The sequence below is a fragment of the Prosopis cineraria genome, unplaced genomic scaffold (assembly GCF_029017545.1).
Source record: "Prosopis cineraria cultivar Desert tree isolate PC_DT_omini unplaced genomic scaffold, ASM2901754v1 PC13, whole genome shotgun sequence".
Lineage (NCBI taxonomy): Eukaryota > Viridiplantae > Streptophyta > Magnoliopsida > Fabales > Fabaceae > Prosopis > Prosopis cineraria.
In genome coordinates, this window is record NW_026555344.1 from 32,796,039 (window position 1) to 32,868,127 (window position 72,089).

At 30.4% G+C, this 72,089-nt stretch overlaps 4 protein-coding genes and 1 long non-coding RNA gene across 6 annotated transcripts; 2 read left to right on the forward strand and 3 right to left on the reverse strand.

Moving 5' to 3' along the window:
• The first annotated feature begins 4,311 nt into the window (after positions 1-4,311).
• On the forward strand, positions 4,312-7,648 carry LOC129290283 (UPF0481 protein At3g47200-like). Its single transcript, XM_054927007.1, has 3 exons — positions 4,312-4,389; positions 5,697-6,552; positions 7,054-7,648. Exons 2-3 carry the CDS (start codon positions 5,712-5,714, stop codon positions 7,566-7,568), a joined length of 1,356 nt encoding a protein of 451 aa, XP_054782982.1. The 5' UTR covers positions 4,312-4,389; positions 5,697-5,711; the 3' UTR covers positions 7,569-7,648.
• Positions 7,649-8,646: 998 nt separating this feature from the next.
• Positions 8,647-11,147, reverse strand: LOC129290203 (uncharacterized). Of its 2 annotated transcripts, none has more exons than XR_008588283.1 (3): positions 10,768-11,147; positions 9,705-9,772; positions 8,647-8,901 (listed from the first exon to the last, which is right to left on the reverse strand). It is a non-coding gene; the product is annotated as an uncharacterized LOC129290203 (long non-coding RNA). The 2 variants fall into 2 exon arrangements; XR_008588284.1 differs by having other exon boundaries at positions 10,733-11,147.
• An 873-nt stretch (positions 11,148-12,020) lies between these two features.
• On the reverse strand, positions 12,021-12,971 carry LOC129290025 (uncharacterized). Its single transcript, XM_054926748.1, has 2 exons — positions 12,640-12,971; positions 12,021-12,408 (listed from the first exon to the last, which is right to left on the reverse strand). Exons 1-2 carry the CDS (start codon positions 12,969-12,971, stop codon positions 12,021-12,023), a joined length of 720 nt encoding a protein of 239 aa, XP_054782723.1.
• Positions 12,972-30,075: 17,104 nt separating this feature from the next.
• LOC129290026 (UPF0481 protein At3g47200-like) lies at positions 30,076-31,466 on the forward strand. Its single transcript, XM_054926749.1, has one exon. The coding sequence runs from the start codon at positions 30,120-30,122 to the stop codon at positions 31,464-31,466; it is 1,347 nt and encodes a 448-aa protein (XP_054782724.1). The 5' UTR covers positions 30,076-30,119.
• Positions 31,467-47,702: 16,236 nt separating this feature from the next.
• LOC129290387 (UPF0481 protein At3g47200-like) lies at positions 47,703-50,065 on the reverse strand. Its single transcript, XM_054927143.1, has 2 exons — positions 50,004-50,065; positions 47,703-49,152 (listed from the first exon to the last, which is right to left on the reverse strand). The coding sequence occupies exon 2, from the start codon at positions 49,141-49,143 to the stop codon at positions 47,767-47,769; it is 1,377 nt and encodes a 458-aa protein (XP_054783118.1). The 5' UTR covers positions 49,144-49,152; positions 50,004-50,065; the 3' UTR covers positions 47,703-47,766.
• Between the last annotated feature and the right edge of the window lie 22,024 nt (positions 50,066-72,089).

The following is a 72,089-nucleotide window of genomic DNA, read 5'->3' on the forward strand; positions in this document are numbered from 1 at the left end:
AAGAAATCAACAGGGCCGATAGGGGAAATTTTAATAACCCAGAAAATTTTGTTTAAGATACACACACACACACATATAATGAAGAGTGAAATAAAACAAAATCTATGATGAGTCATTTTGATGGCATTTTTATTCATTTTGGAACAAATTTAATAGGAAGGATTGGTTGCCTAGGGGAGATAGTGTCAACCAACTAACTATTAAGTTTTGAGTTTGAATCCTCTTGGCGCATATAGTGGAGTTTTATTTTTTTCTCATACCTTATAAATGACCATTCTGCCCTAACTTCTCCCATCAAACTTTTTTACCTTCTCTCTTCTTCCAATTTGTGCATGAGTTTTGATTTGTGGAGAGAACTTGAGAATTTTGTACCAGAAGCTTCGAACCCTCGTCCAACCACCTTCGTCCTCCGCTGTCATCTCTGTCGCTCAACTCGTCGCCAGCGACTTCGAGAATGCTGAAATCTCCATTGTGGGAAGTGCATCGATCTGCTTGTCTTGCTCTCCCCTGTTCCATGTCATTCTTCCTTCTACACCATCTGTGAAATCGTGCAAGTATTTAGGCCTTCCTTGCCGCCTTTTTCCATCACTGTTGTGATAATGTACCATGAGTTCTCCCCTGGTTCACTGTCATTCTTTCTGCTCGCACTCCGTGAGTTTGTACTGTGAGCTTCTTGTTTTTTCCTACTTCTGTTGTTGTGATCTAAGTCTATTAGTGAGTAGTGAAGCATGCAAGAAGCTGGGTTTCTTGTTGGAGGTATGTTAGTGAAATCGTCCTCCTTGTGCAGCGTCGTCGACCCCTTCTTTTCTCCTCCTCTATTCATGTTGTTGCTGGTAATTTTCTTTTCATTGTTGGTCCTGTGCGTGTGAATACTAAAATGGTTGCAACTGAAATTTCTTCTCCTTGTGTTGCCATGCGTCTTTGAGTTTGAAGGGAAAAACTGAGTTAAGTTGAAATCCTAGTACTAAGAATAAGAGAATGATGACGTGGGTTTGAGTTCTAATTAAGTTTGATTTGATTATTAATTACAATATTGATATTGTGAAATTTTTGGAAGTGAAATTTGGAAGTGAAGTTGAAAAGGAAAAGGTTGGTACTATTTTAAGGATTAATGGCCATAAGGAGTTCGATAAAATACCCATTAAAAGAGTTTTACTTGAATTTGAATTTACTAAAATTTTATTAGATCTCTTGAAAGACATAATTGGTCTGGCTACCATTATCTTGTCAATTGAGCTTGGCATTGGCATCGTGTAGAAATTTGATTATGAAGGTAATGTGTAGCTAGTCAAATTCTTGGAATTATGTAAGAAGTTTGATTGTCAAAAAGCTTTATTATGGGATTTGAAATTAATGTACATTTGGTGTTTTGACAGAAAGACTAAGAGGATGTTGTATTTTAATGGGGTGGTTAGCTGTGACTTTTCAGGGACTTTTATGTGTAAAAATTTTGTTTAAAAATTTCAAGTTTATTATCACTAAATTTTGGTAGTGATAACGTTGGAAGGAAATTATTGAATTTATTGAAAGTTTATTTAAAATCTCAATGTAATTTTTAGGATGTTTAGAAGAGGAAAAATTTAATTGAAGTTGAGAGATGAATTTTTTAATTTTGGGAGTATTTCAAGTAAATGAATAGTGTCCCAACTGATTTATCAACAAAATTATTTTTATTGAAATATTATATCTTTATATTTTTAATAACAATTATGTTGAATTTTGGAATACTTTATTAATTAAATTATTTTATTTCAAAATTATAAGATGATGGTGAAGAACAATTAAATTGTGGCATATGAATGTTTTGTTCCTTGTGAGATAAACTTTCAAATGGATGAAATCATTTCACTAGCTTTGTTAATTTTTTATTAATCAATAAATGTTGGCATGGACACTAATTATAAAATTTTATTCCAGAAAACGTTAAATTGATGCTTGAAATGATTCATGCAAATTTGCTAGTAAGAATGAAAGTTGTATTTTGATAGTAACTATTTCCTCATATGTGTGAAAATAGATTTGGAGGAGATCTTATATAAAACACTAGTTGCTAACGATAGTTTTGGTAGTCCTGGTGCATTGCTCTCGCGTTTGTTATTTGTGGGTTTAATACTTGAATTTGTTCTTGTGCTTTTGAGTCTCGTTTAGTTAGTATTGCCCTTGCAGACTATATGTCTGCATTTGTTTCGTAGCTCAAACTGCATTTGGTCACTTACCCTCATTGATTATGTGTTCACATTTTCCATTATGGCATAAGTCGTATTTGATTTTTTATCCTCATAGACTGTATGTCCATATTTGTTAATTGTTTTGATAAGTTACCAAAAATATGAGCTTTGATTATTTGGTGATTTCATATTCTATTGATTTTAATTAGTGATGTTACTGTAATTTATATATTTTGTTTGTGTTTTCTTGAAATTAAGTGAAAATAATATTTGATGCGATAATTTAATGGTTTAAGATTTTTTTTCTTGGGGAAATAATGGTTCAAGATTTTATTTAAGGCTATATAGAGCCTCTTAATTCTGAAATTTATTAAATATTTCATATGAAGATTGTTGTCTCTTCAATTTATACAATCATTGCAATTTATTCTTTTTATTCTTTTTCATTTATGTATTATTGGAATGTTATTTATTAGAAAATTATTTTTAGTCTCAGATAAATTAGCTGATGCTAAACCTCCTACTGACCACTAAGGGCATACTATTTAGTTGTGTGGATAATTATTTTGCTAATATCCTTTTTTGATGTAACGATTAAATCTATGTGTTATATTATAAAAATTTATTAGGTACTTCACATAGGTTATAGCTAGAGTCTTTATTTTGTTATATACTCTATCTACTCGTTCGAAAGAGCTAAGCACCTGATTGATATGATATTCTGTGTAAAACAATGCATTGTAAAATTTTTAAGAGTTCCTATTTACAGAGAATATTTTGTCTAAATTTCTACAAAAATATTAAAACTTTTGTTATAATGTATATATATTATTAAGGATATTATAATTTCAATATAAATTTAATTATGTTTTAGAAATGGAATGATTTCTTAATTTAAGGCTTAGAGAATATGTAATATGTTCATCCGCAGTCACTCTCTATTTTTAGAGCGTGACAAACATAATGCTAGACTTGGTTTACTTGCAAATCAATTACCATATTTTTTTTGTTCTTGAATCTACAAAGCTTTTCCCACTAGCTAGACTAAACAGTGTACCTTCATCACTTGATATTACCTTATTCTGACACTCCAAATATTCGGAAGTCTTCATTCCTCTCCAAACCAAGTGATACACATTTGGATTGTTAAGAATATTTTGCTTACCAATTTATCACTGCCAAGAAAACCTCTCGAAAATTGAAGGGTTCATATAGTGTGAGTCGAACTGCATGAGTCCGGCATTAAATTTCTGAGTTAAGAAATACAGAAGGTTAGCTGATGAGGATCTATATTCAAAGGGGGTTCTAAGAATACCAAGTATATTAATTAAGGTAAGTAATATTCAATTGAGTCTATCTCACAAATGTCATTGCATAGTTGACTGGTTTAGATTATATGAACAGAAAATGTGATTAATAATAAATAATATGAGGCAAAGATGTATATAACAAAAAATCGAGTCACAATATTTGACAACTTTTACTGTAGAGAATTTGGCATATAATCATGCTTCTTAGTAGGAAAAGGAAAAAGAAAGGAGACAAGAAGAAAGAAAAGAATAAATAACAAAGAGAAGGTTAAAAAAGGAAAGAGAATATAGGCTCACAACACTCACGCACGCATATATACTTTGCCTGAGAATCGTGGATATCTAATCAACAAGTAATTTGGAATTCGTGCAGAGGAATGAAAGGTCTTTCCCTTGGAAAATGACCACATATACAAATCGTTTAAAGTTTAATTTTTCAATTTTAATATTTTTACACTTTAAAATTAAAAGACACAATTTCAAATAAAAATATTTAACAATACATTTTAAAAACTATTATATAGATAGAACTAAATCTAGTGCAATACAGGAGCAAAAGCTAAGAACCTTTTCTCCAAAATAAAGATTGGCAGGAAAGATGTGCATTTGAGAAAAATATCTCTTTAATAGAAGCAATGCACATTAAATTAATAATCACATTATTAGCCTATCACTCACAAAAACGATTCAGTACTTTTTTTTTTCGGTTTTTTCCTTATCAAAGAAGAGAGAGATGAATAAAGAGTGGAGATTCTGAACAACCTTGTCAAAGAATTATTCAATCTCGTGTATAAATCAGAATATGGTATTGGTGGTTCCACGGAGAAAACAAGGATAAGTGTTGTTATATTTGAGGATTATCTATACGACAGTTCAGTTTCCTGGCTACATCAATCAAAATCAAAGAATAGGTTAGTTATCTCTCCTAATATATACTTTCTTCGCTAATTTTTAATTTTGTGTTGTTTTTCCTCTTCCATTAATTCCATGCATTTCTCAATCAGAATTGTGTGGACCAAAGTTTCTGTGTAAGCCTGCGCAGAATAACTAGAAGTTCATTGGAATAATTTGTTTATTATTTATGTATTTATTTTATTAGAAGAGGGATTTGATCATAATAAACAATGTGGCAGCTAGCGTGGTGGTCAGTTTAATATGATGCTAGTCAGCAGGCGTGAAAACTTTATAACTGCTGGCTAGCTAACGATTATAGCAATATAGCTTGACTATGATAGATTCAATATATTTAAGGATAAATATTACCCCTAAATTATTAATCTAGGAATATCTAGAACTCTAAACTCATTTTTATTGTAATATTTTCCTTCAACTTTTGAAGTAGTGCAATATTGCCCCTACTATTAACAAAAGTTAAATTTGACCATTAATTGACTTAAAAATGATAGAAAAGAACAAAACTTACATAAAATGATAAAAAATTATAAAAAAATGACCCAAAAATTACAGAAAATGATCAAGAAAATGTTCTTGGTCCTTTTTTGTAATTTTTGAGTTCCTTTTTTGTCATTTTTGATTAATTAATTGTTAAAGTTAACTTTTGTTAATAGTATTAGAGGGAGACATTGCACTATTTTCAAAAGTTGAAGGAAAATATTATACCAAAAATGAATTTAAGGTCTCAAATACTTTTAGACTCATAATTTAGTGGTTTTCTTGTCATTTAACCATATATTCTATAGATTTTTTTTTTGGTCCATTTTTTGTTAGAAATATTTACAAATGTTCTGGTTACCTATCATTGTACCATGCATGCAGACTCATTCAAACTTTAAAAATGATTGTGTTCCTTTAAGCATACAAAGTGTAATATCCCAAATTTTAGACTTAGAAATTCAAGAACAAGATTGAGTTAAGTATTTTACTAAGCCCAGTTGAGCATAAATCCTGCAAGTGTATTGAAAAGATAGAATGGCAGCTCTCAGGGACTCACTTGTAAATTTTAATTTTTAAGTTTCAATTTCTGTTTCACTTGAACCACATCACTAGTTATGTAATGAAAGTGTTAAAGTGATGTGTTTAAATGAGGATTTAACATAAAGGACGTGTTGCATGATGACTAACAAATCAAAATAAGAATTCAGCTATGCTTATTTTTTCTATATATAAAATATTAAAATTTGTACGTGCACATTTTCTTTTGGAAGTATCGGTGAATTATAACCTTTTCTTTACATAGTTTCGTCAGTACTTTTTGCAGCGGGTGCGTCGAAAAATGAAGAGAACGGAGTCACAAGAGAGTGTTTCATTAATGGAAGAACACTCTATTTCGTTAGAATCTTTGATGGCCAAGTTAGGAATTTCAGAGGACAAGCATCTTCCATTATCATCAGGCTGCTCTATCTATCGAGTGCCACCAAAACTTCGAAAAGAGAATGAAGAAGCATACACTCCTACCTTGATTTCCATTGGCCCATTTCATGGTAAAGTCCAAAGATTGCAATCAATGCATGAGCTTAAATTATTTTACCTCCAAAAATTCCTCAGGAGAACTCAGAACAATCTGTTACATGATTATGTTGAAGCATTGAGAGACCAGGAAGTTAAAATTCGACACTGTTACTCAGAGACCAGTCACATGGAAAGCGATGAATTCGTGAACATGATTATCATTGATTCTTGCTTCATCATTGAGTTCTTTCTTTCGTTAACAGGTCCATCAGAAGAAGATCCTTTGGTCAAGAATCCATGGCCAACTGAGTATATAAAGCTAGACTTGCTTTTACTAGAAAACCAGTTGCCATTTTTTGTTCTTGAGGACATATTCAATCTAGCTCATCCCATTGGCTTCAAAAAAATAAACTCATTTGTTGAGCTTGCATTCAAGTTTTTCAAGAATAATTTTCTGGGAGATACAGTTCCAAGCAAGTCGCATCTTAGCTTCAGCAATTTTGAACAACACTGCCTCAACCGACCAACTAGAGCTGGTCGTCGTTTACAAGTCTATCACTTGAATGATATGCTAAGGATGTTTTACTTGCTAGGTCAATTACCCGGAAGAGAATTTGACAAATCTGTGAAGCCTATATGTAGTACAAGCCAACTACGCGAAGCAGGTATTAGAGATAAAGAAGTCTCACGTTTATAAATTAAAAGACATACTAGAAATATATAAAGCAATTGCGTTAGACATAACCTAAGCTTTATATATTCTTAATCTATCTTTGAATTTCTGCTTTGAGTTCTTTCTATAATATTCCCTATACTTCTTTTCTTTTTCTTGGTTTTTTTTTTTTTTTTTTTTACCTTCTTGTCTGGGCTTGTTCAAAAGCTTCAAGTCTAATCAAAATTTTTCCCTTCTTCTCTATCTTTCTTTCTAATCTCTTGTTTTTTTTTTTTCCAATCTTTCATTCCTTTTTTCTTTTTCTCAATTTTTTTTTTATTTATCCTCGATTGAATGGCATATGATACTATATTCAATTAAACTTTTTATATTAAGCATGAATGAGGGAAGTTTATTTTATCAAAATAGTTTAAGTTATTTAATTAAACACAGCCTAAGCTTTATATATTCCTAATCTATTTTTTAATTTCTAGATGTGGGACTTCTTTATCAGGAATTAAATTCAAGGCTAGCAAACAAAAAAACATAAGCATAATGAAGGTAGAATTTTCAAATGGAGTGCTGACAATACCATGCTTTCCGATACATGATCGGACTGAGACTATGATCAGAAATGTGATTGCATTTGAGCAGTGTCACCATCCATTTTCAAGCTGCGTGACTGATTATATGATTCTCTGGGATCATCTTGTTAACACTGAAAAAGATGTTGAAATGCTTGTTCAAAAGGGAATCATACAGAACTTTTTGAGTGACAACAATGCAGTGGCTTCCATGATTAATCGCCTCTGCAGAAATGTTGTCTCAACAAGTTACAATCGTGAGTATATCATCGTCTTTAAGAAATTGAACGAGTTTTATAATAACCCTTGTCACAAGTATAAAGCAAACTTTAGGCATGATTACTTGTCGAGCCCCTGGAAGATTGCTTCTTTTGTTGCTGCAATTCTGCTACTTTTCCTCACTTTAATTCAGACAATATGTTCTGTCATTTCCTTATTTCAGTAGTAGGTCTAAAGTTCTCGTACAACTTTCTAATTAGTAATTAAATTCGTGGGATTATTCTTTTTTACTTTTATATAAACCAGGTTAATTAGTGAATGTGTGAAAATTTTCTTTTCTTTTTCTTTTCAATTTTCTTAGTTCAGGTAGATCACCTTGGTTGGAATAAAGATTCAACTTTGTAATTCTTCATAATCATGACGGCCAATAAATTGTGTATTATTTTTTAGCTTCTATAATATCCCGCCTGGTTCATTTCAAAAACAAATTGTCTATATATAACATGCATGTTTCTTTATTTATGGGCATGTCATAAATATATATTTGGAAGAGAGATGAGCATGACAATATTTGAATAAATTAAATAATTGGCAGGCTTGGGGCAGCAAAAAAATGGAGTCACAATATATAATTGGCATTTATCTATCTATGTACCTATTTAGTTGCCAGTGAGTTGCTCCATGTTAATTAGAATAATGTATTTCATTACAATTTTTTTTTTTTGAGTGAAAGAAAATGTCTCGTCAGTTTAATTCTGCGAGTGCTCAGGTCAATCATAGTAATAAAATCATATGATTACTTTAAAATCAGTTCTCATTTTTGTTCTTGAACACCAACTAGTACAGATAGATTCCAAGTCCTTCACTTGAATGACTGTATTTGTAATATACTTTAAAATCATATGGTTTAAATGCTTCGAGTGGGCTATACATATATTTCACACAAGCCATCATTACATAGAATGATAAGAAATTGGCCATTTTCATTTTTCAGTCGTGGTTTATTTTATAGATTTTCTTTGAAATTTTTTGTTGACGAAAAACAAAAATCTTTCATCTTTTTATAAAATTTATTGTCACACCCTAATATATAATGTAACCGGCATGAGATATATGCACAAACACACTTCCTTAAAGCCTCAATTAAGGAGAATTTGGAATTAATATATCTGACTTACAATCAACCTGATTATATATATATATATATATATATCTAATTTTACTTCTCACATAATCAAAATTATCAAACCTTTTATAAAAATTTTGGCAGCTTCTCTCCTGTAAGTAGTATCCAAAGATCTCTATAATAGAAATTTTACAATTTATATACAACAATACAAAGCTCTATTCCTCAGCAACAGATAGACAATGTAATAAAAAGAATCAGAACCCTAGCTATAGCCTATGTGGAGCACATAATCATATTTTTCATGATATAATTCATAAATTCATATTTACATCAATAGGAAATATTTACAGATTTGTTCCAAGCTCAGTAAAAATCCCTCATTGGGAAGCAGGACATGCAGCATCAGCTACGCTTTCCAATGAATAACATCCTAATCATAATATTTTGTAGAATCACAATGAATAAAATGCAATAATTATATAAATTATGTGAGAAAGCAATTCAATATAAGTAATTTGTCAACTTGAAATAAAAGTTCCATATAACTTCAATAATAACAACATTTAAATATATAATGACAAATCAGCTTTAACATTTGATCTTTACAAATCTAAATAATTAAATAATAAATAAAAATAACAATATTTACTAATTGAAAACCATTAAATATGAAATCACCAATTAACTAAAAATTCATATTTCTGGGGATTTATCAGAACAATTCATAAACGTGAATACACAGTTCACGAGAGTAATGCTAACCAAATGTGACTTGAGCCACGAAACGAACGTGAGTATGAGACCCACGAATAACAAACGTGAGAATAGAGCTCACAAAAATAAAACTAGCTAGTCATTGACCATGATGTGCCAAAGGCTAACGGAGCTGCTATTAGCAACTAGTGTTTTGCATAAAATCTCTTCTAAATCCATTTTCAAACATGTGAGAAAATCATTATTATAAAAATACAATTTGCATTTTCAAAGTCAAACTCGCATAAATTATTTTAAGCATTAAAACTTGCCAGAATAAAATTTTACAACTAATTTTCATACTTGCATTATTGACAAACTAGAATTATCAAGCTGACAAAAATAATTTCACAAGATAAAGAAATTTAAATAACATAATATCTCAAACTTAACAAGTTGTTATTAAAATAATCTACATAAAAACATAGTATTTTAGAAAAATAATTTTATTGATAATTAGTTAAGATGATATCCACTTACCTGCAATGCTCTCAGGTTCTAAAACTCACTCCGTTAACTCCTATCATGTTTCTCTTCCTCCAAATGTCCTATAAGAATATGAGTAAATAAAAATTTAATTAATTTAATTCTTTTTATAATTTATAAAAATTTCTTTTCACCTCTAACACAATCCCAATTTACTACCACTATTTGAGATTTCAAAACAGAAATTCATATCTTAGAATTTGCCCCATTATCACCATTTAAATCACTAATTTCCTCTATATCACTTTAGCTATGCCAATCTATTCATTGAGATATAATTCTCTCTTGGGCTTTGCATCAAATACTTTATATTCCAACCACTTAATTTAAAACTTTCTAACATTCAATCTCTTGTCCAACAATTCATTAATAACCACAAATTTTTTTAAAATTCAAATAGTTTACAAATAACTTCACAAGCCAATCTCTATATAATACCCAGCTCAATACACAAATAATAGCATCCAAGTCAATTATGCCTCCCAAGAGATCTAATAAATCTCTAAAAATACAAAATCAAGCAACCCCCTCTAACAAACATTCCATCAAGCATCTAATCTTTAAATCAAAAGTATAGGCTCTTCTATCCAAATCTCATACCAATCATTTTCTTCAACACCAACCAACAATATATAATCACCATATGTATCATGCCATTATATAATAAAACTCTCTCTCTTAATCATTTTATCAAACACTTTGTGAGCAATAAACCTCAAACTATTACCAAACCTCTTATTCAAATTCAAATTCATTTTTCAATGTCGATCATAGAATGACTATAATTCTCAAAAGAATGATTAAATTCATTTTTTTCTTTTAACAGCCCTAAAGCATTAATAGCATAAACACTTACTTAAAGGTTGCAAAAACTTCAATTTAATTAACTAGAATTTCTCCAAGTTACCTCCTACCGTATAATAGTCTAGACCAAGGAGGAAATTAAAATCACAGATAAGCCAACACTCCAATCAACACTTACGCACTACTAACAGGGGAAAGAAAATGGAATCTTAACTCACTAATGCACTTGAGGGATGAAGATCAGCACACAAACCTCCTTCACATATCAACAAGGCTGAACAGGGGAGCCATAGACTTGCGATCTGTGCCTCGACGCAGTGGTTCTCAGCGAACGTCACAGCAGCGGCGAGCAGACCTCCTACTCTTATTGACGGTGAGCTGAACGATGGAGGACAAAGGTGACTGGATCGAGAGCTTAAAGCTCCTGAACACCAATTTCTCTGGTTCTCAATCAGACCAAACACGAGCCAGAGAAGGAAGAAAGAAGAAGCAGCTTACAGTCGCTGGCATCGTTCTCAATGAAGGAGAAAGAAAATGAAGAGGATAGATCAAAGAGGCAGAAGCTGCTGTCCGAATCTCCCTCTCCTCTCAGCTGGATCTGGATCTTTTGAAGAATGATAGGGAAAGAGTGCACCGTGCGTTTTATTCTCTAATCTGTCTCTGTTTCTTTTCTCTTTTTTTTATTTGCAGAGGGGTGTAAGTGGTAATTTCACACGGTAAGACAAAATAAAAACAGTCTTTTTCTTGTACACCATGGGATTCGAACACCTGACCTGATTAATAAGGGCAAGAAGAATTCCACTGTGTTATCAGCAGCTCAAATACTTTTGCTCCCAACAACTAATAAAATATAATTAAATTTATCTTATTGTATAAATATAACCTGGGTTATTACATTTATTTCTTCTGGAAAACTTTATTCCATCTTTCATTTTGCTTCTATTTCTAAGGAACTATAAATCTGTGAATTATATACAACTATGAGAACAATTTCTATTTTCACTTCAACTTGATCTTACTAGCTCATTTAAATTTCTTTTGGAACTTTGCTGAAGAGGAATTCAATCCTTTGAAAAGATTAGCCGCGGAGCATTCCTTGTGGTATACAACACAAATGATCCATCAAAATAGATAATACAGGCGAAAGAAAAAGAAAAGTGGCATCCATCAAATAGAGCTTAATTTTCAGAGAAAACAGTCTACTAAATTTAACAAAGACTTGAAAGTTATACCAGAGATATTAAGCTACGTACTTCTTAAACAAGGAGACGATAGAACATACTGTCTGGATCAAAGTGAGCAAACGTAGTACAATTCCCCAAACAAATTTATCCTTTTCCAAGGAGTGCTCCAATATTCACGTATAAAGATGGGCATAAACTTGTGATAAGTGTTGTTATAAAATTCATTCAAATTTAAATATACGTCGCTATAATTAGTGTTCATGCCTTCATTATAAATATATCTGCCGAGTTCGTTAACTATGATGGCCGCGTTCTCATTGTCTCATGAAAAGCACTCTATGATTCCTTTTTCAATAAGAATTTCCACATCCTTTCCTGTGCTGATAAGATCATTCAAGAGATCTATGTGATCAGGAATGAAATTCCTCATCAAAGGGTGATGACACTGCTCCAAACCAACCAAATTTCTCAGCATAATTTCAGTCAAGCCATTATACCCAATGATTGGCATTTTGACGACTCCATTTGAATATTCCAATTGAAATATACCTTTGCTTTGATCAGCTTCAAATTTGAGTCGTGCCTCATGCAGTTGATTTGTAGTATACGGACACTTGACCATCGCATTTGTATCTCTTGATCTTGTTGGAGGATTAATACTTGGCACGTAAAAGGCCCCTAACATATCACGCAGGTGTTCCACTTGCAACCTACACCATAAGGTACTGTCAATTGATGTTCTTCAAAATAACTATATGATGAGGTAAGGTTTTAAAACATTTCATTCTTTTTAGGATATATACCTGGCAGGAAGGAAAAACAAAAATTTTCGTAGGTAGCTCGTGAAACGAGATTTCGTCGTTTAAGCCATGAGGAAAAGCTAGATTGAATTGACCCTCAAGAACAAAGAATGTATTTGATTTTCAAGTAAAATCAAGTGCCTCGTTATATCATCTCTTGGCCATCGTTTCGTCAACAAAGGTTGATCTTCAGTTGTTTCAAGCTCAAACTCTAGAAAGGATGCAACAAACAATTCAATGATGAAGCAAGCATCAGTTAGAATCATGCTTAAAGATTCATCACTCTCCATATGTATTGACTCCGAATAGCAGCCACGGATTTGACCTTCCCAACCTCTCACGGCATCAAAATAATCATCTAAAGATTTCAGCTCATGAGTCCTCTTCAGAAATTCGTTGAGGTACCGTAGTTTGAGCTCTTGCATTGATTCCAATCTTTGGTTTCCATGGTGAAAGGGACCAACGGAAACCATGTTAGGAGTGTAGGCTGCTTCATTAATTTTGCGAATAAACCAGTGGCACTCTGTAGATGCAAAAACCTGGTGCTGAGGGAAGCCGCATGGAGTCTATTTTTTCTAACTTGGCTTTTAGACGATTTAACGACTCTATTTTTTCAGATTTTCTGTCCACTGAACCACTTTCTCGTAACTCGATTCTTTTAAACTGCAAGAGCTTGCCACAATATGTATAGAAGGAAAGGCATTGTTTACATTGCTTGAACTAAACTTTTGGGGAGAAAAAATTGAATCTCACATGATTGCTTTCTTTTCTTTTTTTTTTTTTTTGAAGACAAAATTGAGCAAACAAAAAGTGGAAAGAAAATATATATTTTCTATTTTTGTCTTTGAATGAACATGAGATCGAAGACATGTAAAGAAAGAAAACAGACTAATTTCGTAATGAAATATATACTCATAAAAAATGGTGCAGGTTGTGTGCTATCTTTTTGTCTTCTATTTTGACGCAATATATTTTCGTCCTTATTTTTTTTAATAGAAAACTGAGGAAAATAATATACACTACAAAAAAATTGATTTTCAATGGCAACATTTGTCACTGTTGAAAGTCAAAAAGTCACTGCTAAACGATAAAAAGTCGCCATAATGTCGCCGCGAGCTCTTGTCGCTGGTTCAATATGCGGCGATAATAAAAGTCGTCGTTGAGAGTTGAGAATCGGCGATGACAAATGTCGCCGCAGAAAAGAAAATTTGTCGCAGTCAAACGATAGTCACCACTGAAAGTTGAAAATCGACGATGATATTTTGTCGCTGCAAAAACCACATATCAGTAGCGACTATTTTGTCACCACTGAATGTTAAGTATCAATGGCGACATTTGTCGCCACAGAAGCTATCAATTAGCGGCGACAAAAAGTAATGTTGATTCACTTACACACATGGCACCACATCACCGTCCACGTGGCGCCCACCTCACGCCACGTGGCACCATGTCACTCTCCATGTGTCACTCTCACCACACGCCACGTGTCATCATATCACCAATTTTTATTTTTATTTTGAAAGTTGTCTCCTTCAAGGTTTGAACCCATGACCTCCTCCTTTTGTGTCCAACCATTTTATCACTGAGTTGGAATGAACCTGTAGTTTATTATTACATAATTAAATATATATATATATACACATATTATTAAACTATACAAACACACATATATATTAAATATTAAATATTATAAAATATCATTACTATCCTTAAATACTTCAATTTAATTCTTTTAATTTATAGAATTACAAATTATATTATTTATTTTCTTTAAAGTAAACTATAAATATAATTGATACAATATCATTTGTATTATTTATTTTAATTTTTTTTTACTTCTTGAGGTTGTTATATTATTTATTTTAATATTCATATTTATAATTATAATATAAAAAATATCTAAGAATAAATAGTAAAAATACTGATGATTATACATTAGTTTATAATTATTTATATTTCTAAACTAGCATCAAGCTTTAAAGTTACTGATGTTAAATGTAAAACTTAAATTAAAAAATTAGATTAGATAAAATATTATTCTATGAATGAATAAATTTAAGTATCACACGTTTAATTATTATAAACAAGTAGTGTTATTGACTTTTACATTGATCTGATGACTTATGCTTTCTCTCTCTTCTCTTCTATCTTGAATATTTAAGATTTTTTACTTATTAGTTATAATTTTAAATTTAATTTGTTTTAGTTATTAATTAGTCAAAAAATATATATTAAAAATTTCATACTTATTTTGGCCATTAAACATCTCAACTGACTTTTGAATAAAATTATCCAAACAAATTTCAGTTTATCTAACAGACTTCTAAAAAAACATATCCAAACATAAATCATATTACATTTACTGACTTTTCTTCTAACCTTAGTTTGCTAACTTCGATTGAATCTTAACCTTAGTTGTAAATTTTTTAATACAAACACACACGTAAAATAATACAGTTTGGCTTAATTTTTTACTTTAGCTCATTAGCATTAAATAATACCTTAACCTTATATTAAAGTTACAATTTAATCATAGAATATATTAAATGAAAACTCATTATGTTATTTTATATATTCATTATAAAATTAAAATAATACAACAAAATTAATGTCTTAAAATGTTAAATATTAGATAAGTAAAAATAAAAAATTATGTTGATAATACAAAGTCAAACCTTCAGCAACGACATTCAAAGTTGCCGCTAAAAGTCTCATTTTCAGCTGAGACTTGTATGTTACCGCTAAAACTTACAACATAAGTTTTTTTAAAAAAATTATAACATATTTTAAAATATGTTGACAATTAGCGGTGACACTAAAAAGTCGTCGCTGATTCTCACCTTTCAGCGGCGACTTGTATGACGCCGCTGAAACTTACAACATAAGTTTTTTTAAAAAAATTATAACATATTTTAAAATATGTTGACAATCAGCAGCGACATTAAAAAGTCGCCACTGATTCTCAACTTACAAGTCGCCGCTGAAGCTTACAACATAACTTTTTAAAAAAAATTATAATATATTTTAAAATATGTTAACAATCAACAGCGACATTAAAAAGTCACTGCTGACTCTCAACTTACAAGTTGCCACTGAAGCTTACAACATAAGTTTTTTAAAAAATTATAATATATTTTAAAATATGTTGACAATCAGCAGCAATATTAAAAAGTCGTCACTGATTCTCAACTTACAAGTCGCCATTGAAGCTTACAACATAAGTTTTTTAAAAAAATTATAACATATTTTAAAATATGTTGACAATCAGCGGCGACATTAAAAAGTCACCGCTGATTCTCAACTTACAAGTTGCCGCTGAAGCTTACAACATAAGTTTTTTTAAAAAATTATAATATATTTTAAAATATGTTGACAATCAGCAGCGACATTAAAAAGTCGCCGCTGATTCTGAACTTACAAGTGGCCGCTAAAGCTTACAACATAAGTTTTTTTAAAAAAATTATAACATATTTTAAAATATGTTGACAATCAGCGATGACATTAAAAAGTTGCCGCTGATTCTCAACTTACAAGTTGCCGTTGAAGCTTACAACATAAGTTTTTTAAAAAATTATAACATATTTTAAAATATGTTGACAATCAGCGGCGACATTAAAAAGTCACTGATGATTCTCAACTTTCAGCGACGACAGTAAAGGTCACCGCTGAAAGTGTGACTTCCTGTGGCGACATGCACTTGTCGCTGCTGAAAGTCTGATAATCAGCCTATATCTTATCCGCAGAAAGTCACTATTTCTGTGGCGACTTTTATTGTCGCCGTTGAAAGTTGAGAATCAGCAGCGACTTTTTAGAGTCACCGCTGAAAGTCATTTTTTTTTGTAGTGATATGAGCTTAATACCTCTTTTTCTTCACTTCTTCAAGAAAAAATATATTTTTCCTCTTGATTTTAGTTATATATAGGAGACAAAATAAAAGAATAAACCAAAATTGAATTTAAAAATAAACATATAATAACACAAATTAATTGCAGGAATTAGAAGACATGCATGCATGATAAGAAATCATCATTAAAGAAAAAGATTGTAGAAATTTAATTAACTTGATGATGGTTTGAGTGATCTTGAGGAACTTGAAGAGAACTACTGCAGATAGACTAAGTTATAATAGAATTCAAAAATTAACTAGCATATATAAGAAAAAGGGATGGGTAAATAAAATAATGAGATAACTAACCTGATACTTTCATCTTCAGGAAACTTAAGGGAAAATAGCACCAATCATTAAACTTGTCAACCAAGTTCTTTACCAATTCTATGCAATAATATGTACACATATATATAGTTATCAAGCCGACTTCAAGTATTCTTTGCTTAATTTGAGCCTGAAGCCACACCAATCTTCATGTTGATAGCTTATTTTATTCTCTTTTTCTTCTATTGTGCTTTTCTTTCTTTTTTTATTTTCCTTTTCTTTTTTAATTCTCCGGGTAAAAAAATGTGTGTGTGATGCGCATGTTCATATATAGTTTATTTTATTCTCTTTTTCTTCTGTTGAGCTTTTCTTTGTCTTTTTTATTTTATTTTTCCTTTTTCTTTTGGGCGAATTAATGTGTGAGTATGTTTCATAGAGAATCATGTAAATTGATAATTAGGCCTTAAATAACTACAATATTCAAGAAGCTAGCTCATTGGTTAAACTTGGCGCTATATGGCAGAACACCATATAGGATTTTACATTAGTTATTAAGCCATTTTTCTTTATTTTATATTAGTTATTAAGCTTTATCTAATATAGGATTTTCCACTTCGATTCAACTTACATTGAGACAACTTAATTATGACCTTAACCAAGCTTCTAATCCCTTATTTATAATGTCATAGATTTTATATCCACCAAGTTAAATACTTTAATTCACTCGATGCTAGTTGGTTAATCTAGAGTCTCATTATGTCTATTGAATCACTTATAACACATTCCTTAAATTAATTATGCAATGTCTTACATAAGTGATTAAGGAACACTAATTACCCAATTTCATTGTGATGTTTGATTATACGGGGCCTCTATTTGTATCCTAGTAAATCAAAGCACAGATCCAATCCTATACTCCTCTAATCCTATTTATAGGGCAAAGAGAGACGATTAATTTTGGTTTTATTTATACTACTATTTTCTTTGTTCATGTTAGGAATAAGGACCGGCCGTCAGGGAAAGGGAGGTGAGGATAGACGGCCAAGAACAATAGAAGGACGTCACATCTTAACTTAAAGCCTTAAGGCTCAAGTTTATGGGTCCTTCCTCTTTATTATATACTAGTTATTAAGTCCAACTTTATCCTATATGGGACTTCCCATATCGTCTTATGTCCACTCACACTTAGATAACCTAACAATCTCTTTCCTCAAGTGTGAGTCCACAAGCTCTCCATATCAAATACATCCTAAATACCGAGTCCTTATTTTTTAGAGCCAGCTCAATTTTCGAGCTTCAAACAGTATGGCACACCCAAGTCATTATTACAATCAGAGCTAGTCTCATTTGGGGCTTTAAATATGTGTACAATAATGGGCTTACAGATCTTGAGCGAAACCTGACTCTGATACCACTTGTTAAGAATAGAGAGCGACCACTCAAGAATAAGGGGAGAGGAGAGATGGGCAAGAGCAGTAAAAGGACACCACATCTTAACTCAAAACCTCAAGGCTCAAGTTTATGGGTCCTTCATCTTTATTATATATTAGTTATTAAACCTAACTTTATCCGAAGTGGGACTTCCCACATCGTTTTATGTCTACTCATACTTGAACAACCTAACAGTTTATCTTTACTTTTCTTCCATTATTAAATGCTTAGAAAAATTATTAAAAATAATTATTTTTATTCTTATTAGGGGTAGAGGTGAAAACTTATTAAATTTTAAGATCAAGTTAATGAGATTTAAGATTTTTCTTAATTCTAGGTGAAACATGTTGAAAGTGACTTATAAATATGACTAGCGAGAGTATTATATAAATTTTCAGTTTGTTTGTTTTTTACTGGTTTATATTAAATTAACATAAACAAGTCAAATAAACAATGTGCCAAAGTGGAGGTTAATTAGTGACATGAGCAAATATATGGTAATTTAAACTTGATCTACACATCACAGACCAGGGATGAATATAATAACCAAATATTGAGTCACAATATTTGACAACTTGTATTGAGGAATCTGGCCTGCATATACTTTGCTTAGTTGTCGAAAAATGAAGAAAAAGGAAAATAAAAAGAAAAAGAGAAAAGAGAAAAAAGAAAGGAAAAATGACATTTAAAACCCTTAAATAAATTAATTTACCAACAAGAGTTGGATCTAGTAGAAGGAATTAACCCCTCGTAATGTAGCCAACTAAGGTTTGAATTCTTACTGGAAGATATACTCACATTTAGTGTTGGATCATATATCGAATAAAATTTCCTCCAATAAAAGGATATATCTTTGAGCAATCAACAAAAGACCATCAAATTTTGAAATTTCATAAAAGGGCTATTGATCCTTGGCTGAAATTGAAATTTTTCTGACTTAATTTTTCCCATACTGCTTATTTTAAAAACTTTCAAAATTTTTAGCAGTTATGTTAGATGTTTTCAATTAATACTTGTATTTCATGTTTATAGCATTGAAAAAAAAATCAAAGATAAGTATTGAAAACATGAAAGTTGCATATTGAAAACATTTAAAATCATTATTGAAAAAATTGAATAACTAGCTGAAAATGCTTTAGATGAGTGCCTGTTAAACTGTAGAATTTAAGATGAGTACTAAACTTTGAAAAATATGTGCTAAAAATACAAAAGATGATACTAAAAAATTCACATAAGATTTAAATTTTAACCAAAAATCATAGTCCTCTTCTGAAATTTTAAAATTATAAAATTTTTAACTGTAATTAATATTTTTAGAGTGTTCTTAAATATCTTCAAAGATAAAAGAAAGGAGGGGGGGCCAGACCAAACATGAGGTGTCCATGTCTATTGCAACACTGAAGGAACAACAGACAAAGTTTACTCCAAAATGAAGATTGGAACAAAGGATCACATGTACATCGGAAGAATATCTAAACAACCTTGTTCTTGAATTAAGGTTGGTCAATTAATCAATTTAGTTTATAAATTACAACGTTGTGTTACACATGTTTTATAATTGCCCTTTTATAACAAGTATAAAGCCATCTATGTGCGTGAATATTATTGGAGCACTCCCTCAAAAAACAAAAGAAAAGAAAAGCTTCTTCATTCGCTGCGATTGCTTTACTGTTCATCACTATAATTTGATGCGCACATGCACTTTGTTCTTTCTTCCCCCTTTTTAAAACAAGAAGGTTTCAAGCTTTTGAACAACTAATCCCAAGATCACAAGTGTCAAAGAAATTCTCTTTATTAAATAAGATCTAAGGATCGAAACTTCTGGAAGAAAAAAATTATGTTAAGAGACCTACTCTAATTGTGCTCGCTATATGCACAAATATGATCCATCAATACTAAATATAAGAGATACAGATAAATTTAATTTGTAGACTACTTATTATGGTAACCACTATTCACTGTTATAGAAAACACTTTTAATGTCACTTTTTTAGGTCTTTTTATATCACTATTTCTTATCCTTATAATATTGATTTTGTTCTTGTAGTGATATATCTACTCCCTTTTACGACTGAAAATATGGTTTGGGCTTGACGGTCCACTAGTTTAAACTTATTTTTATAAGAATTTGAGTTTGAAAAATTAAAGTTTTTTAATATAACCTTGCGTTTAAGCCTGTCCCTATAAAAATGGGCTTAAAACCCTTTCAAGCCCTTTTTTATTTTACCTCTAGAAAATAAAATATTTTTTATTTTTAAATCAAATGTAGACTTAAAAATATATGTTTATATTTTAAAATTAAAATTTTTATTATTTATTTTAAATTTTTAAACATTATAATTTATATTTTAAAAAAGAATATCTAATATTATAATATAAAAATTAAATTTTTAAAGATTAAAAAATTTTAAAAAAAAGGTTTATAGGTTCGATCCTAAGCCCAACAAGGGCTTGAAAAAATGACCAATTAGGTAACAAGGCTTTTGGGTCAAAGCTCATATGAGCCAAGCCTGCGTGCCTACTGGCTTTACTTTCTTTGATTTCTTTTAATAAAATCCTTTGATCATTTTTATAAGCCATGTTAACTATTTTTTGATGATAAGAAAATTAGTTAAATTAGTTCAATGCCTTTACAATTGTCTAAAATTATCCTTTAACTAGTGTAGCTTATTAGAAAGGGAGGGACAGTTGGCCAATAAAAAGAAAGGGAGGGACAGATAATAAAAATTCCATTAAGAGTGAAAGATACAAAGAGAATTTTTTAAAATATGTTACAAATATTTAACGAATTTTTGTAAAATATCTTGTATTAAGGACTAATAGATATGGTCTTATTAATAGGATGGGAAGGAATAATTTTTTTCGGGAAAATAAATCTACATGTTCATATAGCTTTTTTCATTTTTAAATTAGGTCCTTGTAGTTTATTTTGCTTTAATTAAGTCCTTATAGTTTGATCCATTAAATGTGTTAACCCCTGAATGTTAAAATTATTAAACATTAAGGTATAAATTTACATTCAAAATTTACACATAGGGCACCTGATATCCTAACATATTTTTACATAATGTTGCCCCAACATTTTTCAATTTAGTACAATGCCCAAACTTTAATTGAATAACACATCTCAATAAATAATTTAATTGTCTTCAAACTAATAAGATGTGTTGCTTAAAAGTAAACGATTGAGCGCTATATTTATTAATGATAGTTTGGGGGGAAAATTAGGAAAAAATGATAATAAAATTTTTCTAAATTATACAAATGATAATTTAGTCTTTTAAAATATCATAATTCCACTGAAGTCTCTAGAGACTTTTCTATCATTAATTAATTTATATAAATGATCAAATTACCCTTGTAGTAATATCAAGAATTTGATATTTGAAGTTGTGATTTATTGTTGTATTATTGTTGATAAAAAATAAATTTTTAATTATTTAAACAAAACATGTGATCATTACTTGTTATTTTCAACACTTGTAGTAATATCCAAAATTTGACTTGCGAACTTGTGATTTGCTATTGCATTATTGTGAATATAAAAAAAATTGTGATTATTTAAATAAAATTTGTGATCATTACTTGTTATTTTCAAAACTTGTAGCAATATTAGGAATTTAATATGAAAAGTTGTGATTTATTTTTGTATTGTTGCGAATATAAAAAGAAAAGTTATGATTATTTAAACAAAACTTGTAATCATTTTATTTTTAATAAGGATAATTTGATCATTTATATAAATTTATTAATGATAAAAAAGTTCTTAGAGACTTTAGTGAAATTATGACATTTTAAAAACTAAATTATCATTTGTATAATTCAAAGAGATTTTATTATCATTTTTTAAAAAAGTTATTAATTGCACATTAAAAAAAACTAAAAATATCTCATATTTTTTAACATTCTAAAATAAAAAAAATAGCTTATCTTATTTAATAGGGAAGTAATAATTATCTAATTTTTTATAGGAATGTTTATTCGGCTTTAAGCCTGTCAAACACCCAATGGCAATCCGATTGATCCAACCAAGTTGGGTTTTAAAAAGAGGAGTTTTTTGTGCAATTTTTTAAAGGAGACTTGAGGCTGTTTATAGCCCATCTAAGTTGTCAACTTTAACTATTGGAGCCCATACATAACGATGGGCCCAGGCCCAACATTCTTTTATTATCTTATCTTATCTTATATAAGACATTAAATGTTTAAAGAATGAAATAACAATAAAATTTACATTAATTGTGAGGCCCACCAACACCTTTTTAAATAAAAATTTAATTGTTTTTCCTCAACTTTTTTGTTACAATATGCTGTTATTGTACTTATTTTTTTATTTTGTTAAAAAAATTAAAGCATGTTTGACCTGAATTAGTAATACATAAAAACTATTTTTTATATTATATTTTTATGCTATTATATTAACATATTTTTTATTTATACAGTGATGGCTCCCTATTTTGTGTTATAATTAACATTTTTTTTGGTTATATTTTAAAAGTCATCAATGAAAATGAGAAGCATTTTCTTACTTTTATAAAGAGAAATTAACTAGGTGCCTCATATGAATTCATTGTAATATTTTTAATGTAATTGTTTAAAATTGTGGATATTAAAGTAAGCAAATATTTTACTCATAAATATTAATTGTTGATAGGTGGAGCATGAAAAATTAAAGCAAAAAAAAGAAAGGAGTCAAGGGAAATTGGTCTCTGATTCCAAGGCAAAAAAAAAAAAAGTTCCAGAGCATTGTCAGAATTTTTATCAAAATTGCTCATTCGTGCCATGACACTAGATGAAAGTGCAAAAACACATAGCTTCATTTTCTATGTGAAAATATCCTACAAAAACTCATTTTTTTGGATGAGGAGTAATCTTTCAACTGCTACAACTAGAGAAAACCCTAGAAGAGCAACAAGAAAAGTCTTGAAACTTAGGATTAAGAAGAAGTAGAGCAAACCTTCAGTATATCTCATTTTATCAGTGTTTTTTGTTCTTTTTTTTTTGTCTTTGTTGATGGATTCGAACCTTTTTGTTGTTGTTACAATGTTTATATCAGTTATATGTGGTTAAATCTTTTTGTTGTGGAGGACTTTAAACCTATTTAGATAAATAACCTTTAATTTACCATTTAGTTGTTAACAAATAAAGTTTTGGTTACTTGTTCTTGAGTTAATTTTTTCTTGTTTAGTGTTTGGCGATCACTAGATGAGATTTGAGCATTTGGGTTAAAGCTTGGAGGAGGAAACTTAAATTTAGAGCCAGTAATTCGACCGAGTCGAGCTTATTCAAGTCGGGCTCAATTCAGGCTAGGCTTATTAGGATCAAACTTAAAATATCCTACATTATATTAAAAACTTATATAGCTAAGCTTGACTTTAACACCTTCAGACTAGCCTGAATATCTGAAACTTTTTTTAAAAAAATTTCTCTATTTTTGAATTATTTTTAATTTTTAAATAAATCTTTTAAGCAAAAAATATTATTTTGACTTTAAAATAATAAAAAAATAATAACTTATCAACTTTGTACTTAAGTAACTCTATTACTGTTATGTTATATTATGTGTAATTTATTTCTGAATGTTTCTTAGTTTTTTAAATATTACTCTTATTATGGTCATATATAAATATTTTATATATTATTTTAATTATGGTCAAGTTGACCTCTATTCAATCAAAGTTAGACTATTAATATAAAATTATTGCCCTGATTAGTTTAAATTTTTCAATAATTTTTAGGTAAATTGTACTTTTTATTTTTAAGAATATGGGAAAAATAATGATCATTATATTATATAAAATAAAATTATTTAATTATGAGTAAAATATTATTTTTTTAGAATTATTTTTTTTCTTCAACTTTTATATTATTTAACCCCTACATATAAGGAGTATTTATTCTAGTTTGTTCTTAATTTTTAACCAAGTCTAGCTTGGGTGATAATAAAATAATTATCTAAGAATATTATTTTATTTATTATGTTTATCTAGTAATATAGTCAAGAATTCATACATATCCAAATTTTATTTTTAAAATTATTTTTAATTTAATTTTTATTTTAAAATTATTTCTCTTATTTTATAAAAAATATGAAATATATTTTTTACATACTCAAATGATGTTCAGGACTCAAAAATTTTTTTAAAAAAATAAGTGGGTCGTAAAATATAAAAATTAACATTAAAATATATTTTAAATAATATTTTGATATATTTTATTGATTAATAATAATAATAAATGAAAATTTAAATATTTTTAATTCTTTTAAAAAATAATTATCGTAATTCACTCAAATATATTGTATTTAAGTACAAAATCAAAATAAAACTTAAAGAATTAATAAATATTTATTATATTGTATGTATTTTTTAAAATATTATTTTTTATTCAAGTATTTGGGGCTAAGCCCGAACCCGATTTGGCTTGGCCTGAATTTTTATGAGCCTATTAGGGTAGCCCAAATAGGCACAAATATTAAAAAATTATTTTTTTGAGGTTGACCTTAAGGCTCCGTTTGGTTCGGGGGGAGGGGAGGGGAGGGGAGGGGCTCCTCTTCCCTCCCCTCATTTGGTTAGGAGGAGGGGAGCCCCTCCGCTCCCCTCCCCTCATTTGGTTAGGAGGAGGGGAGGGGAAATTTTTAAAATTTTCCCTCCCCTCCCCTCCAAAGCCTCCCCTCCAAATTGGGGGGGAGCTCCCCTCCCCTCCCTTCCCCCTCCTCCCCCTCCCCTTCCCTTCCCTCCTCTCCCCTCACCTCCCCTCCCCTCCCCTTCCCTCCCCTCGAACCAAACAGACCCTAAATTTTTTGGGCGGGTTAGAGTTAGCCTATCAAACTTAGCTCAAATTACTAACTCTATTTAAATTAAACCTTGAGAACTAATAGCCTAGAATTAGTTTAGCTAATTTATCATTGGAACAAGAATGTATCTAATGAACTTAGGTAATCTTCATGAGTTAGGGTATTTAATGCAATTAATTAATTAAGGTAATATTTTGATTTAATTGAATTAATTAGGGTCTTTAGTAATCAAAAGATACTTTGGATTAATTTAAATTCTTGGATTATCGAAATTGAGCTTCAAGACGATTAATGTGGTAATGAGAGGGTTAGGAAGTAAATAAGAAATTAGGACTCTAAAACATTCTTCTCTTGGTTGACGTTAGCTTGTTTGAGGATTAAAAGTTATTTTAATTGATCACTTTTAATATTTTTATTTTAATTATTCTAAAATCAATTTCAAGTTTTATTAACTTAACGTGAATGAATTTAAAACTTTAATTTCTAATCATTATTTTAATTAATTTTCTTAGGGATCAACTTTAATTTATCACTAGCTTCAATTACGACCAGTATACTTGTGATGTCTTTTAGTTTTTGTGGTCATCATATAATTTTCAAATTATCTTTTAATTTTTTCACAGGAGATAAGTTCAAAAATAAAATAAGAGATTTATATTTTTAGTATGCAGTACAAAAGTAAAAAAATTTGTACAAAAATTCGAAGTTTTTTTAATTTACCAATGGAATTCTTTTATTGGAAATAATTCACTGTTCAAAAACAGTATAATCAACAATAATTGTGGGACCCACCAATGGTTTTTTGGGAGAATTACATTGAAGTTCCACTCAAGGAAATTAATTATTATAAGTTTTATTGACAACTAAATTAAATTAATTATTGTTCATGCAATTTAGTTCAGTTGTCAATGGACTTTTCAGCAATTAATTTCTATATGCAGGACCTGATTGTAATTCTCTCTTTTTATTTTTCAAAATATAACTTTATTTTTTACATTTTTATGGTCACAATCTTTTTTCCGCTTCGTTTTAAAAAAAATTAAAGCATAATTGATCATCACTATTAACATTTACTAAAAAAATTTAATTATGATTTTATAATATCATGTAAAAAAAAGAAAAGAAATAAGTGAATTTCACTCTTATCCCGTGAGATAATCGCAAACATTCACCAAACACGTGGTTAATAAAAATACAAAAATGAAACTTGCAGTGATTGGGGTAATTTGAATTTGATCTATCCTCCTTCGAAACTCCGACCATCATATGCACAGTGATGGACCCAGAAAATTTTATTATTCGGGGCAAAATTTATAGAAGATAAATATTAATATTTTGAAATATATTTAAATTATTTATTAAATTAATAAAAAATAAAATCATGAAATTAAATACATAAGAAGCAATAAAATAGCTGATAATAGCTTAAAAAATAAAATCATCTTAATATAAGCACAAAAATATATTGTAAATGATAAAATAACTAATACCACCTTTATCACAAATTATAATACACTTTTAAGGGAGATTTAGTGTCTTAAAATATAAAAAAACTACATTTTTGAAGAAGATTTGGTGTCCTAAAATATAAAATATTTTGATAAAAATAAAGTTTTCTTAATGATAGTTTTTCAATATTACCATTTCCATTATATTTTCTTCTTAATATTCTTTCACAAATGGAGTATTAAATAAATAATATTTTTAAAAATTTACATTTTTGTTTTGAAAAAATAAAGTTGTAAAATTATTTAATGACTTTTATTGATATGTGTAATTTTGTCTTAAAGTGTTTTATAAATTAGGATAAATGGAGTAGCTATTTATATCATATTTGATTCTCTTTCTTGATGAAAAGAATCATATCCATGCTTTTTTAGAATAAATATTTTCAATATAAAGAATTAAAGATAGTTTTTCAATTTTACTTCTTATACTATTAAAAAAAAAGTGTTACTTTAAGTATGAATGAGTAGAAATTAAAAATTAAAAAAAATTTGACCTTAATATCCCTTAAAAAATAAAGATTATTTTATTTTGATAAGTAGAAAAATATTGTATAATATTTAATATATTTTTATATTTATATAATATGAACCAACATTTTTATTAGTTGCTCAAATTGATATCTGTACCTACTATAAAATTAGCAATACAAATAGCATTAGCTTCCTTGATTGGATCAGTTTTCATGCACGAAAACTAAAATTTTTAAACAAAAAACTGGAGTGCTGCGAGAGCAAAAACATTTTTGGGGGCAGAGCAAATGACAATTTTATGGAGGGGGAAAATGAAATTTTGCCCTTATTATAAACAAAAGATTTCATTGGTTTCAGCGGGGGGCAGCCGCCTCCATGAGGCTAAACATAGATCTGTCCTTGCATATACATAACAAAACATCAAGCCACTAATTGAGAGCTTGTATGATTCTAGCGTGTATTAGTGTTCTTTGACAAAAGGAAAAGGAACCACACACACACCCACCCACCCCGAGAGAGAGAGTCAAAAAGAAAAAGTTAAAAAAAGAAGTCGCAGGGAGGGCAGACACACCATATGCAATATATTCTTGAGAAAATGACAATAAAAATTTTTAAAAATATATAAATTATAATTTAATATCTTAAAATGCCATAATTTCTGTGAGGTCCCTTAAAACTTTTTTGTCATTAATGAATTTATATAAATTATTAAATTGTCCTTGTTAAAAATAAATGATTCGCAAATTTTGTTTAAATATTCACAACTTTCCTTCTTATATTCACAACAATGGAACAACAAAGCACAATTTCACATGTTAAATTCATTATTTGCTATTGCATTGTTGTGAATATAAAAATAAAATTTGTGAATATTTAAACAAAACTTGTGAATCATTTATTTTCAATGAGGATAATTTGGTAATTTATATAAATTCATTAATAACAGAAAAGTCCAAAGGGACTTCAGTTGAATTATGACATTTTGAAGGACTAAATTATTATTTATATATTTTAAAGAGATTTTGTTATTATTTTTTCTATATTCTTAAACTTAAAGAGTCTAAATGTCGCAATGCACAGTAGCAACAACATAAAAATTATAAAAAATTTTAATATTGTATTTAATAAAATAAAAATTATAAAAAAATTTAATATTAAATCTAGACTATCTTTGATACTCATCAAGGGATTAGCATCATATTACTCATCACCTTTGATGAGATTTGGACTTTTCTGGCTTGAAGCTTTTTTCTATACTATCTATGATACATTTAGATAGTCAATTTGTAAAAATTATAAAATTTTTAATATTAAATTAAATTATCTAGATTATATCTATACTATCTAAACTATATTTGAATGGTCAAACTATAAAATTAAAAAATTTGAATATTACGTTAGTCTGTCACTAAATTTGTACTGGCTAGATTGATGATGAATGAAATTATTAAAAAAAAAACTTGATAAAAATCATGCTCATCGCTTGATCAGCATTGAAGAAAATCTAAATTTAATATTAAATTTTTTATAAATTTTAATTTTAATAAATATAATATTAAAAACACTTCAAAATTAATTTAAAATGAATGACAGAGATTATTTTAAGATAAATTGAAAGACCCAGATCAGTTTTTGGGCTGATGAGCACCAAATAAATGCGAACGCAGAACATGACAACAAATATATAGAAATAATTTTCAACAATATATTCTTTCTCAAACCTGAGGAGTCTAAATCTCACGAAATGTACAGTAGTAACAACAGATCTGTTTATTCTAAAATGAAAAATGGCACAAAAGATTTTGCATATTAGAAGAACGTCTCTTAAAAGCAGAGTTGAACAAAGAAATTGGTAGTAACATTTTTAGCTTATTACGTACCCTCAAGAACGATTCAGTACTTTTTCTGTTCTCTTATCGAAGAAGACAAGAAAAAGAGAATAATAAAAAGAAAAGGAAGATTCCGGACAACATTGTAAAAGAATGAATCAATTTGCTATATAAATTAGAATGGAGCTGGTTAATCAACATTTGAGGATTAGCTCTACACTTCAGTTTCCGGGCTGCATTGATCAAAGTATACGGTTAGTTGTCTATTTTCTTGTAATTCATGAAATTTATGTAATTAATTAACATTGTTTCACTAATTTTGAATTTTTTTGTTCTATTTTTCATCTTATTCTTCCATTCCATCACTCAATATCAAACATGTAGATAGAAGTTGATGAATAAACAGAATCATCACTACCACTTATAAACTCACCAACACTCCTGCGTGCATGCATCATATTACTTATCACTACGCTGCCAAATCATAAGTGACAGTGATGAGTTTATAATCTTTCTGGTCTTAATTATAGGAGCTAGATAAGTAATTGATATAAAGATATTATTTAACTTAGTTATTCATATTAATTATTTGAAAAAAAAAGTGCGCATGCAATCAAGCGTGATAGTTTGGGAGAAAAAGGATAACAAATATGACTAAACTATAGGTCTAGGAATGTCTGGAAACCCAACTCATTTTTGGTGCAACATTTCCTTCAACTTTTAAAAATAGTGCAATCTAGCTCCTACCGTTGATAAAAATTAGCTTTGATCGTTAATTGATCAAAAAATGATAGATAAAAATATCAAAAATTATAATAAAGGACCCAAAATTATAAAAAAAAGGACCAAGAAAATTTTATTGGTTCTTTTTTGGGTAATTGGTAAGGTTTTGTCTATTATTTTTTGGTTAAATAACAGTCAAAGTTAATTTTTGTTAACATTAGAATCTGGATTGTACCATTTTTAAAAATTAAATAAAAATATTGCATAAAAAATTGAGTTTAGAGTCACAAACACTCCTAAACCTATAGTTTATGAACGAATTTGCTGTTTTATGTGCCCAAAATAAAGAATTAGAGAATATCTTTTTTTTTAATAGATTACCAATTAATATTGCATTGAAACCACTTAGTGGCTCAACCAAAGTACCATTTCTTTTGTTAGATGACTCGCTCATGAAAGTTTGTTCAATGAATGGCTAATATTATCTTAAATTCATAAAACTTTATAGACAGCTATCGAAATTCAGGGAATTTTTATCTGTTTGAAGCATTAGTTTTTTTCGGCCTTTGATAAAGAAAAAAATTATGATGTTCATTTTCTATATAAAGTATTAAAATGTGTGCATTTACTTTCTGTTTTTTCCTTCTTTCAGAACAATCTACCATATAACCCTTTTATCTTCACATACTTTAGTGAGTACGTATTATCAAAAGATGAAGACACAGAAAATGAAGATAATGGAGTCGATAGATTCTAGTCTTTCAATTGATGGCACAGAAAATGAAGAACAAGATTCCTTGATAGCTGACAAGAAGCTTCCCTTAGTTTCAAGCTGCTACATCTACCGAGTGCCACCAAAACTTCGGAAAGTGAATGAAGACGCCTACACTCCGGCCTTGGTTTCCATTGGCCCATTTCACCACAGAGACGAAAGATTGGAATCAACGAAGGAGCTCAAATTGCAGTACCTGCACAAATTTATGGAGCGGACGCACGAGAATTCAGTCGAGTATATTGAAAAATTGAGAGCTTGGGAAGGCAAGATTCGATGCTGTTATTCGGAGACCATAGCAATGGAAAGCGATGAATTTGTGAACATGATTCTAACCGATGCTTGCTTCATCATTGAGTTCTTTCTTGAGTTTAAGCATCCATTAGATAAAGACCCTTTGGCTGCAAAACCATGGCGTAGATGGTATATAATGCTAGATTTGATTTTACTTGAAAACCAGTTACCATTTTTTGTTCTTGAGGGCCTATTCAAACTAGCTTTTCCCAGTGGCTTCGGCTTTAAAAGGCTTTCGTTTGTTAAGCTTGCATACAAGAATTTCAGGACATCAGAGTTGCTGTGCTATGCAGGTGCCAAGAAAGCTCGACTCCATCTTACCTTCGAGCATTTTGAACAACAATACCTTACATGTTCTGAAGTCTATCACCTGAATGACATTCTAAGGATGTTTTACTTGCCGCATAAATTAAAAAAAGGTGAACAAAGCCAATCACCACCAGTGAAGCTTATATGTAGTGCCAGTCAACTACGTGAAGCAGGGATTAAATTTAAGGCTAAAAATCACCATGGTATGGCAGATGTGCACTATGATGATGGGGAGCTGAAAATACCATGTTTCACGATAACTGATTGGACTGAGACTATGATCAGAAATGTGATTGCATTTGAGCAGTGTCACCATCCATATGAAAGCTACGTGACTGATAACATAGTCTTCTGGGATCATCTTATAGACACTGAGAAAGATGTTGAATTGCTTGTTCAGAAGAAAATCATAAAGAACTTTCTGAGTGATAATAACGCGGTGGCTTTCATGGTTAATGGTCTCTGCAGGAATTTTGTCCCAATAAGTTCAAATCATGATTATGTCAAACTGTGTGAAGACTTGAACGACTTTTATGATAAACGTACTAACAAGTATAAAGCAATCTTTAGGCATGAATACTTGAGGACCCCATGGAAGATAGCATCTTTAGTTGCTGCAATTCTGCTGCTCTTCCTCACCTTAATCCAGGCAGTCTGTTCTGTCATCGCCTTATTTCAGAAGTAGGTCCAAAGATCTTGTACAACTCTCAAAGTTTGAATCTAATTCGTGTGATTGTTTTCTCTGTTTTTTCCCCTATAAAAGCCTATTTAGAATGGGTGAAAGGGGTTTCTTTAATTTAATTTATTTTTTCCTTTTCTTTTTTTTATTGATTGCTGATAAAATAATGGCTAATAAAATGTAAGTTATTGCAGTTTCATATATATCATCTGACTTTAAAAAAAAATTATATATTATGCTTACATGGAACATGAACGTATTGAATTACATGTTTCTATGTTTAATGGCATAGAAACATGTTGTACTAAAATAATAATAATAACAATATATCATCTGAGTTAGAGTTTAGCAAAAAAAGTGGAATCTATAAATTTAAGGAACTCAAAAGACTAACATGTTAGGTAAAAAAGCTCCTTGAACTTATAAACTTCAAATTTCTTGTAAGGCTCTAGTTCACACATAACATGCTATTTTACCTAATATGCTAGTCTTTTAGGATATATTTTCTATTTGGACTTGTGCTCATTATATTGATATTTCCATTGGTAATTTCATTGTACCATGGCATAGAGTGAATTATTATTATTATTAGTCCCAAATCTTAGGGAGCCTCATAAGAAAAAGGTTTATAAGTGTTGGCCGGATTACCAAGTGTGCCAAAGATATTGAGTTTCAATTGATAACAAAAAGGTCCCGGGCTCCATTACCACAATTCACTTGGATGTAAAAGATATGCAAGACTTAGTAGAACAAGTGTTTTGGATTATTATTGAAATGTGAAAAAATTATAAGTCAAAATTAAAGATAAAAACTAACTGATAAGCCTAAAAGCTATGAGTGCAGAATGCGAGTCTTTATTGAATGTTGACTGCCTTTCTTCTGTGCTTTGGTATCCTATTTATAGTGTCAAATTGGCGGTATTTTTTCCCTTAAGACCTAGAACATTAAGTGGAAGAATCAGGGATCCCGTGAAATTCATGGCAAGGTCTTTACTCAGTGTCTTTCATTTATGGCGACTAACCCTTCTCACCGAGATACTTGGGCATGATGACGCTGCTCTCACAGATTCTGGGATCATGTCTTTATGTGCCAATGGTCCAAGGTTTGCAACTAGCGAGATTTCAGCGTGCTCATCCTGTCATGGCTTTTTATTGAGCTCAAGGCCAACCCTTCTATTTAGATTGTTGATTAGGCTTGACTCTTCAGTCACTCAATCAAAATAGCTTTATTACCTATCCAATGCTTTGGCGAGCGATGTTTTATATTTTAACCCAAACAATACCTCTCGCGTGCCAGTAGTTGATAACATAAGCCACATGGCACATTTGAAAAACTGAAACGTCATTTCGTCTTTAAGCACCCTTTGTTAATATAAGCTTATTTCTTTTTCTAGTTATTTCTCTTACCCTTCTTGCCATTTCTTATAGTTTAAGCTTTTACGCCCCTTGCTTTGTTCATCCGCTTGCTTAAAAATGGCTTCCTCTATTGCCGCCGCCACCTCTGCTGCTCTATCTAGCACTTCTGTTGGAAGTTTACTTGATTCCTTGGTCACCATCAAGAATCCTGTTATTTCACTAGGAGGATTGAGGACGGTACATATCTTATTACTAAACTCATATTTCCTCTAGATTAGGTTCTTATTTTGATATCTCTCTATTTCTGTTTCAGGAGGACTCATCATTCCATGATTCCATCTCCTTTTAGTAAGCTTCTCACTTTTTGTTTGGCCCTTATATTTTATCAGGGGTAAAAATGCTGATTGTTTATTGTCTTTCTAGTGCCTCTCTCTAGAGCTTTTAAATCACCAACAAGAGTGATATTGAGTATCTGACGATTTCTCTCAACCTCTCTAAAGTGACTGCTCCCACTCAGCCAAATCCATGGCCGTTGACCTTAGTCCACAACCTAATTCTAGCCTGGATGACTTCACTGTTCACCGAATCATCTTGTCAAAAGCTTCAGAATTAGCCTCAATCTCCCTATGCTCGAACCAACTAGGTGAAATGCTTGAGGTAGACCCACAAGCAATAGTGAAGAGAGATAGGTCTTTATGACCTCATCCAACTTTCATTGGCGGACGTCAACATTTCGATCAACCTACTAATAGCCTTTCTGAGTCTTTGGGTGCCAGGCTATAATACCTTTATCTTCAAACTGAGTCCCATGTCGATCACGCTATGGGATGTATTCATGTATTTGGGGCTACCAATCACCAGGGAGGAGAACTTCTTTGCTATCCCTAAAAGGCATGATTCCTATATCACCCTTTCTACCAACCTGGAGAATAAGATTAGGGGTGTTGGATCCTATATGAAGATCATGGAGCTATTCTCTGATAAACCAACTAACAAGCCTGTCACCCCTATAAAGCATCTGGTTTTTATTTGGATCCTGTTGAGCTAATGGATCCTACCCCTTGGAAGAGGAAAGCCCGTGCAACTGCACCTATAGATTGCTCAGTCCCTCCTTGGTGGCAACCAACTAGCCTTGGGGATAATGTTTCTATGCCCTCTATATGATGATATAAAGAAGTCCTTAATATGCTCATCCTTTAGACAAGTTGAAGAACTTCTTTAAGTTCTTTTTTCGATAGAGCTGGTCTTGTGAAGGACCTTAAAGCCATTTAATATAGACCGCCACCTCCCTACCTGGTATAAATTCCTGGTCAATTGAAAGAACAAGCCCACCTCATTGCTAAAGGATGAGGTTTTTCTATCAACCATAACTCCCAAAAAAATGTACACTAGCTCTTCCTCCAAATCCCTAAAGGTCTATTTGGAGTCATATCACTTTCAAATGGTGGTGAGGTAGTTCGAGTTAAGCCAATGCATTTCCAGGGGACTGCCCCCAAGTTAACATAGAGCTGCTAGATTGAAAGGCCATCGATCAAATAACCGTTCTACACACTACTTAAAAGTAGTGCAAGATGAAACTAGTAGATAGAGATGCTTGCCTCCATTTTAACAAATAGTGGCCCCAGTGCTTTAGACACATTATAAAGAGCCATACCAGTAAGTATTGTTCTTTATATTTTCCTTTTTTGCTTTTTTGATGTAATCTGACCTATTTTTGAATCTTTGTGTTGATGTAATCTTTATATTTTCCACACCAGATAGGCTATAATTGAACGCAATCACATGTGTTGGTGAACTTCTTGAGGGGGAACATCGATGGTCCCATTGCTTTAAACACCTAGATGGCCCCTTCATAAGGATCCGTAGTCAAAGAGATTGAGAGGGATGATGCATCTTCTCATGTCTCGGTCCTAAAAAAGCTCGGTCCTAAGAAGAGTCACCCCTAAGCCACCCGAATAAAGGAGATGATCTTAACAAGAGAAAATAGGCTTCGTCTCCTCTATCTGAATCTAAAAGGAGGAAGAAGACATCACCCCTCCTTTTGGATCAACCTTCATCTACTCCTCCTCTAGTCGAACCCGCTCCTCTAAAGGGAAAACATTTACAAAAGCATCATCATACCATAATCCTATCAGTTAACTCCAATAAGGGTAGGATAAGTCCCCTTCACCATAAAGGGTTAAAGGCCTAGACTCCAGATCCTCAGGTGGTCACTTTTACCGCCATGCCTGAGCTAATACTAGATACTCAAGTGGTTACATCTTTTGCTATTCCTGTAATAGCTCTAGATTCTCAGGGGGTTGCCTTTGCTATAATTCCTGAGGTAATCCTCAAAGACCCTAGAAAGATCGCTCACAAGGTGGCCCTAGATGTGGTGGAAGGCATAGAAGACCCTGTGGTTGCCACTGAGGTTCGAGAAGCCATACCTGCCATAGCATTAGATGGTGATAGTAACCTAAGAGGTTTCAGGACTGCTACTACCCAAAAGGGTGTTCCCATTGCAACCTAAATAGTGACTTGAGGTTCGAGGCCAATAAGGTTTGGGAGGTTGCCTCTACCAAGGCCTTAGAGTTGGTTTTCCCTATCAGCTCAGCAGGAGGTATTGAGACTAAAGGCTCTAAAAGACCCTTAAAAGAGCCTTCAATAGTGACTGTCACCAGTCCCATAACTACTAGCACTTTAATTCTAGAGAACATGATAATCGCTTTAGCCTCCACTCAGGGTGTCTCAATATGAGGCCAGTCTGAGCCTACCACACCTAAGGTCATGTGAAGAAGTCTTTATAGTCAGCTACACACTCCACCTGTACCCTCTATTCTATAGGTAAAAAGAAAGCACTTATAGACCCAAGTTAGGTATCAATCTATTATGCTCTTTTCTCTTGTCTATTTTCTTTCTTTTTATTACTATTGCTAACTTACTTTTTTCTCTCTTTAGCTTGCTTCAATGAGGGCGATCCCAACTAACACCCTTCTAGCTTGCATCCATGTTCCTAAAATGGATGTGGTGTTGGATGCTTGGAGGGTCATTCAATTTCAACTCAGTTGAGATCCGCTTTTGCTTCTTGAGCAGAATTACAAGGAGATGATTGGGCCATAGATGCAATGGAGAAGGCTGTCCCTATGCTTGAGCTAGAGTTCCTCTGTAGCCAAGTCCTAAAATGCTACGGCATCATCAACCGCTATCATACGGAGCTCTCATTCCTTTCAGACTATTTAACAAATAGCTAATCTGTTAGGGATGAGTGTCTTGATGCCAAGGCTTGAACAACTGCTACCAATGATAGAGCCCAAGAAATCGCTCCTTGGGTGGATAATCCCCATTCACTATGGGCCAAGGTAGCTGACTTAAGGCATCAATTGACAGCTGCTGAAAAGGAGCTTGCACAGGCTAAAGAGGGTAATACGAATTCTGAGCTAGAGGTAGCTAATAAAGCATTGGACAATGCACATGCCATCTCAAAAGAAAAGCTTTGCATTATCTAATACACAGGCGTGTATCCTTATTTTGTATGGATATCATTGGCTGGGATTTTATAGATAACTTTTGAAATCATCCTGCCAATCTTGAGCTAACTCTTGTGAGATTGCACCATACTATACTGTCAAAGCATGCTGAGAAACTAAAGGATGCTTTTTTCGTTCTACCATAATTATCTTTCTAGTGAGTTTGGGTGACAACTTTAGCTCTGATGCTATTTGAGCTAGTTCATTGGCCTCCCAATTTTAAGCTCGGGAAACATGTATCAACATTACAGTGTTGAATTCTTCCAAGATCTAAGAAGCCCCAGCATAATACATAACTAAAGTTGGGCTCATACACTTTACTCATTAACTAATTGTTTGATGACCAACTGAGAATCTCCTTCTATAACTACATCGTGGATCTTCATTTCTTGAAGTATTTTGAGCCTTGTGAGTAGTGCTGTATATTCAGCCTGATTGTTAGTGCATTCAAAATCTAATTGTAGAGATAAGATGGTTTTTACTCCAGTAGGAGAAGTTATTACTATTCTGGTCCCAAATTCTTATTCGGTGCTAAACCTATCAAACTTGAGCACCTAAAGCCCCGGATCTACTAAGAATGCAGGTAATTCTCTTTTGTCTTCGGGGAGGCCGGCTGAGGGGTGATCAGCCAAGAAATTTGCTAATGCTAGGCCCTTTACTGATTTTTAGGGCAAGAATATTAATGAAAATTCTACTTGGGCCAAGCTCCACTTCCCTATATAGCTTGTCATGATTGGCTGATTAAGCATATACTTAATTAAATTAGAATTCGAGACCACATTTACAACTACATTTATTATATAATGCCTTAATTTGGTACAAGCATAATACAGTGCTAAACATGCTATCTCCACAGTTGAGTATCTAGTCTTTGCGGGAGTCAAATATTTACTTAAATAATAAACCACCTACTCACATCCCTTATCAATAGTTTGGGCTAACATACATCCTATGGACGTGGCGGTGGAAACTAAATACAATAAAAATGGGGTGTTCTCTCTTGGGGCTACTAAGACCGAGGGCCTCATCAAGTGTTCTTTAATTCTGTTAAAGACTGCCTAATGGTGTTCGATGCAGGCAAATTTCTCAGCATCTTTAAGTTTCAAAAGCTCAAAAAACTCATTCGTATTCCCTACCAGATTCAAAATGAAATGCCTGAAATAATTGACTGGGCCTAGAAACCTTTAAAGCTCTTTCTTATTGGTTAGTGCCTTTGCTTCCATAATAGCCTATGCTTTATTCCAGTCTACCTCAATCCTCTTCTGTGGATTAGGAATTCAAGGAAATTACCTACAGTTATACCAAATGCATACTTAAGCAAATTTAATTTAAGGCTTACTTCCTTCATTTAGAATAAGCTCATCCTTAAATGCTCGATATGATTGTGTGCGTTCTTCAATTTGATCATTATATCATCTATATATACCTCCAAATGTTTTTCTATCATATCATGAAAGATAACATTCATAGGCCATTAATAAGTAGCCCTAACATTTTTCAGATCGAGTGGCATGACTACCCATTCAAAAATCCCAATAGAGCCTGAGCACCTAAAAGCAGTTTTGTGAATGTCCTCTTTAGTGATAAATATTTGATTATATCTTGAGAAAAAATCCACAAGTGCTAATAATGCATTCCCGGCCCCAACAGCTATCAACTTGTTTGCAATAGGCATTGCATACACATTTTTAGGTATAGTTGAGTTTACATTTCGAAAATCTACACAAAATCATAGCTTCTCATGTTCCTTGATTACTGGGACTATGTTTGAGAGCCACTGAGTGTGTCTGTAAGGTCGTATAAATCTAGCTCGTAGGATGAGTTTGATCTCCTCTTTTACTCATAGCTCCACTTCAACTAACATCCTCCTAGTAGGTTGTTAATGCAGTCTATAATTCGACTTTATAGGAAGCTTGTGTTCAACCAACTATCTCACTAGCCCTGGCATTTCATTATAATCCCACGTAAAGCAATCCTTGAATTCCTGTAACACTTTCTTAAAGGCATTCTTTTGTTCTTCATTCAATAGTGATCTAACAAAGGTGATCCTCGATTCTTCTGGAAACCTGAGGTTTACTTCTTCCAGTGAATCTCGCACCTCTGGGGTTATGTATTCAAACTTTAAAGGTACAGGATCTAGCTCATGCAGTTGCATTATTTCTTGGGTTTCATCTTCATATATGACCTCGATCCCAAGAGTCTTGGGTTCGTAGTCTTCCAATCTCTCTTACATATTATGCAACCATAATTTATGAATGGTCGCGGCTACCACAACCTTTGTGTAGTCTAACTTAATCATCCATCAATTCTATGATGGTTTCATACCTCTATAATGTTAAAGGCACGATAGCACGCATTTTTGTTTTATATGGAAGGGCTCTGTTTAGATCCTCTTGTGCCCTTTGAAATGTGAACAGACCCACTTTAACATCATAGTACCTTACATCCACAAAGTCAGTGAGCATTATAAAGGGTTTATCCTCATTGCAGACTATTTCTACCTCTTTCGCTTTTCATATAAGAAGCATTTAGTGTAAGGAAGAAGGTACGCACTCATTGGCATGAATTCAGTCTCGATCTAGCATGGCTTGATATTATATTATTGTGCTAATCATGAAAAAAGCTGTTAGAGAGGATTTTATCCTGACATTAACCTGCAATGGTAATACACTAAAGACCTTAAAAGCAATCATGGTGAATCTTATTATAGACATCTCTGTTGGCATCAGGTCTCGCTCTTCTCACCCCATTTTAAGCATCATGTGGGCTAGCAGTATATTTATTGCTGAGCTATTGTCCACTAGTACCTTGGTCATCAGCTTCTCATTGAAGTATGCCTTAATGTACAAAGGCTTCAGGTACTGATTCATCTTAACACTTGGCTTTTCTAGGATAGCTCGTTTAGGCTTTCCTTCTATAGCTTGTAGAGTAACCTAGCAAACGAGCTCCACTACCTTCCCCTTCTATATCTACATCTTTTCTAATTCAGGTTCTTATCCTCCTTAGGTTCCATCTAGCAATATCGATATGGACTCGTGTACATTGCCACGAAGTTGTCTTGCTCAGACCCATCTTAAGTCGTACTAGTGGCAGACCAAAATTGGAAAGGTAGCATTAATAAAACCATGCAGCAGAGATTAAGAGGCATCTCCCTGACGTGAATGGTCCCATTATACTAGTTTTTCATTCTCGCTCCCCTTATCCTGATCCTTGATAAACTTCCTCTTGAACTTGTTAGTTTTTTGTACGTCAAAGCCTTCGTACACCTCAGCCTTCTACTGCTTAAAGTATCTTTGTGCGGCCTGCTTTTACTGAAGACGTCATTTATGAGTTCTAGTAAAGGCAGCTAGGAACTTTTGTGCCTCATGATTCTTTACTTCAAAGGTGGCATGTTACCAGGTGGTGTAACAAACTTGCTCGAACTCTTAGCGACCTTTAGTTTTGAAGGAATCTTTGTGGCGCTTTCTGATGGTGTTAATAGCAAAACATTAGGGCCTACATCCCAACCCAATGGTGTCCTTGTGAAAGGTTCACTTGCTCTTGACGATGTTGAGTACTTGACAAAGTAGTCGAATTTACCAGATAACTCTTCTAGATGATCCCAGACCACTTTAAACCCATCTAGTTCCATCATAAACAACCCCTCCAAACCAACCTTTAGTTTTAAAGGAAGTTTATAGTACTTTCTGATAGTGTTAATGGCAAACTATCGGGGCCTACATCCTAACCCGACAGTGTCCCTGTGAAAAGTTCACCTGCTCCTGACGGTGCTAAGTACTTGATGAAGCAGTTAAATTTGCTAGATGGCTCTCCTAAATGATCCTAGACTAGTTTAAACCCATTCAGTTCCATCATAAGCAATCCCCCTAGACTAATGTCCCATTTTGAGGGTCATTTACTATTCTACTTTTTTGTCTGCTGGTTATCAATCTTTAAACTGCCCGTAGTTTCTCCCAGGCGGTCCCAAACCACCTTAGATCTGTTCAAGCTTCTCATGTTTTGACCTTCTAGGACAATGTCCCATCTTGAGGAGCTGTTCCTGTTTGATCGACCCATAGGTTCCTTCAAGTGATTCCATAATGTTCTCAAGCTCTCTTGAGTTGCATCTCCCTTGGTCCAGGCATTCTAAGGCCTCCCATCTTTTTGCCTACCATTATTTCTCCAGGTTCACCATCTGTTGGAGTTTATCTCCATTATGTTTACTGTGGCAAATGGCGAAAATGGATCCTCATCTACAACCGTAGATTTCTCCTTCGAGAACTTAAGGACCCCTTTATTGATTCGGTTTTGGATGATGTTCTCAAAGCCCCAACAAGACTTAGTGTTGTGACTCCATGAGTGATAGTATTTGTAGTGCTCCTTCCCTCTCTGCTCCTCTTTTAAAGGAATCTTGTGGTTAGCAGGCAGCGAGATGAAGTTCTCCTTGAGTAAGAAATCAAAGATCTCCTCTGTTTTAGTAGTGTCGAAGGTGACTGCATTAGGCCTTTTAGGAGTCTCCTCGGCCTTCCTTATTAGGGCCGAGCACATAATTTCTTGGTTTGTTTTTTATCGATTTAAATTGAAACAGAAACATGTCAAATAAATAATGTGCCAAAGTGGAGGTTAATTAGTGATATGATGCAAATATATAGTAATTTAAATTTGATTTGCACTTCGCAGACCAGGGATGAATATGACCAAATATTGACTCAATATTTGACAGCTTGTATTGAACAATTTAGCACGTGTACTTTGCTTATTTGTCAAAAAATGAAAAAGAGAAAGAGAAAGGAGAAAGAGAAAAGACATTTAAGGACCTTAAGAATATTAATTTACCAATGACAATTAAGTTTAACAAAAAGGATTAGTCCTCCATAATATGACAAACTAATATTTGAATTCCCACTAAAAGAGATATCCACACAATTAGTGACTAATCATACCTCAAATAAAATTGTTTCCAATAAGAGGATATGCCTATGAACAATCAAAAAATGACCTTCAAATATTGAAATTTCAAAGAAAAAAGGGTTAAGGTCCTTGGCTGAAATCAATTTTTTTCTAATTTTTCCAGTAGTTTTGATCTTACAAACTTTCAATAGTTATTTTTAGCATATTTAATATTAGTATTCAGTTTTCCAATTTTTTAGCAGTTATATGTTAGATGATTTTAATATTCGTATTTCATGTTTACAGTATTTAAAAGAATAAAAATTAAGTATTGAAAACGTGGAAGTTATGCATTAAAAACATTTAAAAATACAATGGAAGAAATTGAAAAACTAGTTGAAAATGCTTAAGATAAGTTCTTAAACAGTGAAAGATGATTAGTAAAAATCTGAAAAACATATACTAAAAATATAGAAGATAAGTACTGAAAAAATTCACATAAAATATTTTAATTTTAACCAAAAATCATGGTCATCTTTTGAAATTTTAAAAATTTAGAATTTTTAACTGTGATTAATATTTTTATAGTGTCCTTAAATATCATATTTTTTAAAGAGGAAAGAAAGGAATATCTATCCACACACACACACAGAGAGAGAGAGAGAGAGCAAACATGAGGAGTCTATGTCTATTGCAACAGACAAAGTTCACTCCAAAATGAAGATTGGCACAAAGGATCTCTTCAGTGCTTCATTTTTTTTTCCTTGTCAAAGAAGAAGAGAAAATTGGAAATAAAAAGAGAAGATTCTAAACAACCTAGTTCATGAATTAAGGTTGGTCGGTTAATCAATTTAGTTTATGAATTAGAATGTCATGTTATACATGTTTTATAATAGCCTTTATATAACAAGTGTATATAAAGCCATTTATGTGCGTGAATATCATTGGGGCGCTCCCTAAAAAAAAAAAACCAACAGAAAAGAAAATTAAAGTTTCTTCATTTGTATTAAAAACATCTAAAAATACTACAGAAAAATTTGAAAAAATGGCTGAAAATGCTTAAGCTAAGCGCTTAAACCGTGAAAGATAAGCATTAAAAATTTGAAAAAATATACACTAAAAATATAGAATGAGTACTAAAAATTCACAGAAGAGATTTTAATTTTAACCAAAAATCATAGTCCTCTTTTGAAATTTTAAAAGTTTAGAATTATTTACTGTAATTAATATTTTCATAGTGCCCTTAAATATCATTTTTCAAAGAGAAAAGAAAGGAATATATATATATATATATATATAGAGAGAGAGAGAGAGAGAGAGAGAGCATGAGGTGTCCATGTCTATTGCAACACTGAAGCAACAACAGACAAAGTTTACTCCAAAATAAAGATTGGCACAAAAGATCACATGCATATCGGAAGAATATTTCTTCAGTAATTCATTTTTTCCTTCTTAAAAAAGAAGAGAAAAGGAGAAATGAAGAGAGGAGATTCTTAAAAACCTTGTTCACGAATTAAGGTTGGCCAGTTAATCAATTTAGTTACATGTTTTATAATAGCCTTTGTATAACAAGTATAAAGCCATGCATCTACGTGCGTAAATGTTATTGGAGCACTCCCTCAAAAAATAAAGCAAAAGGAAAGCTTTATCGTTAATTTGCTGCGATTCCTTTACTCTTCATCACTATAAATTGATTTTGATCCACGCATTTTGTTCTTTCATCCCCACCTTTATAAATTGTTGCCCCCCCGCCTTAATAGCAAGTAGGATTGAAGCGTTTGAACAACCAATCCCAACATTACAAGTGTCAAGGTTCTCTTGAAATAAGATATAAGGATTGAAACGTGAGAGAAAAACATTACGTTGGGAGACATGCTCCGAATTGTGCCTACTATATGCACGAATCTGATCCATCAATATAAGATAATTGTAAAAAAAAGTGGGGAAAAGCTCTTTGATAACTCATACCCTTCGTTTGAACGGGGGGAAAAATAAGGAGAAAGGAAAATTAGAAAAAAAAAAGCTGCTAAAAATTAAAAAAATTACTATTTTCAAAAAAACTTCTCCCTAATTTTTTTTTTCTCTCCATATTTTCTTCTCACTTTTCTCTTCATCCAAATCAAAAGTCTTAAATAAATTTTGTAGACTGCATCCTACAGTAACCAAGAATTTTTTTTTTTTATCCTTGCGAGTTAATGATTTTGTTCCTGTAGTTCCCTTTGATCATTTTTATAAGTCATGATAACTACTTGTTTGTATTAAGAAAATTAGTTAAATTAGTTCAATGTCTTTACAACTTTCTAAAATTATCCAATAATTGGTATAGTTTATTAGAAAGGCAGGGCGGATAATAAAAATTCCATTAATTAAGATTACACGAGATAAAGAGAGCTTTTAAAATTAACTTACAAATATTTAATGAAATTTTGTAAAAAGATCTTGTATTAAGGACTAATAGATAAGGTCTTTGTCACATCACGGTACTGAAGGTGTGACTGGCATAGAATGTGAAATAGATTCACATTGTATAGGCCTTGATTAACCAAAACACTAATTCAAGACAACGATATATAATTTATGTCTAAATTTAAAATTCTTAAAGGTTTAAAAATTTTGTAGAAATTTTGATAATATCTCCCCCATAATTAGAGTCTTTCAAAATTTCTACAATGATAAAAGCTATCAACCAAATCATAAGGGAGCTTAGCTTCACACCAAGAGCTTACATATTAACAAAATAAAACTAGAATCTAACTACAGTATACGTGGAGTGCTAAGTTAACATTTCATAATACAAAATATATTTACATCACAAGTAACTAACGTATGCTTCCACAGCTCCAAAACCAATTGCATCCCTCAGTGATCAGCAAGAGTTACAAGGTCAATTTTAATATTTGAGACCAAAGAAAATTTTTCTGGTGAATAGCGTCCCAATTTACAGTTGAAGAAAATAATAGAAAGCAAATCATTGATTCAATTATAAATTTACTAAAATAATCACTTGAAATTAATATAAATCATGAAAACATAAATACAATTAAAAATTATTAAAATTTCAATTTTTTTTAAAGAGACTTAATCAGAACAATTAACAAGTGTAGATATATAGTCCACGAGGGTAAATAACTAACAAGCATAGACACACATTCCGCGAGGGTAAGTTACCAACAAGCATATCTTAAACTCACAAAATAATCAAGTGTGCCTAGAAACCACAAAACAAACACAAGCACGAAGCTCACAAAACAAGCGTAAGTATGATGCTCATAAATATCTATCTCTCTATTCAACATGCATTGGCCTGTACACGAGGCTAGCACCTCCTACAAATATTCTACTAGCTAGGTATACCATGGCGCCCCAAAAGTTAATGGAACTATAGTTAGCATTTAGCGTTCCGAATTCAATCCTCCTAATTAAATCAAGCATGCATGAAGTTAAAACATTCATTTAAAATCATTTCTTTTAAAAATATAATATTCAGCTATCAAATTTTTTTTTTAATTTTTCTCCATTCATGAATCACTGTATTAACCACTATCACATAAATTGTAAAAAGGAGAATGACAAAAGAGGTTCTAAAAGGGTAAATTTATTCAAGTTAGGTCCCAAACACCAAATTCTAAAAATTTATAACTCAATCTCTCAATTTTGTAATTGCATTGTGATAAATTTACAACTTATTTTTTAAATTTTAATATGGTTGAAGAATAAAAAAAATTATTTTTCATGTTAAAATTTAAAACACAAGTTGCAAATTCATCACAACGACATTGTAAAATTGAAAAATTGAATTGCAAATTCCTGAAATTTGACACTTGAAACCTAACTTAAATTAATTTACCTTTTAAGACCTCTCTGTCATTCTTCTATTATTAAATTTAAACCACAGAAATATATGCTTAGAGTAAATAATTGGTTAATCGTGTATCGAATCCAAATATTCCTTAAAAATAGTATAATTCTTAATGACAATAAAGCAGATTCTGTAATGAACATATTAATATAAAAGTAAGGTAAGTGAGAAGAATTGTATAAATCATAAAAATAGATTTAACAAGAATATTTTTACAATTCATAAAGGACTAATATAAAAATTTAAATAAAAAAATTTTAAATATTTTGCAAGAAATTATTTGGGACATACCCACTCACTTGAGAGTTTTTCAATCATTCTAAAACTTGCTTTATTTTAACTTCTCACTTAATTCTAAGGATGCCATTAATTTTTCTAATAAGTCAATCAAAATTCTAAAATCACTTATTTATTTTTTTCTTAGTATAAATAAATAAATGTTTAATATGCTAACCATCAACAATTAACAAGGTTCTTTTTATCATAATCAATTCTCTACCTCCTTCAATTTCACTTATCAATTAATTTCCTCAAACAATTACTGACATTTAAATTAATTTTCAAATAACATCACAACTATACATACACAATCACAAATTTTCTTATCAAATTGTTAACTTAACAATAAGCCAATAAGAGTAAAAAAAAAAAAAAACCCTTCTCATCTTGTTTATGTCTTCTTTAATGCTTAATAAAATGTTACAAACTACCAAGCCTCTTTGGCTTTAATTCCCTTCCTAAAAGTTCTCTTGCAACAATAATTTGAATAATTCAAACTTCCTAAAATCCATTAAAAAGAATAATTGTCTTTTAATAATTGTTTAATTAACAATAATATGTTCACCACACATATCTTATCATCATATGTCAAAAATCACATTCAGACATTTTATCAAATAATCGGGACACATTAATTCTCAACCTAATATCAAGCTTTCTTTTATTCAATTCCATTCCTTTAACTCAAATTAATTATAAACCAAATCAGCCATGCTTTCAATTCAATTCCCCATCACAAATCAATTTGAGTTCAAAGAAAATAAAACTTAAATCCATTTTCTTCCTCTTACATTAACTAGAGTAAGCAAGTGAAATTACCTATCAAAGAATTGCTCTATAAACATAAATCTCAGCTGGTTTGGATCCCCACATCTATACATTCACGCACAACAATTGAACAAGGAATGAAACTCACAATTTTTGCCACACAATGTTCACGCATACACTGGAACAAAGAGGGAAAATCAATTTCAACAACAACCCATTCACAAACACACAAAAATCTGCTACAAGAAGATGTGGGAGATGGAGTTCAACTCACTAGGGAAGCCAATGGAGAAGTGAAGGACAAGGCTGAAGCTGCCACAACCACTTCCAAAAATGACGATGCGGATCAGGGGAGAGAAGAGCAAGTTGACACAATCCCACAGCTACTCAAATACAGGCAGAGGAAGGAGTCTTCGACACACTCATGGACGCCGGCGATGGATAGACGAGCCGAACAACCACTCAGAAGAGCGAGCGATTGGCAATGCGAAACAGGGGATAGGAAGAATTTGAGAGCTAGACCTCTAACAATGGTAGAAGGTGTTCTAACACACACCCACACCAACGACGGCAGCAAGGATAGGGCCGGAAGAACGGAGGCGGAGGGGGCAATCTCTCTGGGCTCTGGAACTTTCAAAAATGCCGGAGGAGGAGTAGGGGGGAAAAAAGGAGGCGGTGCGTGCGTCTGGCTGAGGGAGAAGAATAAAAATCTGAACATTAGAAAATTATGAAAATTACAAGAGATGGCACATTATTTTCCTCCAATAACATAAAAGACACAGATACTTTGATAATTTTTTGACAATTTTAAACTAAATAAACTTAATCTATTACTCAAAAAAATTCAAACTCTAAACTTTCAGGTAAACTATTAACATAAGTTTCACCAATTCATTACTCTATATATTTTTTTATAAAATTAATTTAAATAAAATATAAATTTAGAGAAATTTTTTTATTAATTTAAAATTTAGGGTCATTATAGGCTTATAAATAGGATAGAAGGGAATAAAATTTTTTTATAATGAATATTTATATTTTTGAAAACAAAAATACTTCTGAAGTTTATAGAAAATTTTAATTTAATACTTTTGGAAAAAAGAAAAAAGAATTTTTGATTTAATATGATGTTTACAATTTTGTTAAATTTTTTATGTAAACTCTTTTTGTATAAAAATTGTTTGGAATAAGGTATAAAAAATTAAAATATATAACATTTTAATAATATGTTATTAAAACAAATATAATATTTTTAATTACTTATCAATGTTTCTAGTAATAGTGATCTTTTCCTTAAATTCACAAATGACAATATGTATATATATATATATATATATTTATGAAACTATCTATCTATTTATAATTGACTTTCTTTATATTCACAAGCAATTTTTCTTAAATTTACAACAAATTTTTCTTAAATTCTAGAATGACCTTTTATTGATTATTTCAATAATTAGAAATATTTTAATTGCAAGTAAAGATCATAATCTTTTTCTAACATTTTAATATCTGGAAATCTTCAATTGTTATTAGTGCCTTTGTAAGATTCATAAATGTCATTTTCCTGAAGAAGAAAAATAAAGAAGAAAAAAGAAAGGTGGCATCCAACAAATAGTGCTTGTATAATTATATAGAAAGCAGTCTACAAATTTACTTATACAAGAGCTTTAATTTTGAGCTCCTCCTTTGAACAAGGAGATGACAGAACATATTGTTTGAATCAAAGTGAAGAAAAGTATCACAATTCCACCAAACAAAGATAACCTTTTCCAAGGAGTGCTCCAGTAATCGCGCACAAAGTTTTCCTTGTGCTTGTGACAAGGGTTCTCATAAAAATGGTCCAGATTTTCATATAGACTGCTGTAATTGGCGTTGCTGCCTCCTGCTAGCCATGTATTTCGGGCAAGTTTGATGATCATGGTAGCCACATCATCATTATCCCCCAAAATGTTCTCCATGATTTCCTTTTCAACAAGAATTTCGACATCCTTTCCAGTTTTGATAAGATTAAACAAAAGGAACATGTAGTCAGTAACATGATAATTTGTAAAATAGTGATGACACTGCTCAAACGCAACCACATTTCTGAGCATAATCTCAGTCATCGCATTAATCACAATAACTGGCATTTTGAAGACTCCCTCTGAACATTCCAGCTCAAATATGCCTTTGTCTTGATGAACTTCAAATTTGAGTCCTGCCTCATTTAGTTCATTTGCAGTACATGAACACTTCGTTGTCATATTCGGGTCTATTGATGATCTTGCTGGAGGATTAGTTGGCACGTAAAAGGCCCTTAACATATCACACAGGTGTTTCACTTGCTTCCCACCATCAGCATTAGGTGGTGTCAAGTGATGTTCTTCAAAATAGCTATATAAAAGAAATCGCTTCCCATATTCGTTAGTTGGAGGATATACACATGACCGGTATGAAAGGAAATTTTTGTAGGTAAGCTCTTGAAATGAAATGCGACCATCATTTAATCCAGAGGGAAAAGCTAAGTTGAATAGGTCCTCAAGAACAAAGAATGGTATTTGATTTTCAAGTAAAATCAAGTCTCGCATTATATCAGCTCTTGGCCATCGTTTCAACAAATAAGCATCTTCATTTGATTCACTACTATCTGCTAGAAAGCCTGCAACAAACAACTCAATGATGAAGCAAGCATCAGTTAAAATCATGTTTACAAAATCATCACTCTCCATTGGTATTGGCTCGGAATAACAGCGTCGAATCTTATCTTCCTCACACCTCACGACGTCACCATAATCATGTAATGAATTCTGCTGATGAGCCCTCTTCACAAATTTGATGAGGTAAGATAATTTGAGATCTTGTTGCATTGGCCCCAGTGTTTGGCTTCGATGGTGAAAGGGACCGATGGAAACCAAGAAAGGAGTGTAGGCTTCTTCATTCATTTTGCGAAATATCAATGGCACTCTGTATATGCAACAACTTGATGCTAAGGGAGGCCCAGTGGGGTTTAACGAGGGTTGTTGTTCAGTTTTTATGTCCACTGAATCGCTTTCTTCTATCTCCATTCTTTTAATCTGCAAGAGCTTGGCATAAAAGAACATATTAAAAAAAAAACGGAGAGATTTTATTGATTGAAAATGTCCTTTTTTGTGCTCCTAATAAATAAAAGAAACTAATAGTTATTGTTTTTTAAAATATTTTCTCTCCCTTCTATTCGAATGAACTTGATGAGAAGACATACACATAATTAATAAAAGAAAGTGACTAATTTCACAATGATAATAATTCCCATATAAAAAGGTACAGCCTCTCTGCTGCTTTTTGTGCCCTTCAACAAAATAAAAGTTTGAGGAATATATATATATATATATCTGTATGAGACCATTACATCTCCTCCTCTATTTTTCCTTCTGATTTCTCTTTTAGTTTTTCTCTGTACCCAAACATAAGGTCAGTGTGTTATAGGATCGAATAAAAGAATAATATAAAATTAAATTTCAAAATTATCATCTATATATGTAATAAAATTCCGCTTTCCTTTATTGATGAGTTGGTTCTAGGTTTTAGCTATTCTGATTATCATTAATTCTTTTATTTATCAAAGATTTTCATTAATTATACAATTTCATTAGCTCTCAAAAGTTTGATTAGCCTTGCATTTCTTGACAATTTTTTTAGTTTTTAATATTACATAATTTGTTCGATCACTGTAAAGATTCAACTTCTGATGTATAACACTTTGAAAAAAAAAATGCTATGTTGACTTTCATATGTCGTAAGGAACTTAACCAAAAAAAAAAACGGTGATCTTTGAACCTAATATTGAAAATCGACTAAATTATATAATGGAATAAAAAAACAGAAAAATTAAAAATTAGCAAATACAAGAAAAAGCAATGAGTAATAAAACAATGAGATAACTAACCTGATACTTTGATTGACCTTCAGGAAACTAAAGAGAAAATAGCTCCTATCATTACACTTGTCAACCAAGTTCTTTAATTTACCAATTCTATGCAATAGTACACACACATTTATATATATAGTTATCAAGCCGACTTCAATTGCTTAATTTGAGCATGAAGCCACACTTATCTTCATGTTGATAGCTTATTTTGTTCTCTTTTTCTTCTATTGTGCTTTTCTTTTTCTTTTTCTTTTTCTTTTTCTTTTCTTTTCTTTTTTCTCTGGGTGAAAAAGAAAAAACTGTGTGTGATGCACAAGTTCATATATAGTTTATTTTATTCTCTTTTTCTTCTGTTGAGCTTTTCTTTTTCTTTTTTGTTTTATTTTTCCTTTTCTTCACAGCGAATGTGAGAGTATGTTTCATAGAGAATCACGTAAATTAATAATTAGGCCTTAAATAACTATAATATTCAAGAAGCTAGCTCATTGGACTAAACTTGATACTCTATGGAAAGACACCACATCTTAACTTATCAAAGCCTCAAAGTTCAACTTTAAATCATTCTGCTTTATTTTATATTACTTATTAAGTTTTATCTAATATGAAACTTTCACTTTGATTCAACTCCACTTACATTTTCAACTCCTCTTACATTTAATTCATTATGACCTTAACCAAGCTTCTAATCCCTTGTTTATAATGTCCTAGATTTTATATCCACCAAGTTGAATACTTCAATTCATTATGTCTATTGAATCACTTACATTCCTTAAATTAATTATGTAATGTCTTGTATAAGCAATTAAGGAGCAATAATTACTCAATTTAGTTGTGATATTTGATTATATGCAGCCTCTATTTGTATCCTAAGTAAATCAGATCAAAGATCTAATCATATACTCCTTTGGTCCTATTTATAGGACAAAGAGAGAATATTAATTTTGATTCTATTTATAAGGCACTACATTCTTTTCTTTGTGTATCTTTACCTTTCTGCCTTTATTTAATGCTAAAAAAATTATTAAAAATAATTATTTTTCTCCTTATTAGAAGGAAGAGGTGAAAACTTAATAAGTTTTAAAATAAAGTTAATTAGATTTAAAGTTTTCTTTAATTTTAGTAAAATATGCTAGAAATTATTTATAAATAAGACTAACAGAAGTGTTAAAAAAAATTTCGTTTCTTCTTTTACTGGTTTAGATTAAATGTACAGAAACAAGTCGAATATGCAATGTGCCAAAGTGAAGGTTAATTAATAGTATGATGCAAATATATGGTAATTTAAATTTGATCTACACCTCGCAGACCAGGAATGAATATAACCAAATATTGAGTCACAATATTTGACAGCTTGTATTCAGGAATCTGGCGCATATACTTTGCTTATTTGTCGAAAAATGAAAAGGTATAAGAAGAAGAAAAAGAGAATGACAAAAGAGAAAAGAAAAATGAAATTTAAGGAGCTTAAGAACTTAAATTTACCAATAGGAAATGGGTCTAGCAGAAGGGACTAATCTCTCATAATGTGGTGAACTAAGATTCAAATTCTTGCTAAGAAATATAGTCACATTTAGTATTAGATCATACCTCGAATAAGATTGCCTCCAATAGGAAGATATATCTTTGAGCACTAAAAAAAAAAGGACCTTGAAATTTTGAAATTTCGCAAAAGGGCTATGGTCCTTGGCTAAAATTAAAATTTTTCTGAATTAATTTTTCCAATACTGCTAATCTTGCAAACATTCAGTAATTATTTTTAGCGTTTTTAGTATTCAATCTTTCAATTATGTTTTCAATAAATACTTGTATTTCATATTTATATCATTGAAAAGAAACAAAGATACGTATTGAAAACATTAAAAATTATTACTGAAAAAATTTGAAAAACTAGCTGAAAATGCTTTAGATGAGTGCTTCAACTGTGGAAGATGAGTACTAAAAATTTGGAAAACATGTACTAAAAATATAAAAGATGAGCACTAAAAAATTTATATAAGATTTTAATTTTAAGCAAAAATCATATTCCTCTTCTGAAATTTTAAATTTTTAGAATTTTTAACTGTAATTAATATTTTCAGAGTGTTCTTAAATAATTTTTTTTTAAGAGAAAAGAAAGGAAGGGAGACCAAACATGAGGTGTCTATGTCTATGGCAACACCGAAGCAACAACAGACAAAATTTACTCCAACATGAAGATTGGCACAAAAGATCACATGTATATCGGAAGAATGTCTCTTCAGTACTTCATTTTTATCTTTGTCAAAGAAGAGGAAAGGAGAGAAATAAAAAGAGAAGGTTATAAACAACCTTGTTCATGAATTAAGGTTGGTTAGTTATTCAATTTAGTTTATAAATTAGAATGTTGTGTTACACATGTTTTATAATTGCCCTTTAATAACAAGTATAAAGCCATCTATGTGCTTCTCCCTCAAAAGACAAAAGAAAAGAAAAGCTTCTTCATTTGCTGCGATTGCTTTACTCTTCATCACTATAATTTGATGCGCACATGCATTTTGTTCTTTCACTCCCTTTTCATAACAAGTAGGTTTCAAGCTTTTGAACAACTAATCCCAACATCACAAGTGAAAGAGACAGATAATAAAAATTTAATTGATTAAAAACTCCATTAACTAAGAGTGAAAGAGACGATGAGAATTTTTTAAAATAAATTACAAATTTTAATGAAATTTTGTAGAAGATCTTGCTTTAAGGACGAACAGATAAGGTCTTATTAATAAAATAGGAGTGAATAACTTTTTTTTTAGGAAAAATTAATCTACAGGTTCTTATAGCTTTTTCCATATAAGCGCACTTGATATCCTAACTCTTTTTTTTTTTTTTGCATGATATGACCCCAATGTTTTTCAATTTGCTACAATGCCCTAATATCATTTTTAATTGAATAACACCTCCCATTAAATTAATTAACTGTCTTCAAAATAATATTATTTTTTCATATCTGCTCCCATTTAATAAGGTGTCTTACTTAAAATTGATTGGTTGAGTGGAATATTTATTAAGGATAGTTTTGAAAAAAAAATTTATTAATTGCACATTGAACAACTAAAAATACTTTATATATTTTAACATCTAACTTTAAAAAAATATCTTATATTTTTTAATAGATTAGAGAAAGTAATAATTATCTAATTTTTAATAGGAATATTCATTCAGCTTTTGGTCTTCCAAGCACCCAGCAACAATCCAATTGGTCCAACCAAGTTGAGCTATACTTATTTTTTTCACATATTTTAAAAGAGGACTTTTTTGTGAAACTTTTGAAAAAAGAATTGAGGCTGTTTATAGCCCATCTAAATTGTCTACTTTAACTATTGGAGCATATATATACTGATGGGTCGAGGCCCAACATTATCGCATTATCTTATAAATCATAAAATATTTTTAAAATTACTGTTTGAGGAACAGTAAAATTAATAGTAATTACAGGATCCATCAAAACTTTTTTAAATAGAATTTAATTTTTTTTTCTCAACCTCTTTGTTACAATATATTTTTTTTGTACTTATTTTTTTATTTTTTTAAAAAAAATTAAAGCATGTTTGACCCCAATTATTAACACTTAAAAATTATTTTTATATTATATTTTTAAGCTATTATACTAACATATATTTCATTTGCATAGTTTTCAAATTATATTTTAATTTTTTCACTGGTGATAAGTTCAGAAATAAAATAAGGTATTTATATTTTCAATATGCACAAAAGTAAAAAAATTATAAAAAAAATAAAAAGCTTTTTAATTGATCAATGTTATTCTTTTACTGAAAACAATTTATTGTTCAAAGAACAATAGAATTAACAATAATTGTGGAACCCACCAATGGCTTTTTAAATACAACTTTTTTTACAATTTTTATGTTTATAATCTTTTTTCTGCTTTGTTTAAAAAAATTAAAGCATACTTGATCATGACTATTAACATTTACTAAAAAAATTTAATTATTTTTTTATAATATCATGTTAAAAATGAAGAAAAGAAATAAGTGAATTTCTTTGTTTTCTCATGCATCACAATGAGCATTTTCTGATTGCAAATATTCACCAAACACATGGTTAATAGAAATACAAAATATGAAAATATGTAGAATATGTTGTCATATTACCTTTTTTTTTTTCCTTCTTAACCTAAAAGGGGTAAAATTGTTACCCCTACTCATTTTAAATCCCATCATACATTCTATACGTACAAATATTTATTCTTTGGATAAAATTTATATATTTAGTTTTATATACTTAATATGTCTATTCAATTAAATTATGACATATGAATTTTAATATATTAATAATATTAATAACAAAAATTTATTATAAAATAAATAATTTATAAAAAATCTACATGTCTTAATCTGATTAGAAACAAGCATATATGAAATATATAAAATTAAGTATGTAAGTTTTTCTCTTATTTTTTATCCTCTGCCATGACTTCAAAGTCTTACTTTTTATGCATAGGACGGAAGGAAATAAATAGAAAAGAAAAGCAATTTCATGATAAAATACTATTATAGTATGTATCAATAAGTTAAAAGGATAATAGAATTGAATGAGTAACGATTTTAAAGATAAATAAATATGTTGTATGTGTTATTTTATATTTACTAAAAAAATATCGATAAAATATACTAACTTCTGTTCTATTTTGTTAAAATTGCATAAAGTTTTCTTCTGTTTTCAAAGCATATACTTTAATCTAATTTTTAATAATTAAAATATTTAATAATAAAACAAATCATTTCCATTTACAAGATGATTCTACAAACTAATCCTTTCCACCACAAAAGGTTCTAGCATGAGGCATTATAGCGTTTATAACTAGAACCAGCAATGCAAGTATCAATGTCATTTTCACAGCAAAATGAAGTATCCAAAGGTTCATGAAAATTAACTTAAAAATATTTTTAAAAAGTTACTATTTTTTAAAAATTTTCATTCTAATTTCTTCCTTTCCTATCTTTTTCTCATTTTTTTTCTTCTATCCAAACAAAGCTTTCGGCCACACCTGAACACCCATTATGGATTGTGCCAAGCAAATTTCTTTCAACCATTTTGTCAAACATTATATGGACAAGCAGATAATAACACCTAAAACCTGCAGGCCAGAAGCAAGTTAGAGCAACTTACAATTCTCCATAGCAACCTCACATAGAAAACACAATGAACTGAACTGAACTGAAGATTATCAAGCTCAGCCACAAAATCATTTATGGAATCATTATTTAACACCAAATTAAGCAGCTAAGCTAATCCGAGAGGATAAAGTAATTGGGGATAAGAGATTATTACCTGTGTGAAAGTGCTCAAAAGCTAATAATCCTTCTTTCTTCCTTCAGTTCTGAGCATCTCCACGTTCAATTGTTAAGGATTTGACATATAACCTACTAAATCATTTTATTAAATCTCACTACCAATATGATAATTTTATTAAAAGATGATCTATAAATATCTCTATAAGCAATCTCTGAGCTTAAAGATATGCCTTGATTTTTATAAGTCCCCCAAGACCCAACTCACATGGGGGACTAAAGATTTTGTGGCTGAATTGCACTTACAACAAATTAAAAAAGCACCCATATACTTGGGGAAGTCTTGTTTGAATCTCTAAATAAGGAAACCGTCTCTAATTCATGCATATAATTGGTAAACAAGCAAGAAATATAAAATAAATTTACATTCTAAATTTATAAATTATAACATACATACATACATACATACATACATACATACATACTTACATAGCACACGTATTAAACTTCTTGCATATTATAATTATTTATATTTTCTTTAAAAATATATAATAATTATTAGCTTTTTTAAATTTATATATTTATTTCTTATTTTTATTGAATTTAATTTTTAATAATATTTTTTGTTTTGCTAAAGTGTAATTTTGTTCTTTTAATTTTATATGATATTTTAGTTTGGTATCTTAATTTTATAAAGTATCTTTCCAATACTCTTGCCCTAAAAATCATAGAAAATGACCCAAAGTTACAAATAAGTACTATATAAAAAAATTAACATCAATTAAGTTTTTTAATTACAAATATATACCAAGAGACAAATGTCATTTCTTTTACATGTAAAAAACTAAAATTCAATTTTGATGAAGCACTTGACCTTCTACTAGGTAATTATCGCATCATCATTATTGACAAACACAGGTAAATAATTAAAAATAATTTTTTTCAATAATATCTTATTAAAATATTATTATTTCAATATTATAATTATTATATATAAATATTTCTCCAAAATTTATAAATCCTGTTTTTCTAATTAACAGCTTAATTAGTGTATTCAAAATTTATATATGAATACTTTTTATAAACTCAACTATTATTATTTGCCAGAAAATTGCATTTTTAATTCACATAGTTAAGTCATAATTTTTGGAGGGTCTGTAAATTTCAAAAGTTAACTTGCAAATTATATTTGAAAAATTATAAATAAAGATAATATTTAAATTCTTTTATATAAAATTATTGATGTTTTAAAAAATATAATGTATTTTTTGTTAAAATGGTAAGTGGTCAAAGTGGTTAGTTAAAATATTATTTTTGTTTTTTACATGGGAAAGAAATAACATTTGTCTCTTAGTATTTATTTGCAATTTATAAAATTTAATCAGTATTAATTTTCTTGAAAGGTATTTGTTAGTAGTTTTTTAATCATTTTCTATTATTTTATAGTTAACTAAAGGTTAAAATTAACATTTATTAATAATTGGGATAACATTGTATCATTTTTAAATGCTAAAAGGTAACATTGCATTAAATATAAGTTTAGGAACTCAAAGACTTTTAGACTATAGTATGAGGAAAAAAAATTCATTTGACCCTATAAAAAAATAAGGTAGATATTCTAAAGGTAAATCTTATAAATTTATTAAGGCTGCACAAAGGACGGACAGGACAAAATTTCAACCTGATCAAAGCATGGTCTCTTTCATGGACAAAACTAAAGGACTTTTGTACAGCCCTAAAATTTATAACAATGGGTGTTATTATATCTTTTTATAATGACTTAGCTAATATTGTTTTATAATGTAAACAAGGTAGATGTTTTAAACATGGTATCAAAGCTGCTTCAATAGAATACATACATGCACATGCGCGCGCGCACATATGTATGATGATGATGACAATGATGACAAGACCTAACAAATATTAGCAACATACACAAGACCTATAGCCAAACATCGAAACCCAACGATTTTCAATAGATTCAAAATTAAGAAACTCCATAAACTCAAAAGGCTTACTGTTGTAATTGATGATGGCCTGCATGGCTACAATAATACAATGAAAACCAACCTAATGGCATATAACATCCAGAACAAAATCTTTAAATTTCAATGCACTCTCACCCTAACTAGATAAATGGAAGTCTATATCTTTAAATGAAACAAAAGAATAAGATGAATGAGTCTTTAAATATCAACTGACTCGAAAAAGTCATTGTACTGTATTGCTTATATATGAGACCTCTAGTGTTAACTCTTGAAGTCATAATACTATTTATTTAAAAAGCCCACGGAGCCAAAAAAAAAAATACAATGATTCAGTATTATTATAAATATGCGAGAAGCTAGTTGAAAGGGACAAGCCTACTTGCGTAACCCGTTGCCAAAGTTTCCTCCCCTTAGATGAGGTGATTGATCTTCTAACGGATCTTGACAAGCAATCAAAGCAAATTGATTATGGCATATTACGGTCATTTGACACTTCTGCTTGTCTGCTATGCATGGATCCACTGGTAAAAGGGGAAGAAGCAACCCAATTGCAGTGCAGGCATGTTTTCCACTTTAGATGCCCAAAAACCAAAACCTTGGAAAAAGGAGAAAAAGAATGCAACTAGGATCGACAAAAATGTAGAAAAGAAGACAATGAGAAGTTAAATCAAAAGAATCTAGAACATTATTGTCCAACCCAACTCATCACTCTTTGAAAAAGTGGCTCCATATTACCAGCTTTAGGGTTGCACATAAGCAAGGTGAAAAGTTCTAGTCATATCAAGCTTCTCAAAAAAACTAAAATGTAGTTGAGTATACCCTAGGTCATTAAAATCCCAAGGGAGCAAACTTAAACAACTAAGTTCAATTCATAAACCATTTTACAACTTAAAGTCACTATTGGTTTGACAAAAATCAAGAAGAAAAGTATTTTTGGTTTTCTAAATTTTATATAAAAAATGTAGAATGAAGTGAGATTGATTTAACTAAACAAACAAGTGAGTTCTTCAAGGTTTGAACCCACTTTCATCATCATAGAATCATAAGTTTAATTCATTCAGTTCTTGCAACTCATTTGACATTAAGTAAAATTCCTAATTATCATTAGAACTAAGTGATTATGGCTTAAACCAAGACATAATCCCTATGAAAATTATGCCAAACTAAGACTTGACTCAAGAATTAGACATTACTTTGCCTTGACCATATTTTAACACTTAGAACCAATGAAGAATTAAGCATTTAACTTCAATTTAAGACTTAAATAAAAGCTAAATGATTCAGATTTCACCACAAGAATTGGATAGATTAGCATATACACAACAATAACCATTGAAGCATAAATTCAAACATATAATGTATATCATCCAATTAAAGAGCCAATTCATAACATCTAAGTCTCTTAAGGAATGAAATCAATCATGAATCATCGAGTCAATAACAACAATAAAGTCAGAGAACTCAGGTAAATTGCAACAAAATTGAATTGGAAAAAAATTAAGGAAACTCAAATGAAAGACTCTAAAAGAAATTCAGCTCCTCATTCCAATCTCTTCAACAACTGATTGAGGGAGATGTCCACAAAAAGCTGCCATGGAAGTACACTTGAAGGAATGAGTCTGGAAATGGCGTGCGACTGAGCTGAAACAGAGAGGAGAATCTGTGCTAGTGTGTGTCTCTGTGCGTGAGCAATATATGCGACCAACTAAACTCAGGAGAGATGTGCGATGATGATGCGACTGACTGTGATGAGCGTTTGCATGCGAGAGCTTGAGTGATGACTGCAATGATGATGAACTCTGAACCCACAGGAAGAAGTGCAGTAGCTGTGCGGTGGTGGCGGTGTGATCTCTGATAGCCGAACTCGGCTGAGAGAGGATGAGCGATTTCGTGCTTTGAGTACGCGACCGAACTGAAACCCGGTGCAAGATGAGCGTTGGCGAGCGTGAATCTGTGTGGTGGCTGTGCGTCTAATTGAAACCTCAGAAGATGAGCGATGGTGTGCGATCGTGTGTCTGGGTGGTCAGAATGAATGGCCGAACTCCTCCAATTGATTGCGTGTACGTGCTTCAAAAATCAGAGCTCCAGCGTTCGCGTTCTCTCTTTTTTTCTTTCTCTCTCTCCTTTTCGTTCTCAATCCCCCTAAAAAGTCAACAAAATGATATAAAATAAAAATTGAACAAATTACAAAATTGGCCCTCCATTGCTTAAAATGCGCAATAAACAAAACAAAATTAATTTAATAAAATTAAACTAAATAAAAATCCTAAAAATGAGAATAAAAATTGCTCAAGTAATGAAATGTGTCAAGCAATTGAAATTTCAGATTAAAGACAATTAATTTCAATAAAATGTATAAAATGATCAAAATGTCCTTAATGTCAAAACTCAATGCAAATAAGCCTATAATCAAATTCAATGCTAAAATTATATATAAAAAGGTCTAAATCAATAAAATATGGTGATAAATGTTAAAAAAAAGTGTGCAATATATGTCATTTATTATAGGGCAGGGTAGGATTTGATCCCTACCCGATGCCCAGCTTGAATAGCTCAAACAAGCTCGGGCATGCCACCAAGCCACTTGAATAGCCCTAACTAGATGTATTCCACATAACTCACTTGTTTTTTTAACACCTTTAGTTAACTCAGCTCATAAAGATAGAATAGATTTAGAGTTTACATCTTTCATTATTCTTTTCTAAAATATAATATTTTTTAATGTTAAAAGTGCTTTTCAAAATTTGTAACAAATAATCCTTTAAATTTCTAAAATTTATTGTTATTTATCTTTTTATAATATAAAAATTAATGAAGGCATTCTAAACATGGTATTCTAAATTTTAAAAATCCAATCTTTTTAATGGTAGATATTCTAAAGGTAAATATTACAAATTTATAACAATGGTGTTATCATATCTTTTTATATAATCATAAATTTAGCTAATATTTGAATACCAAATTAAAGCAAACCAAGATTAGACCTAAATTTTTAAATCCTTGTCTCTAATTACTTATAATGGAACCTAAGATAACTTTTGTTGCCAAGTAGTGGTTCCTACAATAGGATGTTGCATTTTATGATATAAACAATTCACGATGATCAATGATATCCAAATTTAAACAAGATAGATGTTCTAAACATTCTATCATATCTTCAATAGGATATATATATATATATATATATACATAATGATGATGGGACCTAAATTAGTGGGATATCTTTTAAATATGGTATCAAAATTTCATATTATATTTTTTTTTAATTCTGCATAGCTCACTTAGTTTTTAACACCTAAGACTAACTCTGATGATGTATCTAATAGGAAGCAATGAATTCGTAAACACGATTCTAGTTGTTGCCTGTTTTATCATTGATTTGTTTCTTGGTACTAGAAATCAACCACCAAGTGATTGAATTTAATTGAAAATCAATTAACATTTCTTATTCTTTAAACCCTATTTCACCAAACTTTTCTCACTGGATTCAAGGGTGCATTTTCATTTCATGATCTCACATTCCCTATTTATGTGTTTCGGTTCCTAACAAACATATATTATACCAGAAATAAGAAAATGTTTAATAAGTCTTCTATTCATACCAAGTGGAATATGTTAAGGACGTTTTGCTTATCAAGTGATCCGCCACCAAGAGTTAAAAGCTCAAAGCACTATTAAGCGTTCATATAGTGTGAGTCAACTGCATAAGGCAAGAGTCAAACTACAAGCTAACCAAGGGAAGAGGTTAACTAAGGTTCTATTTTTAGAAGGGCTTTGAGAATACCAATTACCAGTTATCAAGGTGAGTAATTGGGCTTAGAGTTCGTGATAAACTTGGTGGCTTTTGAGCAATGTTACTATCCTTCTAAGCACTACATGTCATATTATGTAGTTCTCTTAGATTTTCTTATCCAATTTAGGAAAGATCATGAGATTCTTTTTGAGAAGGGAATCGTGGAGAATTTGCTTGAGCACAATATGTAAGGTCTCACTTACTATTCTCCATTTAACTCGAGGTAATTAAGGTATTAACCATAAAAGATTACCAAGTTATAAAATTCAGTACCCAGTTTGTAAATTTTGCAAAAGCAGGGATCCCAACTTTTCACAATTCAAAACACCCTAATATCCCTCTATCATTCATAAATCAAAGTAAAACAACTTTATGAAAGTATGGGAATCCGATTTGTACTATAGCATTTGTGAAAGAAGTTAAAAAACATCATTTTCAACAAAAATAGTATGATGTGCCATGACTTATCTGCCTCTGTGCCATATACCGTGGTGCATTGCACATTCCATGAAAGCAATAGAGCTATCACATGACAGCACCTAGGGCAAATTTCCAATGCATCCCATTTTTTCATTCAACATTTGATTGAGATGATTTAAGTGTCTATAGAGAGTTTTTTCCTAACTCTAGCTAATGATACTAATTTCACTAATAAATCATTTTTCAATCAAAAGTAAGTATTTCAAAACTTGCTCCTTTTCAATCTTGTCACATAACTTGGGTGTGCAATTCACAATTCAAGTGTCAAGAACTCACATCAACCCTTAGATCACACTCAATACACTATATCAAACTTGTGCAACACACTATAGTCAATCAAATACACAAGAATCATATTTTTAATGCTTAACCCCTTAATTTACAAAAAATATAAGGGGGAGCCATTACTCATAAATCCACATTTAGATCATCATATTCATTTGTTTACACACTTCCCTACTTGTACTAGTATTTTGGCCTTATTTTAACTTTACAATCACACATCATACAACCCAAGGCACAAAATATTATTTCAAACAATTTCACAATCAATGCAAATAGTCGAAAATCATATGAATCCCTAATTGGAAAATTGTCAACAAAAATATATGCATAAATAAACTACGAGGCCTACTATTAGGATTTCCTCCAAATCCTAAGCCTTTGGTCATTTTTCTCATTCTGAATCCATTGAGCCAAGCCCTATAATATTGAAAAATGAGGAATGAGTACAACCATACAGTAACCAAAATTAATCTAGCTTATACAATTGTATATCAATTAATTATAAATGCAAATGGCAATAATAAAAACTATTTCACAAATTTTGTATGTTTTTCAAAGATTGCCACAACCATAATACTAACAACCATATGGTCGGGTACAAATACATATATCATCTTGCGCTTATAAAAAATAATACACATATGAGAGGTTACAGTAATAACAACAATATGCCCTTATTAAATCACGACGGACATAATAATAACAATTATTTGGCCTGAAATATGTAATGCATGATCAATACCAACCTTATACCCTTTGATACCTTCAACATGAAACTGATAGCTATTAAGCGGCTATGTCCATGACTTGGACTAACCAAGTATTCCACTTGTGAGAAGATACTTGGCCAAGTCGACCTCACTCACTTATGATTTGTGGTATCTCCCAATACTAACAACCATAAGATGTTGTAATCCTAATCTAGCATTCTTATAAACTAGTTGAGACTATTTAGATTCAAGCCCCTCAAAGAACAAGTGGTGGGACAGTCTCTTAACAACCATAAGACAATGCCTACCTATTGATTCTAATAGTCCACAACTGACTAGCTTTTAATTACAACGGTAAGCCGCCAATACCATGCGAATTTATCAAATTTACTCCTCTCTCTATAAGCAAACACCCTTTATAAATGATTATTCCATGCACACATCAACATATACTATGCACATATAAACATTCATCACATTATATCTTGTCACAATTAACTCTATCACACTCCACATATCTCAATATCTCATGTTATTCATTTTCAAATATATGTATGCTCTAATCTGACATCAAACATATATGTATAAACATACATTCCATTCTTTTCAACCCATACACATACTAACACAACACATAATCTCACTTTGCCAAACTTGCATCAGATATAAATTAATCTCTATCAAAATTTCCAAACAAGTTCTTTTAATGTACAATTAATTAACAAGTAATTATACAAAATAAATTTTCCCTGATTACCTGAAATCTTTAAAAGGTCAAAGGTTTATCCCTCAAACCAAAAATTTCCAAAACTCCAATTAGCTTGAATGGTGCCAAGTTTAATTAATCTACAATTTAACCATAAGAATAATCATTAATATCTTTATTTGGATAAATTTCAACACTTTATGTCATCATCCCAACTCACCCAAAATCACAACCTCTCATTATTAAACATACCCATTAAGTCTATCAAGTTCCTATAACCCACTTTGTCATTAATGAACCATTTAACCACCATTAATGGCTTTATAACAATTTTAACTACTTTATTTATTGTAATTTTCAGCCATTAATAGCACTCACCAACCAAAAACTTATAAAACTATTAATGCTAGATTTAAATATCTTAAACAACTCCCATTAACTTTATTTAAGTCAATGGGTTTGGACTCATAACTTATATGAACCAAAAATCACTTTACCAACTCAAACCCTAACTTAGATCTTTAAAAAAAATGGAAGAGAAAGAGAGGAGGAAGCTTAGTACACTTACCTTGGGCATTCTCTAGCTCCAATATGCTCCCAAACCTCTAATATGGCAAGCCCTAGCAAAGTATTTTGCTTGCTCTTTGATTTCTTTCCTTCCTTCTTTTGATTCACAAACTGACACAAACTGGTTTAAGCATAAATTTGATCACACGCCACAACGCATGGCACAGAGAGGTCCTTCTTCGCTAGTTGCCATCTATGCACCGTGGTAGATGTGTTGCATGCTGTGACATGTGGCACAGAGACTCCTTCTTTAATTTTCTGATATCCGAGTGACCTAACTTCACTTCGAACTTAAATTTAGGGCTGAAATCACAATAAAACAAACTCATTAAATCTCTCTAGCCACACACCACACTAATTTACTCAATTACTTTCTTTTATTTAATTCAGTTTGATTCTATAATTTTTGGAATGTTACACAATGGCTTCCAAGTTTAAAAATCTTCGCATCAACATTGCTAAAATGGATACAAATAGTGGTTATGCATGTCTCTTTACATACTGAGTTAGACACATTTTACAATGACCATTATCACAAGTACAAAGCAATTTGGTGCGTGAATATTGGAGAACTCCATGAAAGAAAATTTCTTCTATTGTTGCAATTCTGCTACTTTTCCTCACTTTGATTCAAACAAAATGTTCCATCATACCTTTGTTTAAAAAGTAGATTAAAAGCTCTTGTATAACTCTAAGTCTTGCTTAGGTTTTCTACATTGCCTTTTCTAATAACAATTATTTGGTGGATGCAAACTTTCTCCTTCATTTTTGATATTTAAAGGACTTTGAACTGTTGACAACTGTCCATACTCTACTTCTCTCTTATCCCTTGAGTTAGCCCAATGTATTTTATTTATTTTATTTTTATTAGAAACTACTCTGCTCCTTAATATAGTTTACTTTTTTTATATACTGTTAATATAGATTACTTTCAACTATTCACACATGTTAAAAACAGGAATTGACAATTAATTAAATCATTTAATTTTTTAAGAAATAAATACTTTTCACCGTTATCCTTTAGTTATAGTAATTACCTCCTAATTGCAAAATAAAGGTATCCACAGCAAAATAATAATAATAATAATAATAATAATAATAATAATAATGGATCCAATAGACATCTTTTACAATAACTTCTATCAAAGATCAAGAAATCTTTCGAATAATATTACGGATAAGAGGAAATATACTTTGCCCTCATAATAATTATCTAATTTATTCATTAGAATTTTTTTTAATGAAAAACGTTTTATTTTTTTTTTCATTAGAAATGTTTATTTGGGTTAACAACCAGGTTGGTCCAAGTCACCAAGTTGGGTTGATTTTTTTTTTTTCCTCCACCTGTAAGACGTTACATTTTTTGTCAAATTTTTGGAGCAAAAAACGATTTAGGCTCACTGAGCTCAGTAATGTAACGGAGACATGTTCTGGACCATTGATTATTGGAATCCATGCTTGTGAAGGCGGGCTATGGCCCAATATTCTCTTTTACGAGCAAATTCAAACAAATGAATAGCCCAGTCAACAGAATATCCAGAACATATCATATCGTTTGAATGTTTTCCTCTTGGCTTTTCAAATAAAATATAGTAAAATTCTATGAAATGATAAAATTAATGAGACTGTCCCATGTTGTTTACTAAATGTTAGTTATCCAGCAATAATTAACAATTTCAGTAAAGGAAATTATAAATTGTTGGAATATTAAATAGTTTGTCAGTTGTTAATCATCAAGTTAATTACTTCATGTAGATCACAATATAAGATATCTTCTAAAAGCTTTGTTTAATCCAAAATATAAGGTATTGAGTAAATTTTATTATTGTTATTTTAACTATACCCATATTTCATTTATTACTTCTTTTGAAAAAAATAATGCATTAAAATTTCAATTATTATTATCAAAACACTTATATAAAATATTTAATGAAAGTATGAAACTTTGTTTAAGAAATTAAGGTTTTAATTAATATTTTTAAGAATCATGAATTAATTACAAATACCCTATATTGTAGTCAAAAGAAGGTATATTCTAAGCCTATATAAAAGTTTAGGTTAATTATTAAATTGGGAGTTTATTAGAGTATATATTACTCCCTCGTTGTTTTAACCCATAAGTTTGGGTTAGTTTACTACCTTTCAAGGAAGGATTATGTTGTTTCTTTGTTGTAAATCATCTTTTGTTATTAATTTTCTTAACAAAAATAGAATCTAGAGTAATCTCGTGATGTCATCATATTTTTATTGTTTATGTAGAACTTGAGAGTAATTTTCAGTGATTTTTATTAAAAATAATTAATTTTTATGTACGTAGTACTGTATGTGTCTGGGGAGATCATAACAAAAACTTTTTTGCTGGATTGATACCAAATAAGGCAATGGACTTTCCTTTTTTATCACATTTTTGAATTTCATATATCAATTTTTAAAAGCGATGCACTACATCGTGTCACTATTAAATAATATTATACGAAAGTTGCAAGACAGGTATGGTTACATTTGGATGAATTAAATAATAGTCACACTTGTGGAGTGGCCAAACATGGAGTCACAATATTTGACTTTTTTCGTTCACATTGAGAACCTCACTTGTCCCATTAATTTCGTTGTGTGTCTCAAAAAGTGAAAAAAGCATGTAACGACAATTATAATCTATTATGTGATATTTATGGAACGAATCTCTCCATCTCCGTCAACTTCTTTTAATAACCCTCTTCCATGATTGATTAATTTGAATTTCAGATAAATTTGATTTGAGTCTTCCTGAGATTCGTGTCCAAAAGAATTCTTTTAATACACATATGCTGAAAAATTATTGCATAAACAAAATACACCACATCTGCTCCCTTCAATTAAAATATATTATATTAGATATTTATAAATATGAATTGATTCAGTTATTGATAATGTTAGAGCAATTAAATATAAAAAAAAGCAAAAAAATTAAAGAAGCACTCTATTGCAAAAATAAAGCCATTAAAATAAAAAAAATATGATACGTAAGATTTTATTTGATTGAACTGGTGTAATATAACATGTTTTTATTGGAGGAAGCATGAATGATGTGATACACTTGGTTTATAAAAAAATTTCTCCTACTCCCTTCATTTAAAAATATAAGGCATTTTTTCTCAAATATCACCCACAATAAAATAGCTAATTGCCTTCAAACAAACACAATCTCTCCATATTTACTCTTATTCAATAGAGTGTTTCATCCTGAAATAAATATAAAGTGATTTATTCAATATATTATATTTACCTGTATTTAATAGAGTGTTTCACTCTAAAATAAATCTAAAGTGATTTATTCAATAAAGACATTTTGGGAGGAAAAAGCAATGATTACATCTTAAAAGATTAAAAATATTTTATATTTTTTTATATTTAATATTTTAAAAAATATCTTATATTTTTTATTTGAGGAAATATAAAATATCAACTCTATGTTATTTGGTTTTTTTCCCTTTATCTCTTGCAATTAATATTACATATTGTAAAATATGTTATTTCTTTTTTTTTTTGCCAATTGTAAAATATGTCATTTCATTATACTGAACTACGGTGGAATGAAAGGTTTTTTGAAACCTGCTCTAAAATTAATAGGTGTGAGACTTTTAAAGTGTATTTAGTTCAATAGAAGGGGAGAGGAGGGGAGGGAAATGGTTTTAATAAATTTTATTTAGTTTAAGAGGAGAGGATAGGAGAAAAAAATTAAGTTAACAATTTTATTTCTATCAAATTTAAATTGATTTTTTTCTTTTAAAAAAACTGTTACATTATAATTTATTAAGTTTTTATTTTAAAAATATGAATTTATATTGATAAAAAAATTTGAAGAACAAATACATTAATATTATATGTTATCAGTGAGTCTAATAAAAAATATTAAAATTTTATACATTAAAAAATTATATATTAATTTTTATAAGATAATAAAATTTATTTTATTATAAGAAAGAGAGAAAGAAAGATGATACATAATCTTTTAACATTAAAAGTAGTTTAAAATTTTAAAATAAATATTAAAATTATTTTTAATAATTTTTTCTTTCCTCTCCCCTCTCTTCGAAAAAATCCGAAATTAGAGGGGAGGGCTAGGAGAGGAGGCGATCCTCCCCTTTCCTCTCTAATTTTTAAATTAAATAAAGGGTTTTATTTTTTTTTTTATTAGGCACTAATCAAATAAAGGAAGGGAAGCAAGTTCCTTCCTCTTCAAAATACTTTCAATCAAGCACACCCTGAGTAAAAAAAATAATGGTAGATATGAGATCTGTAATAACAAAGATAGGTGTGAGCTCTATAACTAAATTATAAATTTAAGTTAGACAAAGTGTAACAAAGTAGAAAAAAATATATAACTATTGATTCTTATAGTTTTATTATTTTTTGTTATTGGTCCATATATCTTTTTTAATTGCTCCAAGTCCCTTTAGCTTTTTCTGCCTATAACGTTAGTCCTCCTTTTTTTAAATATACCCATAGAAATGATAATGTAGCACTAGTGTTGTTAAATTATCTGATATATAACTAATATCATTTCATTGTGCGTCAAACGAAGTTTATGTTTTATTCTGTTCATTTTTACACACTTCAAACTCATCTCTTTATTTCTGTTTTGGTTTCATACACCACACCAATATGCTCTATATTTTATAATTGCTTTGTCTCTTTCTTTTGTAATTTTACATTCAACACAAGACTTAACATTATTAGTTACATGTTAAATGATTTAACACCATTAACGCCAACGTCATTCCTTTGGATATATTTAAAAATAGAGCAACTAACGATACAAATGAAAAATATTATAGGAACCTAGAGCGACAAAAACAAAATACATGGACTAATAATAAAATACAATAAAATTATAGGAATCAATAATTATATATTTTTTTAAAATGTATATACTCCTTCTTTTAAAAAATGTAAGACTTTTTTTAAAGTGAGATGCTAAAAAATATAAAGCTTTTTAGATCTCTCAAGGTATAATTAATGAAATTTTTCTAAAAATATCCTTAATTAGGAGATGTAATTAATGCAATTTTCTAATTTAAAACCCTATTCAATAAAGGTAAACATAGAAATAATACATAATTCTAAAGATAATTAATTAACTCACTGAAATTATAATTCAATTAAAAAATGTCTTATAATATTAAATGAGATGAGTATGTAACTTAATTAAATATTTTTGTTCAAAATTTAATTCACATGAAAAAATAAATAATATGTTGCTTCTATTTTAAAATATATAATATAATAAATTGTAAAATAAAAGTTAAATAAAATAACAAATTAGGAAAATGAATGTTTCATTATTTAAATTTTAATCTATGCATGTAGAAAATAAAACATATGACCTGTGTAATATCACCTACTTAATCCTTATACTTATCCATAAGCATGATACTGTACAATGGTAATTAGAGGATAACCAATGCTAACCACTTTACTAGTTAATCATAATAGAAAAGGAAAACATTTAACTCAAAAGTTAACTATGATTAATAAGATTTGACTCGTATAATTAAATTCAATAATTAATTCCTATCATGGTTTAAGAATCTACCATGATAAAAGTTAATTTTCCCTTTGCCTTTTCTCAAGTTAACTCTTGTAATATGTTAAGAGATAGAGATGAGTATAAACAATCAATAACTAGGATCTAAATCAATCACATGCAAATAAAGCAATAAATGAGCATGCACAGTGGCCACTATTAAAACAATCATTTACATATAATAACTTTCACATTTTGGCGATGATCATTATCCTTCCTTATAACCTTCCATCACTATTAACTAAATATGTGGGTTAACAAATTAATTAAGAGCTAAACCTATGTGATTTGACTAATATAAGTTCTCCAATTATAAGGAGTGACCTGACTAAGGCTCTACACTCCCTTTCCGAACCCAAGGGTGTCACATGTCCCAATTACCAACTTCACTAGTTGGAATTAAGGGAAAACCCTATTCATGCATTCACTAGGTGGGGTTTGAAGGCTAAGAATCAATGATCAAACGTTGAGACCTCACGATGTTGGTAAATACCACATAGATTTGTATTTATCTCTTGGGTGAACTCTACCCATCACTTAATCATGCCGTACCATTTAATGCAATTTGACACATTAAATTTATTGTTCACAAACTCACATTTGATAATAACAATATTCATCATAATATATTTTCAATAACATATTTAGTTTCAAATCATCATGATTTTCACAAAAACACACCCACTTTACATAAAGTTCCAAAACAAAAAAAATATAGTAATTTGAAGAAAATGCAAGTTATAGTTTCACAAAACCCACATCAAACTAAACAAGCAATGAAAAAAATAATGTTCTTCAGTTATCTCAAACCTTTGGACCACCAAAGATTACCCTTCAAACACTTGCTTCCCAAGCTTAGTTTTGAGCCCAAGTGATGATCAATGTGGTTAGTCAACAATTTACAGCAATTACCATTAGTTCTCATCTCAATTTTACATTTCCAACTTAACTTAATAAACCCAAATACTGTACCTCTTGTATTTCTCACAACCAACACATTTTAAATCATATATTGACTTTATTTAACTTTCATCAACTTAAATAATGCACCCTTAACAGCATCCAACAATCCAAAATCAACATTTAATACCTAGCTTAGGTTTGCTCAAATTTGAGCAATCACTCATATTATCTCATATAAACCCTAACTTTAGGTTTAAAAGCTTAGAACAACTCCCACAGGAACCAATAGGTTCAGCTACAATTCTTCCATACCATAAATTTTCATCTTCCAACCAAAAATCCAACTGAAAAATGCATAGAAATGGAGAGGAAGGAGTGTGGAAGATTCACCCAGATGTAATCTAGGTCAAAACACCCTATTAGCTTCAAAGCCACTATGCCCTAATAGACCTAGAAACTACTCCCCATTTTCCCTTGACTCCCCTTATGTTTTTTAAATGCTAGCTTAACTATCTTAAGTCTAATATAAGCGATCCATTGTAGCGCATGGCACATCCATCCCACCTCGGTAGATGATGCAAAGGAGCATAGCCCAAATTTTATTCCTCTAGTTGGGCTCAAATAGCCCAAGTTACTTCCTAGCCTGACCTAAAGACTGTAAACAAATTCAATAGGCTTATAAATCATCTCTAATCATCCTCAAATTAATTTTCATATTCATTTACTTTATTACCCTTGATTTACTTACTTAATCCAGATTTAAAATTCTAAGATGTTATAACTTGGTTGTGTGTATGTTTATCCTTAATATAAACCAAGCATACAATTTATGATTTTAATATGCACTAGGATAAAAATTATAAAATAAAACAATTTGTTGCTTATATTATTAATATGCACAAGGCTAGTAAATTCTAAACTAGAAAATACTATTGTTTTACTTTTAATTTTTGTCCTGAAAACATATACATTTTAAATTTTAATTTATAAAATAGAATTTTGTTTGTAAAATAACTAATTTTAAAATATGACATGTTGCATGGAATTTAATTTATGCGGGAATAATACGGCTCAAGGTAACAAATTGTTCTCCATATTTGTTATATGCACATAATAACAAATTATAAAATATTTTTTTGTACGAATAGAAAAGTTATTGTTCATATTTTTAATCCACGAGATTGAGGTGGAAATTCTATTATTAATATATAAAAATAGACAGTAGTTTGAAAATCTGATGAAAGCATCATTGAAGTTGTTTGCTTCTGAATTAATTATATGATGTTGATTGTTGATGAATTTATTGTCTATTCCACACTTACTACCCTTCTCTTCATTGTTGTTTTTCTTGTGGTAAGTATACATATGATTGATAAATAGTACTATAATATTGATTATGCTATTTTCACTTGATTTAAAATTATTATTTATCCATGTATAATTTTTTATTTATTTTTTACTTTTGACTATAATTGTGATTTATAAATCTTATTATAACATAAATTATATAATATACAGTTTATTACAATACATGTTTCATTTTTCTTAGGATGATGTATGAGGTAACAATTTTTGGAATAGAATAAATTAATTATATTTTAATTTGCAAGATCGGAGAAATTAATCTTTTATACATTTTAAAATACATATGGGTAACACATTGAAGAATATACTTAAATTTTAATTTACATGAGGCAACCAATCACAAACCCAAAAATATTTTTTGGGGAGTATTGTGGAGGTGAGTGACGCCAGGCAATTAAGGCCATCTCCTTAGGCCACAAAAAATATTTACTCATACCCTATATAATTGGTCATCATTTTTCCCATTAAATATTAATG

Excerpts from the sequence above, each read along its gene's own strand:
- LOC129290283 (XM_054927007.1), top strand. The coding sequence starts at position 5,712 with ATGAAGAGAACGGAGTCACAAGAGAGTGTTTCATTAATGGAAGAACAC. Across the intron at positions 6,553-7,053 it reads AAGCCAACTACGCGAAGCAG|GAATTAAATTCAAGGCTAGC; the intron begins GTATTAGAGATA and ends CTTCTTTATCAG.
- LOC129290025 (XM_054926748.1), bottom strand. The coding sequence starts at position 12,971 with ATGGTTTCCGTTGGTCCCTTTCACCATGGAAACCAAAGATTGGAATCA. Across the intron at positions 12,409-12,639 it reads CCAAGAGATGATATAACGAG|GTTGCAAGTGGAACACCTGC; the intron begins GCACTTGATTTT and ends CTTATGGTGTAG.
- LOC129290026 (XM_054926749.1), top strand. The coding sequence starts at position 30,120 with ATGAAGACACAGAAAATGAAGATAATGGAGTCGATAGATTCTAGTCTT.
- LOC129290387 (XM_054927143.1), bottom strand. The coding sequence starts at position 49,143 with ATGGAGATAGAAGAAAGCGATTCAGTGGACATAAAAACTGAACAACAA.